A 72,089-nucleotide genomic window follows, 5' to 3' on the forward strand; every position below is an offset into this window, starting at 1 on the left:
AAAAGTTGCAGGAGGTGGTAACCCCGCAGCTACAGAGAGTTCAGGTGGGAAGTGCGTGGGTGGCCAACTGGCAGGTTAGGAAGAGGCAGGCCGTGCAGGAATCCTCCGCGAATCTGGCTCTCTCAACCCGGTTTTCCGTGCTGATACTGGTGACGGTGACGACACCCCGGGGGAGTGCATACTAGAGCAAAGAGCTTGGTGAAGGGAGAGTTGGGTGAATCTGCTAAACGGCTTCGTGGGGCAAATGGCTGCAAAGGGGGCGCAGCAAAGCGAGCACATTCAGTAGTGCTTGGGGATTCCATATTCAGGGGGGATAGACTGGCATTACAGCATCCGTCGCTGTAAATCTCGGAGGGTGTGTTGCCTCCCTGATGCCAGGGTGATGGACATCACTGGTAGGGTGCGTAACATTTTGCGCGGCACAGATGAACAGCCAGCAGCCATGATCCATGTTGGAACCAATGATGAAGATAGGAAACGGGCTGTGGTCCTACAGACAGATTTTCCAGAGCAAGGGACGAAGTTAAACTGCAGGACCAAAAAATGTATTAATCTCTGTATTACTCCCAGTTACACGCCCTGGAGCGTATATGAGAAGTAAGATAAGAAATGTTAACGTATAAATGGAGAACTGGTGCTGATGGGATGTGTAAGACGTTCTGATTGTCTGACAGTTTATAGAGTTCAGACTCGTGGAACAGGCAACACAAAACCCAATGAATCTGTGAACCTTCTTTTACTTAAAAATCCACAAGAGGTTACAAGTAATTACCAGAAGACAAACTGTACTCAATTCATACACTTATCACAAGCAATTATCTAAAACCATTGACTTTAAGCTCAGGCGATTATAAGCAAAACCACATGCATACAACAACTGGTTGGGTATTGGAGCCGGGTGGAGGCAGTGGGTGAATGGTTGGGTATTGGAGCCGGGAGGCAGTGGGTGAATAGTTGGATATTGGAGCCGGGGGGAGGCAGTGGGTGAATGGTTGGGTATTGGAGCCGGGGAGAGGCAGTGGGTGAATGGTTCGGTATTGGAGCCGGGGGGAGGCAGTGGGTGAATGGTTGGGTATTGGAGCTGGGGGGGCAGTGGGTGAAAATTGGGTATTGGAGCCGGGGAGGGGGCAGTGGGTGAATGGTTGGGTATTGGAGCCGGGGGGCAGTGGGTGAATGCTTGGGTATTGGCGCCGGGGGGCAGTAAGTGAATAGTTGGGTATTGGAGCCAGGGAGGGGGCAATGGGTGAATGGTTGGGTATTGGAGCCGGGGTTCGTGGGTGAATGGTTGGGTATTGGAGCAGGGGGGCAGTGGGAGAATGGTTGGGTATTGGAGCTGGGGGGGGCAGTGGGTGAATGGTTGGGTATTGGAGCCGGGGGCAGTGGGTGAATGGTTGGGTATTGGAGTCGAGGGGCAGTGGGTGAATGGTTGGGTATTGGAACCAGGGGTCCGTGGGTGAATGGTTGGGTATTGGAGCCGGGGGGAGGCAGTGGGTGAATGGTTGGGCATTGGAGCCGGAGGGAAGTGGGTGAATGGTTGGGTATTGGAGCCGGGAGGCACTGGGTGAATGGTTGGGTATTGGAGCCGGGGGGAGGCAGTGGATAAATGGTTGGGTATTGGAGCCAGGGGGAGGCATTGGGTGAATGGTTGGGTATTGAACCGGGGGTCCGTGTGTGAATGGTTTCGTATTGGAACCGGTGGGGCAGTGGGTGAAAGGTTGGGCATTGGAAGCAGGTGTCCGTGGGTGAATGGTTTGATATTGGAGCCGGTGGGGCAGTGGTGAATGGTTGGGTATTGGAGCCGGTGGGGCAGTGGGTAAATGGTTGGATATTGGAGCCGGGGGACAGTTGGTAAAAGGTTGGGTATCGGAGACGGGGGGCAGTGGGTGAATTGTTGGGTATTGGAACCGGGGGTCCGTGGGTGAATGGTTTGGTATTGGAGCCGGGGGGCAGAGGGTGAATGGTTGGCTATTGGAGCCGGTGGGGCAGTGGGTGAATGGTTGGTATTGGAGTCGGAGGGGCAGTGTGTGAATGGTTTGCTTTGGAGCCAGGGGGCAGTTGTTGAATGGTTGGGTATTGTAGCCGGTGGGGCAGTGGGTGAATGGTTGGGTATTGTAGCCGGTGGGGCAGTGGGTGAATGGTTGGGTATTGGAGCCGGTGTGGCAGTGGGTGAATGGTTGAGTATTGGAGCCGGGAGGCAAAGGGTGAATGGTTGGTTATTGGAGCCGGGGGGGGGAGGCAGTGGATAAATGGTTTGGTATTGGAGCCAGGGGGAGGCATTCGGTGAATGGTTGGGTATTGGAGCCGGGGGTCCGTGGGTGAATGGTTTGGTATTGGAGCCGGTGGGGCAGTAGGTGAATGGTTGGGTATTGGAGCCGGTGGGGCAGTGGGTGAATGGTTGGGTATTGGAGCTGGGAGGCAATTGGTGAATGGTTGGGTATTGGAGCCGGGGATCTGTGGGTGAATGTTTGGGTGTTGGAGCTGGGGGTCCGTGGGTGAATGGTTGGGTATTGGACCGGGGGGGGCAGTGGGTGAATGGTTGGTTATTGGACCTGGGGGGCAGTGGGTGAATTGTTGGGTATTGGTACTGGGCGGCAGTGTTTGAATGCTTAGGTACTGGGGCCGGGGGGGAGCCGGGGGCAATGGTTGGGTATTGGAGCCGGGGCCAATGGTTGGGTACTGTAGCTATGGGGGGGCAGTGTTTGGGTATTGGGTCTGGGGAGCAATTGTTGGGCATTGGAGCCGGGGTAATGGTTGGGCATTGTAGCTGTGGGGGGAGCAGTGTTTAGCTATTGTATCCGGGGGTCAGTGGTTGTATTTGTAGCTGCGGTGGGAGCAGTGGGTATGTATTTGAGCCGGGGGCAATGGCTGTGTATTGGAGCTGGTGGCAATGTTTGGGTATTGGAGCCGGGGGTTAGTGGTTGGGTATTGTAACTGTGGTGGGAGCAGTGGTTGGGTATTGGAGCCGGGGGTCAGTGGGTGAATAGTTGTGCATTGGAGCCGGGGGGGCAGTGGGTGAATGGTTGGGTATTGGAGCCAGGGGTCAGTGGGTGAATAGTTGGGTGTTGGAGCCGGGGGTCAGTGGGTGAATGGTTGGGTATTGGAGCCGGGGGTCAGTGGGTCAATAGTTGGGTATTTGGGCCGGGGGGCAGTGGGTGCATAGTTGGGTATTGGAGCCGGGGGGCAGTGGGTAAATGGTTGGGTACTGGAGCCAGGGAGAGTGGGTGAATGGTTGGGTATTGGAGCCGGGTGGCAATGGTTGGGTATTGGAGCTGGGGGCAATGGTTGGGTATTGCAGCTGTGGTGGGAGCAGTGGTTGGGTATTGGAGCTGTGGTGGGAGCAGTGGTTGGGTATTGGAACCGGGGAGCAATGGTTGGGTATTGGAGCTGGGGGCAAAGGTTGGGTATTACAGCTGTGGGGGGAGCAGTGTTCAGGTATGTTATCCGGGGGGCAGTGGTTGAGTTTGTAGCTGTGGTGGGAGCAGTGGGTATGTATTGGAGCCAGGGGGCAATCGTTTGGTATTGCAACCGGGGGGCGGTGCAATGGTTGTGTATTGGATCCGGTGGGGCAATGGTTGTGTATTGGAGCCGGAGGGCATTGGTTGGGTATTGGATCCGGGGGGGCAATGGTTGGGTATTGGAGCTGTGCTGGGAGCAGTGGTTGGGTATTGGAGCCGGGGGTCAATGGCTGGGTATTGAGCTGGGGGGCACTGCCAGGTGCAATATGATGGCCACTGATTCCTTGGCTGAAAGTGTGGAAAAGATGCAACGGCAGCTTAAAGGAATGTTGCTAAAGGAGAACCAGATATTCGAGGGCCAGGGAGCGGAGATTAGACAGGTTTTGTTCTCAGTGATGGAACAATGAACATAGAATGCAGGACAGAATTAGTGCACTATCCAAGTGGATGATCAGGCTTCAAGGGACGGCTCCAAGGGAGTTGCTTGAAGCATGTATGGGATATTCCTTCTTTGCCCCATGCAACACGGTTTGGATGATATCAAGAACAACCTAATCCCCATCTTTGTGACAAATAAACAGCTGGCAGAATGGAAGGTGTCGATGTCACGCTTTCCATTTGTGAACTCAGGAGGTTGGGCAGAGTCTGGGCAACGTCTCACCCGTGCCATGGTAAACTGAAGTGTCTGGGAGGGATCATTCCTGCCCTGACAATACAAGCGACCCATGGATCCATAAAAGTATGGTCAGCAGAATCAGTTCGGATATTGGAGGAGAAATTGCATCATGAATATCAGCCCTTCCCACCGTACGTCGTTCAAGTAAATGAAGGAAAGACAGCGACAGACATGGCAGGATGGTCCTTAATCAAAGGATGTGTTGATATCACCTGAGAGAAGCTAACGAAACACTATGCGGGTTTTGTTTGGAATAAAGAAACTCCAAATTGCACCATGCCTGGAACAAGCTGGCACCAGAGATAAACTAATGCTAGTTGTGTCGCACAGGGTCGCTAATGTGTCACTACGGCCGCAGCCTCTGTGAATATGGACACCTCACCTGCCCTGTCACCCACTCCTCTTTCTGCTTTGATCCAACCCAGGTTACCAAGATAGATCATGAGATCCTGATACCAGTGACCAAACATGATGTTACTAACATCACAGTGCACGGTGATATGCTCTCAGACACTGACAAAATATTGATTGGATTTGGATATCCACTGGATGCCCCTCCGCCACCCCACACATGACACTAAAACTAAAAGAGATTATAGAACGAACCGAGATCTCAGTAAAACACCTGCACCAACTACACCAGGAAAATGAAAACCTGCTAACAGCGATAGAGGGGGTGGAAAGGAAATCACGGTGGGAGCAAGTCAATAACATCTCGATACACCCGTTGTTCAGAATTATTTCACAACTGTTAATTATTTTCCAATGCCGTCTACTGGTCCTGGTCATCATCGTGTACGCATTGCTTCGACAAGCCCTTACACAATTGAAGAGGAAAAACAAGGAGCCGGGTCAGCAGAGAGCTCTCCCAAGCCTGGAATGCGGGGGAACTCAGAATAATTATCAACCAATGAAATAAGACCAAAGGAACCATTGGAGCCGTGCGGACATGTTCGGTGTGCTGACATCAATGTAACAGGAATCGACTGTAAACTCCAAGCAGATCAACGGTAAAGACTGAAAGAAAGTTAATTGGCTCAGAGTGATTGCTCAAATTCTGTGTCTAAAGGGGGGAAATGTTAGAATGATTTAAGATGATTTATGTTAGAATGCTTTAAGATGATTCACTGGTCCAACTATCCCAGCGTCCTTTCACTTAGGTTTGCATTATTATATCAACATGGGAGATCGAAGCATATTAATAGGAACTTGCAAAAGTGAATTGAGGTGTTCCGCAAAGCAATCACTCAATCTCTGTGTGGTTTCCCCAATGTAGCGGAGTCTGCAGCAATTACAGTTTACTAAATTGCAAGAAGAAAAGTAAATCGTTGTTGCACCTGGAAGTTGTGTTTGGGTCCCTGGACAGTGAGATGGGAGGAGGTAAAAGGGCCTGATGTGCTATCAATTACTCAAAAGACTGAGGTTAAGCGAGTAACTAACAGGCTTTTATTAACAAGAGAATGAAGGTGTGCCTCGAGAGGTCGACCGGTCCAGAATACAGAGGGACTGTGGAGCAGTCACCTTTATACCTGGACTCGTGGGAGGAGTCAGCCGAGGCATGTACAGACATGTACACAGTGGAATACACACAGTGGTTTACCACAGGGCCGGTGTTGCATCTCCTGCGCTTGCACGGGAAGGTGTCGTGGGAAGGGGAAGGGGTGGTCGGGTGATAGATGAGTGGACCAGAGTGTCGCAGAGGGAGCGGTCTCTTCCGACTGCTGAAAGGGGACGGGAGGGGAAGATGTGTTTAGTGATGGGATCACGCTGGAGGTGGTGGAAATGGCGGAGGATGATCCGTTGAATGTGGAGGCTGGTGGGGTGAAAGGTGAGGACAAGGGAAATCCTATCGTGCTTCTGAGAGGAAGAGGAATGGGTGAGAGCAGAAGTGCGGGAAATGGAACAGTCGAGAGTGCTGTCCACCATGGTGGAGGGGATTTCTTGGTTGAGGGAAAAGTAAAACATATCAGAAGGTGGCATCATCAGAAGAGATGCGATGGAGATGGAGAAACGGAGAAACAGTAATAGAGCCCTTACAGGAATCAAGGTGGGAGGAATTGTCGTCAAGTTAGCTATGGGAGCAGCTGGGCTTATTTGGTTGAAGTGAATGGATTCAAAGGAGAATTAGTTCAATGTATTTTCAATACAAGGGCAGCCAGGCGGAGGAGGGGCTGGTGGATGGTGACTGTGTTGGCCTCCGTTCAAGGAAGAAGCGGAGGGCCCTCCTGCCGTCCTGGTGGCTGATGGAGGTGTAGAGGGATTGGACGCCCACAGTGAAAGGGAGACGGTGAGGACCAGGAAACTGGAAAGTAACTGTTGTTTGTTCCCACAGCAGCTTTCAAATCACTGGCATTATCAATGGATTGGTATGTTGATGTGAAAGGAATTTGTTGAATTGTGTACAACTGCGCGTCGCTGTTTAAATCAGCAGGGCGGTTGAAGGGCTCCTGTTAAAGGTCGAGTGTACTTCAGTTCGTGTGGTTTCGAGCACTGCTGCTGGTGGATGTGATAATTCGTCCGAGAAGTGTAACCATTGGACAGGAACTTTTAATATTTATATCTCACATTTCCAGGCAGCGTTCCTACATTTACAGCAGGCGCTCCGCCGATTGACAGCAAATAGAAACAGGAGTAGGCCATTTAACCCTTCGAGCCTGTTCCGGCATTCAGTGAGATCATGTCTGACCTGGATCTTAACTTCACCCACCTGCTTTGACTCCAAATCAATCCCTATCTTGTCTGACAGAAAACTATCGACCTGAGCTTTAAATTATTAATTACATTGGCAAAAGAGCGCGAGGTGAGATGAGATTGTTTTATTACTCAGACGATGAGATTGTTTTATTACTCAGAGGGTAGTTATGATCTGGAATTCACTGTCTGAACTGTTGGTGGAAGCAGATCCGATCGCTGATCCAATAGTCACTTTCAGAAGGGAATTGGATAAATACCTGATGACGAACAATGTGCAGGGCTGTGGGGAAAGTGCGTCATTCTATGGTTCTATGATGCGACAATGCTCTCCCTCAGTGAGCTTGTGTTTTCACCGGTAAACCTCAGGTCCCGGCTTTAATTCCCGTCTGAGCAGGCAGCGACTTTCTCACCTTTAATGTGATGTTTCTCTTTTTCTCGCTCTATGATTCGCTCTATTTCTCTCTGTTTCTGTCGTTCTTACCATCTGTCAGTCTCTCTGTATGTCTCACTCAGTGTCAGTCACTTTCTGTAAGCTTTTCTAATTGGATCTCTGTTTATCTGTCCAACTATTACTTTCTCGGTCACTCTCCCCATCGCTCCCCCACAACATTTTACTCTGCATCTTATAATATAACCCTTTAAGCGCTGGCTCAGTTTAGAGCTTGCTGATCCTGGGTGTTTGACCTGCATTTTAACATTCTTCCTTCAAAGGTTTTCAGTGTTGATGGGTAGGTTACATGTTCTGTGGGCTGAAAGCCGAGGGGTTTCTTGTCTAGTTACGACCGGTCAGCTCAATGCATTACTTGTCCAGCTGCTGTGCTTTTGCAGTTCAGCTTTTCACAGTCTGTAGTTTTAGAAAATGTCTTTATCCTCTCACATTTTCAGATTATGCTGACGCGTAGTTTACCCTGCGCTGAAAACTAAACTTAGTCAGCAAGGGATTTGTCGAATTTTCAAGCACTGCACGGCTGGACTTTTATCACCAGGGTGGCCGAGTGGTTAAGGCGTTGGACTTAAGATCCAATGGACGTGTGTCTGCGTGGGTTCGAACACCCACTCCTGGTAAATGCTCAGGCAACGAGGTTGAAAGTCAAAGCTAAAGCTATTTTTGGTATGAAAACGCTGATGATCTCTGCAAAGGATAGTGCCATATTTATAATTCACCCTTCAAGACAGCGTTTCTTCATTTACAATTGGTGTTCTGAACATCGAACCGGAGGAGGCCATTCAGCCCCTCGAGCCTGTTCGCCATTCAGTGAATTCCTGTCTGAGCTGTGTCTTAACTCCATCCAGCTGCTTTGGCTCCAGATCATTTTAACCCGTGTCTAGCAAAAACCTACCGATCTCAGATTTACATTATTAGCTGAGCTGGAATATGCTGCTATTTTGTGGGAGAGAGTTCCACACTGCTACAAACCTTCGTGTGAAGAAATGTTTCCTAACTTCTTTCCCGAATGGCCTGCCTCTGATTTTACGATTATGTCCCCTTGTCCTCGGCTCCCCCACCAACGGCGAAAAAAGCTTTCTCTCTATCTAACTTATCAATTCGTTTCAAAATCTTAAAAACCTCAATCAAATCCCCCCTACCTTCTATATTCCAGGAAGTACAAGCCCAGTTTATGTAATCTCTCCTCATATTTTAACCATTGGAGCGCTGGTAACGTTCTGGCGAATGTGCACTGCACTTCCTCTAAGGTCAATCTATCCTTTCTAATGGGCGGTGCCCAGAACTGTACACAGAACTCCAGATATGGTCTAACCAGGTCTCTGTATAGCTGTAGAATAACTTCCTCTCCTTTATATTCTAATTTTGATTATTTTTGTACCTTACTGCTACATTTCAGTGGTCTGTGTACATGGACCCGAAACCCCTTTGGAACTCCACTGTTCCGAGCTGTGCACCATGTAATTAATACTCGGATCTACTTTTTAGGTCTAAAATGAATGACGATATACTTACCTGCGTTGAAATCCATCAGCCACTGTTTCGCCCATTCACTTAATCTATCAATATATCTTTGTAATTATATGCTGCTATCTACACGACTTACCATACCACCAGCCTTTGCATCATCGGCAAACGTGGATATAGGAATTTTCTAAGTCATTAATAACTATAGAAGTGTTGTGGAGTATTTTAAACCAACACTTGACACAAGGTTTGCGGATCGATAATCAAGTTGTCTTTATTACACCAGTGGGGAGACAATCTGCTCTGTCTTAGCCAGACGTCTCCAAATTGGTACAGCAAGCCCTACATTTTTATACATTACAACATATATGTCCAGCTCATTCAAAACTCATTGCTACCACCTGATTGGTCCTTGGCCCGTATACATATTCACTGATTGGTTGCCTATACTGCGTTATATTAAAGTACCGCCTTTATTATCGGAAAAGTACATGTCCATTATCCTCCAAGCTGTTGTTGCACCTATGACCTTTGTTTATGCCAGATGGGGTCTCATCAACATTGTACTTCAGACTCATTGTCCTCCTTTCCTGCCTCTCTAGGCCTCTTTACTTCCAACTCATTATTTTACTTTCCTGCCAGAACAGAGCTTACATCCTTTAGGCCTCTTATGGCTTCCACCTCCGACTATTTGCAATTGTCTCTTAGTGACACAGTAAGCAGTTCTTCAACTATTGCTTAGGTTATCTCAACTGCCAGTTCAGCAATTTAGAAAAAGCTTACTACTGCAAAGACCTATTAGATTATTCTGTTTATTACACCATTCAGTGAAGCTGCCAGCGATGTCAGTTTAACTCATTCCCCACTGCAATCCCCCCTTTTGGTACTTGGCCACTGCCCAAGTTAAACTGCATGTATAAGTATTGCTGTGCCTCCTGCCCCATGTGGTGATCAGGCGCTGGTTCGGGAGGCCCTGCATACCCATCATGTCCAGAGCAAACTTGTTTTTTCCAGCTCTTTCCGCTTTGCTTTAGCTCTTTGTTGGTCCGTTTCTTGTTACAAGCGGTGCATGCTGCTATTCCCCATCATATAGCCATGACTAACTGTGCTATCACTAATATATATGGGAAATGATGCGGATCCATGGGTGTATGTTGACATTCATTCCCCAATCCCACAGCTTCTCATACCACGGGACCTCCTGTAGCTCTATCTCTATGACCCTTTCTAATTCCCCAAGGTCCCTTTGCAGCACTATGTATTGTTTCACCATCTTACTTAAATCCTCTTTCAATTCTTGCAGATCCTCTTGCAGGTGGGGTATTGCGGTCCCTACTGGTACTTCATAATTGACTAACTCTTTCTTTAGACTATCTGGCACATTTAGCTTTATCTCCTCGCTTGAATGTACATACACCAATCTGGTGTGCCCAATTGTGACAGGGATCTTTGGCGTAAAGCAGAAGTTAGGCATTGTGATTGCACATACAAGGTTACTATATTGGCACTCAGCCTCTGTGGTGGCTGTACAATACTCCCCTTTGCCTTTATATCCCGAGCGCGTGTGATGGTGATCAACATGTGATAAGTCCAACACACACTCTCTGTCTTGTTGTAGGCGCACTCATCCATAGGGCCTTCTCCTACTGGATGTGGGCACATCGTAAGCGTGCCTTTCCTGTGGCATCCGTTTAGGGAGACTCCTCTCATAGTATCATTCTTCCTGATGGCATAGGTATCAATTGAATAGTATTGGAGGTATGTCTCACCCCTCACTATGCCTATGTTTGTTACCTGGTACTGTGGGTATGGAGCCATGTCTAGTCCCACCACTGGCATCAGGAGTACCATGCCTATCATTGCTGTCACTTCAGCTTTACATTTTTGTATCACTGGATATACTCTGGTCATCCCTTTGAGGGTACAAGCAGTCAGAGGGCCTGGATTCAGGCTCAGGCCACAGAGCTGTGTGCTGTTAATCCAGTCTGGTACCTCACCTCGCTGTATCTGTGCCAGATTGTGTTTAACTGTCCGGTGATCCATTGGCCATAGGCTTAACACAAGCCTCTTCCTACCCTGTCCTTTGCCTGTTCCTCATCTCTATGGTTTGGTTTGTTGATAATGCTAGCATGGTCCTCTATAACCTTGATTCCCTTGAGTAACTTCCTTATCGTATGTCCTCCCAACTCTGATCCTTGTCGAACCAAACCAGTTTCCTTCTCTAAAATCTGTTGTATCACCCTTTGTAGTCGTTCCACACTACTTTGGACACCTTGTATATCTAGGGCATTAATGAATGATGTCCCCGTGTTTATTCCCATGGGTATGTCGGTTACTAAGCTCCTCTTAATCCTTTGGTGAAATGCAGCATGTCCCCTAACGTCAGTAGCCCCTGTCACATCAGCAGCTTGGTTAATTACATTCTTTACCATATATGCATAGAATTTTCTAGTTCTAGTAAACCTTTCAGAATATCCTGGCCATTGTAACATGGTTAAGTTCATTAGTACCGGTACAATTTCGTGTCTCACGCTATCATACAATTGTTCTCCCTCAGTAAATATCACCAGTCCATTTTCAGGCCCAGGCGTCCATTTCGGACACCTCCATTCTTCAGGTATTGTTGTGATTGGGGGTGTTGTTGTTTCTCGGGTTAACCCTTGTGGTGTGGTCCTTGTTGTTGTTGGTTGAGGTGTTGTAATGCCGTGTACAATAGTCCATCTTATATCATTTTCCGTGCAGCTCAGGACATATCCTCCCCCTACTTGAGCCAACACCTGCCAGTGTCTATTACATTCTACCATATTGCTGGCATGTTTTCATTCTACAGGGTCCGCATGGTTGTTGATCCAAGTTCACTCAGGTACCGTTACACCTGTAACATCATTTTCCTTGTTTTTCACACTCCTAACTGTGTGATATGATGAAGCCTCCATGAAGTCGCCATTAGGGGATCTTAACCTGCAGTCCATTTCTTCCAGCCCGTTATTTGTACTTATAAATGCTGTCATCAGGGTAGTTATGACAATCCATCTTACGGGATCCATGTTTATCTGTAATTTAAACAGAGGTCTGGCTGTCACCAGAGGTAGCTCATCTCCAGTGTTTATTCCATTGTTTCTGTGGGACTTAAGATCAGATGGGTTATTGTTGTACCGGTTTAGTTGTGTCCAATGTTTCCATCTATCCTTTCCCCTCATATGTATACATGCGCGCATATCGCTGATCATGATATCCTCAAATGTTCTGGTCCATCTAGGTGTGAATCCCGATCTCTCTGGCAATATTTTAATAACTACCTGCTCGCCCACCTTGGGTAGGGGCTCCGAGGACCCCTACTTTTGTCTATTTTTATCTCTGATGTCTTGTTGTTCTTTAACTTCTTGTTAGAGCTCTTTCAATTGATTATACAATGTTTGTACTTATTTCATAATTTTATCGTTTAATGGTCCTTGTCCCTCGCTACCAGATGCTAATACTTCCGGCAGACACATTGCTTGGCCACTCATGAGTTCATATGGTGTCAGTCCGGTGATCCTGTTTGAGTTAGCTCGCAACCTCATCAGGATACATGGAAGGACATCCACCCACCCCTGTCCAGTTTCGGCTATGGCCTTGCTTAAGGCTGTTTTCAGGGTTCTGTCCATTCGCTCTACCATGCCTGAGCTTTGCTGATGGTAGGGGATATGGAACTTCTGTCTTACTCCCAGTAACTTACAAGTTTCTTTCATTACCTTTCCCGTAAAGTGGGTACCTTGATCTGAACCTATTTGCAACGGGACCCCCATCTCAGTATCACGTCGTATGCAAATATTCGGGCCACAGTCTGAGCACTAAAGTAGGGAATGCTTCCACCCACCTTGTAAACTGGTCTATGATCACTAAACAGTATTTCTTCCCTCTACTGTTAGGTACGGTTCCAGTAAAGTTTAATTGGAGGTTTTCCCAGGGGCCTTTGTGTCGTGGCTGGTGGGCTATTCTAACCTTTATGGGCCTACCTGGGTTGTGTTGTCCACAGATGCTGCAGCGTCTGCAGTATCTTGCCACATCTTTTCCCACTCCACTCCACCACCAATCTGTACTTAGCCTACCTATCATGCCATTCCGCCCCCCATGGTCTGGCTCATGGTACATTTTCAACAAGTTCCCCTGTGATCCTTTTTCCATATTCCATCTCTACCTTTGGCTGCGCCTTTCTTTATCTACTGCTCCTGCTCCTCCATTTCGGTCTCCTCTTGGATTCTTTTAATGTTCACTTCCTCTGCTGTTATTCTACCTGTAGCTATTGGTGTAGGGATCTCTGTGTCCGCTGTTGTTCTTGCTGCCTGATCAGCTAGCATATTTCGTTTTTGTTGCTCGCTCACTACCTTGCGGTGTGCCTTTATTTTATTCACTGCTACCTCTTCTGCTCCTTTTACCGCTTCTACTAGGTCTCTCACTACTTCCTAATGCTGTATTTCTCCTACTCCGGAGGTTACATATCCTCTCATGTTCCACGCTATCATATAATCATTCACTACCCCAAACGCATATCTACTGTCTGTGTATATATTTACTCGTTTTCCTTTTGCCAATTTCAATGCTTCCGTGAGAGTCACTAGTTCTGATCTGTCTGGTTTACCTACAGGCCAAATTGGTGAATTTATGGTTGCTGTGGTTTCTTTTAACACTCCCTGTTTCAGTAACTCGGTTATTATCCTGAATACGGCCTCTTTGGCTGCTGGTTTTATCGGGTATTGTCTATGCGCCTTGTGCTCCGGTCCGGGTATCATGATAGGGTTAATTGTAGTTAGTCCACAGTCCTATTTAAAGGTGACCCATGCTCCTTCCACCGCCTGGCATAGGAGTCCCCATATTCCATATTGTTCCCAATCCCTTTACTACCGATCTTTATCATATAACTGGCCATAATCCTGGCTTCAAATTTATCATCAATTACGCGCTTTCGTAATACAGTCTTATTTCATACATCTGTCACATGGTCCAGTTCACTTATTTTATCCACTCCTAAGATTGTTCCCTCTGGGTTATCACATGCCCATAACTGGAAAGGGAGAAAAATTCCTCCTTGTTCCAATAATTGTGTCCCGCTTTTGTAGGCGCGATTACTCTTCCCGCCCACTCCTTGTATCATTATTGAGGTTTTGAGGTTTTTGTGTGCGGGAGGTCCAAATTGGTTATAGACACTGATGCCCCTGTGTCAACTAACTTATCGCACTGCTGGCCCCATAACAGTGCTGTTAGATACAGACGGGGATCGGTGCCTGTACCGAGGGCCGATGCTACCTAGCGGGACTGTGACAGGGTTTTGATTAGTTTGATCAATTGAATCTTATTCATATTGGCCTCGTCCGTTATCTTCTCGCTACACACTGCCTCTTGTTGTCTTGAGCCTTGGCCTTCCTTCCCCCCTCCCTTGGACCAACAGTCTCGCTGTTTGTGTCCAGGTTTATTACAGTTTTTACATCTCCTTCCTGTGTCTTTCCTAGTTAATGTGCAATGATAACTCTTGTGCCCAAGCCTATTGCATTTTATACGGACTTCCATCTCCTTTACTGCAGCTATCTGTTCCTCCAAGGCAGCCACCTTAACTTTCTGCTGGTTGTCTACCTCGGTCGCCCATCTGATCAATTCATCAAAGGTCTGTATGGTGACCAATCCAATTTGTACTATGGCCTGATGGGCACGACTCAGCCCTTGTACATTTTCAAAAATGCCAAATTGTCTAGTTGTAGTGCTATTATACCGGAGTGGGCTACAAAACTAGTCCACATCCGTTCTCCATAATCATGGGTGGACACCCCTTTCCCCTAACTAATTCCCATGACTAGTCCCCAGTTTACTGGTACTAATCCTAAAACTTGCGTAACAGCGGTCCTAAATGCTGTATAATCCACATCTCGTTGCTGGTTTATAGGGGCTACATCTTGACACCATGTCCCCTCCCTATATTGTTGAGGTGATTGACCCAACATATCTTCGCTCATTTTTGCCCTCACTAGTCCATCAACATCCCGGTTGTGGAAGTTGTGACATATCCTCATTTCTCTTAGTTTCTGCCAGAATATGGCATTACTCTGTCGGAGCTTTAGTTCCGGCAGAATTTGAAGCAACTTTAATTCATCTCCTGCAGAGAATGATACGTAAGTGATTTATACCTGAACTGGTACTGCTGGGATCGCTACGGTGCCTGGGGGTGCCCCTACCAGTATAGGCACTTCCGGGGTGACCGGAATAAATTCCACCTTAATAGGTGCCACTTTTACATCGTCATATGGGGCGAGATTTCCCCATCATTATAGTCGGGGTCATGTTCAGCAACTTTCCGGCTCAGCGCATCCCAGTCTATCCTGTCCTCGTCTACTCTTTTCACCTTAGATGGCGCTACAGGAGCTGTTGCCATTATAGGTACTTGGGTACAATTTTGGCACCCGTGTTTGGTCCAAACTTGAGCACATCTGCTCAACTCATAATATGCATGAGCCACTAAAATGATGGCATTTTCTTCCTTTAAATTTGTTTCTTTAGCCCACCATTCTCTTTGTTTGGCCGGTGGGTCGTTCGGTTGCCAATCGTTATTAACAATTTTGTCATTAAATCTTTTACTTTTGTCCACTAATTAGCGTATCAGCGACCCCACCATTCCCCTCGAGTTTTTCACTTTCCATGGTTAATTGTTGTCAGCGGTATGACCCATCCTTTACTCTCACAGTGTGAGACGGTACTTGCAACCGCAGTTGTCAGAAGTAGCTCCCTTATTTACTCTCGCAGAGTGAGGCCATACTTGCAACAATTTTGTTCAGGTAATTTGTTGTCAGATGTATGCTTAGCATTGCTTGAAACTGGAATTGTCAGAGGTATGCTTAAACTTTCTGCATTGCTTGTAACTCGAGTTGTCAGAGGTATGCTTTAGACTTTTACTCCAAAGTTAACGCAGTACTTGCAACACATACCACGCCTATAGTTCTGCGTATTTCACCTGAACCCCAAGACCGCTTGACTTATTGATTCAAATCTTTTAGTTCTTTGATTCCAAAGGGGGCGGTGGACACGAGACGGTGTTGCCTTGCCCTAATTGTACGTTGTTTTTCAAAATAACTCACATTTTTGGCTCAGCTTCACTCGCCCATGCCTCCCATCCGTGTGGGATCCTGTGCATGATGCCAATTGTTGTGCAGTATTTTAAACCAACACTCGACACAAGGTTTTCGGATTGAAAATCAAGTCATCTTTATTACACTGGTGGGGAGACAATCTGCTCTGTCTTAGCCAGACTTCACCAAATTGGTACAGCAAACAGTACATTTTTATACATTAAAACATATATGTCCAGCTCGGTCAGAATTCATTCCTGCCACCTGATTGGACCTTGGCCCGTATGCATCTTCACTGATTGGTTGCCTATGCTGCGTTACATTAAAGTACCACTTATATTATCGTAAACCTATATGTCTGTTATCCCCCAAGCTATTGTTGCACCTATGACCTTTGTTTATGCCAGATAGGGTCTCATCAACATTGTACTTCTGACTCATTGTCCTCCTTTCCTGCCTCTCTAGGTCACTTTACTTCCAACTCATTATTTTACTTTCCTGCCAGAACAGAACTTACATCCTCTAGGACTCTTATGGTTTCCACATCCGACTATTTCCCATTGTCTCTAATTGACACAGTATGCAGTTCTAACACTACTGCTTAGGTTGTCTCAACTGTCAGTTCAGCACTTTAGAAAAAGATTACTACAGGAAATACCTATTAGATTTTGTCTTTATTACACCATTCAGTAAAAATACCAGCGGTGTCAGTTTAACTCTTTCTCCACTGCAGAAGGAACCATTTATTTCATATCAAAATTTATAAATGAGCCATGCTGGGACACCCTGGCACGATCTTTGGGGAGAGGAAGGTAAGGTTAAGGTTTCAGCTCGATGACCTACAAATAAACATCATGCATGTGTTCGTAGTTTTTAAACAGTAAAAAAGAGAACCTGCACTCCTATAGCACCTTTCACGACCTTGGGACGTCCCAATTGCTCACCAATGCTCAGTTTGAGTCCCGACAGGACCACTAGTTTCCAGACCTCATTACAGCCTTGATCCTAACATGGACAAAGGAGCTGAATTCTAAAGGCGAGGTGAGAGTTATTGCTCTTAGCAGCAAAACAGCATTAGACCAAGTGTTGCATCAAGGAGCCCGAGTAAAATTGAAGTCAATGGAACCTGTGGGTGGACACGGGGGAAAGTCCACTGTTAGAGACGTACCTAGCATAAAGGAAGATGCTTGTGGTTGTTGGAGGTCAATCATGTCAGCACTGGGACATCACTGCAGGAGTTAATCTTCTGCTTCATCAATGACCTTCCCTCTATCATAAGGTCAGATGTGGGGATGTTCAGCGATGATTGCAAAGTGTTCAGTTCCATTCTCATCTCATCAGATAATTAAGCAATCCTGGCCTGCATGCAGCAAGACCTGCACAACATTCAGGCTTGGGCTGATATGTGGAAAGTAACAATTGCGCTACACAAGTGCCAAAGCTTCTTCCACAGCACCTCCCAAAACCGCGACCTGTACCTCCTAGAAGGACAAGAGCAGTTCGCGCATGGGAACACCAGCACCTGTAAGTTCCCCTCCAAGGCATGCACCATCCTGACTTGGAAATATATCGTCATTCCTTCATTGTCGCTGGGTCAAAATCTGGGACCTCCTTCCCTAACAGCACTCTGGGTCCCTTCACCTCACGGACTGCAGTGGTTCAAAAAGGGGCTCATCACCACCCTCTCAAGGGCAATTGGGATTGTGCAATAAATGCTGATATTGTCAGCGACATCCACATCCCATGAATGCTGATTTTTTTTTAAATGGCTTCACAGAAGATGAAGTACTTTTTGAAGCGTAGTCACTGCTTATAATATAGGAAAACAAGGCAGCCGAATTCTACACAGCAAGATCCCACTGTGATGTTGTTCCTGTGCCTGTTTGGGCGCTGTTTTATGGCGCCGATGAAGATGGCTGCCGTCCTGGCGGGCTCCGTGTGTACCAGGCAGCTAAGTGTCCTTGCTGCTTGGTGCGCTCGGCTCGTTAAGGAAAAAGCATTTCACTGACTGGATTTCACTTGTTGTATTTGGTTACGTGACAAATAAAATTGAAATTTAATTGATGTTGGCTGTCGGACACAGCTATGCCCAGGACAGCTAGGAAAATCAGTACCTCTTAGAATCATAGAACCTTAGAAATTTACAGCACAGAAGGAGGGTCATCGGCTCTGGTCGAAAGAGCTATCCAGCCTAATCCCACTTCCCAGCTATTGGTACGTAGCCTTGCAGTTTACGGCACATTAAGTGCATATCCAAGTACTTCTCAAATATGATGAGGGTTTCTGCCTCTACCATCATTTCAGGTAGTGAGTTACAGACCCCCACCACCCTTTGGGTGAAAAAAGTTCTCCTCAACTTCCCTCTAATTCTTCTACCAATTACATTAAATCTATTCCTCCTTGTTATTGGCCTCTCTGCTAACTGAAATAGGTGCTTCCTATCCACTCCAGCTCGGCCCCTCATAATTTTATACACTTCAATTAAGTATCCCCTCCGCCTCCTCTGTTCCAAAGAAAACAACTCCAGCCTCTCCAATCTTTCCTCAGAATCAAAATCCTCCAGTCAAGGCAACACCCAGACGACAACAGGCGACATCGAATTGGCAAAAGATCCAGAGGGGAGATGAGGAGATTTTCTTTTTTACATTACAAGTTATTATCATCTTAATGCTCTGCCTGAAATGGTGGTGGAAGCAGATTCAATAGTAACTTTCAAAAGGGAATTGGATAAATACTTGAATTGGAAAATTTTGCAGTGGTATGGGGAACGAACTGGGAATAATTGGATTGCTCTTCCAAGAGCACGACGGGGCAAATGGCCTCCTTCTGTGATGTAGGATTCTGTGATTCTCTGAAAGGTTTTATGAAAAGATTCATCGAAATGCTGGCTCCACTATCTCATTTTATTCCTTTAACAAGTGTCTGTTCTGCTTTCCCTCAACCTCAAAGCAATTGCTGATGTACGGCGTGGAGACCAAGTGGCAAGGCGTCTGTCACATAAACTAAATATCATGGGCTCGACCCCCAACTGTGCCTGGGTGGATTTTATCATATTTACTTTTACATTTTTAAGGTTTCTCCTTTTTTATCTCTATCATAACCATTCATAATTTTGAACATTTCTATCAACTCTCCTCTTGACATTCACTGCTCTAAGAAGAAAAATCCCAGCTTCTCCAGTCTCTTCCCATAAATGAGGTCCCGCATCCCTGGTACCATTCCAGTAACTCTAGTCTGCACTCTCTCCAAGGCCTTGACTTCTTTCCTAATATGTGGTGCCCAGAATTGAACGCAATACACTAGTGCTTTATAAATGTTTAGCATAATTTCCTTGCTTTTATGCTCTATTCATCTATTAATAAAAGAAAGGAATCCTAATCATTTTTAACATCCTTCTCGCCTTGTCCTCCCACCTTCAAAGATTTGTGTGCACACACCCACTGTCTCCCTGTTCCTGCACCCTCTTTATAATTGTACCATTTAGAGCTGGTTAATAAATTGCAGCGGAGAGCATTGTGAGCAGTTTCGGGGCCAGTGATCTCCAGCGGGAGCCGATAAAAGGAAATAATCGGCCCCATTAAAATAGTACCATTTAGTTTACATTGCCTCTCCTCATTCTTCCGACCAAAATATATCACTTTGCACTTCTCTGCGTTAACTTTCATCTGCCATGTGTCTGCCCATTTCACCAGTCTCTTTCTGTTCATACTCCCTCTTTTTAGCTATTACTATCTGCTCTTACTATCTGTTCTTTGTATCTTTCCCATTCGCCAGGATCTGTGCTATGTTTAGCATTTTTGTATGCTTTTTATTTTATTTTACCGCTGTCTGTCTCTTACCTCTAGTCGTCCATGCCTGTTTTTTTGTCCAGTAGAGTTCTTGCCCCTCGGGGGTATAAACTGATTCTGTACCATGTAAAATTTATTTTGAACACCTCCCACTGATCTTCTGTCATTTAACATATTAACAGATTTGCCCAGTTTAATGTGGACAGTCTCTGCCTCATCCGTTGAAGTCGGCCCCACCCAAATCTAGAATCTTAGTAGCTGATTCGCGTTTCTCCCTTTCAAATACTACGTTGAACTCGATCATGTTATGATCACTATTAAATAAATGTTCATGCACCTTTAGTCTGTTGAATAAATCTGACTCGTTACTCATTACTAAATCAAATATGGCCTGCCCGTGTGTTGTTTCTAAGGCATATTGTTGTAGAAAACTATTCAGGACGCACTCAATAAATTAATTAACTTTCTGATAGGTGCTAGTCTGCTTATCCCTATCTATATGAAAATTAAAACCCTCCATTAAAACCACTCTGCTTTTCTGACACGCTTGTCTAATTTCTGCTTTTATAATATCTAGCATTTCACAGCTGCGACCAGGGGGCCTCTACACAACTCCCACTACAGTCTTAAATCTTTTCCTAGCTATTAATTCTAATAAAGTTTCCATTGCCTGCTTATCTCTCATTATATCCGATCTTAGCATTGAAGTGATTTCACCCTTAATCACTAAGTGTGCTACTCCCCCTGTACCATTTCCCAATCTTTCCTGTAGACTTCCAGCAGAACTTCCACCACTCTGTATTACCGCCAACTTGAGATGAAGGCTACAATTCCATGAAACTTTCATTTTATGTTGTACCTGTCCAGTAGTTTGAAGTAATTACTCTACGTGGAGTTTTAACACTTTCTGCTAATCCAGAGTTCCTAACTCCTCACCTTTTTGAATATACACTGAATTGTATTTCTCAGGTCTAAAGTGGATGATCTCACAGTTCTCCACGTTGAACTCCATCGGCCACAGTTGTGCCCACTCATTTAATCTATCAATGTTCCTTTGGAACTTTCTGCTCTCACCTACACTACTTACTGTGCCACCTAACTTAATGCCATCAGCAAACTTGGTTATAGGATGGACGTCATCGAAATGTGAAAGAGGGCTGGGAATGGGAACAGATCTGCGCGCTGAGCTGACAGGATATTGGAATTCAGAATGTATAAAGTGCAGTCTCCAATGCTCCACTTACCTAAATCAGACTGAAAGTAATTTGTAATACATCATCGATCCATATTGGTCGCTGTAACCTGAGGTTGTAGCTCGGTATTTCAGTTTGGAAAGGGTTGTGTCTCTGTGGCACAATCGGTTGACAGGGTCAGCTGTCAGCTCAAATAATTGATGGTTCCATTAACGATCGAGTAATCTTTACCTTATTGTCTCACAGTTTCAGTTTTCAACGAATGAACACAAATGTGCTGCAAACATTGCCAGCTGGGCCCGGCTGATATTCCCAACATTTACCCTGCGGTCGGATCGCACGCACATCAAAAATATATAAAAGCCTGAGACTGGCTTCACGGAAATCAGAATTCATCTTAGCAGACTAGGCCCCGAAAGGACGGATGGGAGGCTGCACTGGCTGCAGGAGAGCTGGTTCGCTGTGACATGGATGTTTCCGCAGTGAGCCACACCAGGCTCTCTCCGTGTTTCCACAATGAATGTTCCACCGTTTATTTTGGAAAAGCAAAATGAAATTCACATTCTGACTGGTTTCAGTTGATTTGTGAGAGATAATTATAAGATCCTGAAGGGCTGCCTCGGTTAATAACAACTGTTTTAAGCTGAATTTGAGAAACGGCAGCAAATCTATAATTTTGTTGCTGTTTTCCAGAGCCCAGAATGAGTGAGGCCGTGAAAAGCAGCTCTCTTCAATAACCCGCTGATGGAAATAGCAGCGAATGTGGCCTCAGACAGCGCATTACAGCCCGTTTCTGGAGAACAAGATACCGCTGAAGCAGAGTTGTGCAGAGCTTTGCATCTCTCGCCTATAGGTGACGCCATGGAGATCGATAACATAGAATGATAGAATATTACAGCACAGTAGGGGGCATTCGGCCTATCCAGCCTTTGTAAGAGCGAACCAATTAATCCCACTCCCCTGCGGGTTCCCCATAGTCCAGCATATTTTTTTATTTCCAAGTGTTTATCTAATTACCTTTGAAATGTTAGTATTGAATCTGCTTCCACTACCCCTTCAGGCAGTGCATTACAGATCATAAAAATTCACTGTATTAATGTTTCCTCCTGTCACTTCTGTTTCAGTTCCAAATACCGTAAATCTGTGAATTCAGGTAACCCACCCTCTGGTCACTGGAAACAGATTGTTCTTCTTAACTCTCCCCAAATCCTTCAAGTTTTTAATCACCTCCCTCAAATCTCCCCTTAATCTTCGCTGCTCCAACGAGAACAACCCAGCTTCTCCAGTCTCTGCACCTAACTGAAGTCTTTCATCACTGGTACCACTCTAGTAAATCTTCACTGCACACTCTTTGAGGGCTTGACATCCTTCCTCACTGTGGAGCCCAGAATTGGCCACAATACTCCAGCTTGGGCCTAATTAGTGTTTTATGAAGTTTGAACATAAATTCCTTGCTTTTTCCTCAATTCCTCGATTTATAAAGTCATGGACTGCGAATGCCCTCCTTACAGCCTTCTCAACTTGTCCCACCACCTGCAAATACATGTGAACGTACACCCCGAGATCGCTCTGTTCCTGCACCCACTTTAAATGAAACACGTGGTTTATTTTGACTCTCCTGATACTTCCTACCAAACTTAATTAATTTGACAAATTTTCTCTGCCATGACCATTTCGCCGGTCTGTCTATGTCCTCCTGAAATCTGCCAATAACATACTCACTACTTATTACGTTGCCAACACATCCACAAACTTTGACATTTGACTCCCTATACCCAACTCCAGGTCATTTATATATAACAAGAAAAGAAATAATCCTAATAGCCATCGCTGGGGGACCCACTGCAGCGAAGGCAGCGCATTACTGCCAGTGAAGCAAGATACCACATGGCCCAGCGAGGCCTCCTCATACACAGAACACATTGACACATTGACAGTGAAATCCCAGGGCCTTCCAGCAACAGTTCGCGTTTTGTTTACCTCAGTGTGTAACTGCAGGGTCATTAGGTTTTTAATCAGGTGGTCAGAATGACCGAATGGTCTAAGGCGCTCTGTTTAAGTTGTAATTTTCTCTGGAGGCGAGTGTTCGAATCCCACTTCTAACATTTTGTCCTTTACTTATACAGAACGATTTTTCCTGGATTTTTTGGAGGTAATTTTTCGGCCCAGTTGATTTATTCCTTCCAGAAAACAAAGCCCACTTCCAGCCAAGGCAGGTTTGTTTTATTGGTTGTAAGTATGTATTGTGTTGGCAGTCAGCAGAACAGGGCCAGTGGAATCAATCCATTGTGTTCAAACTTGCAGTTCCACATCATAAATTATCAGATAGGACCCAACTCATTTCACAGCAATCTCCAGTGGCTTTGGAAGAAGGTTATTGTAAACTAGCATATTTACTTCAGGACTTAAAGACACCCAATTAAAGTCTTTTTTTTAGCAATCAATTACCTGTGATCCTTTAAAATATATTTGGGTGTGCCCATGTTAGATACACATGTATTTGCGAGTTGCTAATGTGTTGACTGTAAATGATTTTGCGTCTCTGTTAGTTTCTAATATAGTTAGATGTGTCTGTATTATTATTTAATATATTGGGTGGGGGATCTGTGTCAGTTATAAATGTATATCTGAGCGCTGCAAATGTCCAGTCCGACCACATTCTATCTTCCCATTGTCCCCACTTAGGACACGGCAGTCCAGCTGTTACATTCGGATTCAACTTTGCTTTCATTAACCATGTTGATATTTAGACAATGTGAAGTTTAGACGATAACAACTCTTGTTCCACCAGACTCGCTGCTACCACCTAAGCGTTCCTCAGTCTTTCTGATAAAACCTCATTTCCCACTCTGATATCTCCAGAGCATTGGTTACTCTCACTGATAGCTCCTCAGCGTCCCGTACCCTCTTCGATACATTCTGAGCGCCCCTTACACACTCTCATACCTCCCGAGCGCTCATTAACCTCTCTGATACCTCCTGAGTTCCCTTTCCCTCTACAATACCTTCTGAGTGTCCGTTACTCTCTCTGGTATCCATTTAGAGCCCACATACCCACGTGATACTATCTCAGAAACCCTTCAATTCCCTCACAGCCTCTGAGCTCTCCATTGCTCTGGCAATCCCATCTGAGAAACTCTGAGACTCACTGATGCCAGGAGAAAATTGTGTTTGGAATGTTGCAGCGCAGGACAATGTGGGCAGAAACGGCTGCCTTTACATCATGTGTGGGGAAAGTTAAGTAGATCTTGTGTGTGAGAAGATCACAGAAAAGTTTTGCTTGGAGCTGCGCCCTTGAGGCAAGTTTTGTGTTGTTGGGTAAACTGCTATAGTGAAAACACAAAATTAAAACAGAAAATGCTGGAAATATTCAATAGATCAGGCAGCATCTGAAGAGAAATTTTACTTTTACCAGGATGCCACTGTCTACTTTGAATTAGACTTCACGTAACTTATATCTTACAATTTCAACACAGCCGTGCAAGAAACAGTTTGGGCTGAAATGAGGACTTTGCTGATTTGTGCAAATAGAGTGAGGCAGCTAAACAAAACTTCCCACTGCGGATTGGGCAAGGAAAGGACTCAGATACAGGAGTCTTGAATGTGTTGAAAAAGATGTAGTCTTAAATGCAATAATGGTAGAATTCAAAACAATGCGTGTCGAGCACAGACAATTAGCGACCCACCGCCTTAAACTCTCAACCACCTCGCTCCATAAACACAGCTCAGAAAGCATTTTTATTTCCTTCTTTCTCACTGCAAAGCCCTTGACTCAATGCAAAAGCAATAGGAGAGCCGGCTTTCAATTATCAGTCACCAGTATCAGAAATGAGGTTACATTGGTGAGATAGCGTGGCCGAGTGGTCTAAGGCACTGGGTTTAAGCTCCAGTTTCTTTGAAGGCTGTGGGTTCGAAAACCACCCCTGCCATAAAATTGTGTCGCTTTTGTTGTTGTCTGAAGAAATGCTCGCTGCAAAGTTCAAAATAAAAAATATATGATGGAGCGAACGTTGATCAGGTCAAGCAGCATCTAGTGAGAAATACACTTCATCAACAATCCCTTTATTAAGCAACATCATGCGCGAAAAAACTGTTCGTTTTATTCCTTCCTGGAATGTGGGCCTCGCTGGCAATCCCTAATTGTCCCTGAGAAGGCGATGGTGAGCCGTCTACTTGAACCGCTGCAGTCCGTGTGATGAAGGTACTCCCACAATGCTGTTAGAGAGGGACTTCCAGGATTTTGACCCAGCGACGATGAAGGAACGTTGATATATTTCCAACTCAGGCTGGTGTGCGACTTGGAGGGGTAAATGGAGGTGATGGTGTTCCCATGCGCCTGCTGCCCTTGTTCTTCTAGGTGGTAGAGTTCGTGGGTTTGGCAGGTGCTGTTGAAGAAGCCTTGGCGAGTTGCTGCAATGCATCTTGTAGCTGGTACACACTGCAGCCGCGGTACACCACTGGTGAAGGGAGTGAATGTTTAAGGTGGTGAATGGGATGCCAATCAAGCGGGCTGCTTTGTCCTGTATGGTGTCGAGCTTCTTGAGTGTTGTTGGAGCTGCACTCATCCAAGCAATTGGAGAGTATTCCATCACACACTTGACTTGTGCCTTGTAGATGGTGGAAATGCCTTGGGGAGTCAGGAGATGAGACAATCGCCACAGAATACCCAGCATCGGACTTGCTCTTGTAGTCACAGTTTTCAGCGGCTCCCAGGCATGCCTCAAGCCGGGACCGGCAGCTCTCCACCGGTAGTGGCGGATTAGAGGGCAGGTATCCTGGCTGCTGCTGCTTCTGCCTCTTGCAGTCCGAGAGCCCGGGTGGCGGTTCACACCAATCTACCTTCTCTGGATTCGGTGTCACTTGCAAACTGTGGACCTAGTGGTGGAACGCCAGTGTATCTGCATTCACAGTACAATGCTGTGTGCTTGAATCACTGCGGGATCACTGAGCTTTCACAGTGTGCAGTTCTGAGTTTATATCAGGGCAGTGTTTGAATGATTGAATATCCAGTTTTGGGGCAATAATTATTTTCCGAATTAAGTGCCCCTTTTCTGTTACTTTTGATTACACTGTCAGTTTTTCTGTTAGAGAGTATTTTTAAAATTTTATATCTGAACAATGTTGAAGGGATGTGCTGCGCTCACTGATTTTAGAATAACTCTCTCACCCACTAGATAGAGATTTCTGATGCGGTAACAGAGAGGGTTGCTGAGCGCAATGCAATTGACGTGGTGTACATGGACTTCGAAAAGGTTTTCGACAATGTGACACTTAATAGGGTTGCCAGCAATGTTGAAGCCCATGGAATAAAAGGGACAGTTGTAGCATGGATACGAAATTGGCTAAGTACAGGAAACAGAGAATTGTGGTGAACTGTTGCTTTTTGGACTTGAGGAAGTTTCACAGTGTTGATCCCCGGGCTCGGATCTGGGACCACTGCTTTTGTTGATATATATTAATGACTTGGGCCTGGGAGTTCAGGGCACAATTTCAAAACTTGCAGCTGATGAAAAACTTGGAAGTATAGTGAACAGTGAGGAGGATAGTGACAGATTTCATGAGGTCATAGATAGCCTGCAGGAATGCACGGACACATGGGAGATGAAATTTAATAGAGAAAAGTGCGAAGTGATACATATTGGTCGAAAGAATGAGGAGAGGAAATGTAAACTAAAGGGTACAATCCTGCAGGGGGTGCATGAAGAGAGAGACCTGGGGGTATATGTTCACAAATCGTTGAAGGTGGCAGAGCAAGTTGAGAAAGCAGTTAACAAATAAGCTTACAGGGTCCTGGACTTCATGAATAGATCTATAGATTACAAAAGCATGGAAATTATGATGATCCTGTGGAACACACTGGCTCGACTCCAACTGGAGTATTGTGTCCAATTCTGGGCACCACAATTTAGGAAGGATGTGAAGGCCTTAGAGAGGGTGCAGAAAAAGATGAACGAGAATGATTCCAGGGATGAGGGAATTCAGTTACGTGGATAGACCGGAGAAGCTCAGGTTGATTTCCTTGGAGCAGAGAAGATTGAGAGGAAATTTAATAGAGGTTTTCAAAATCATGAGGGGTCTGGATAGAGCAGAGATAAACTGTTCCCATTGGCAGAAGTGTCGAGAACCAGAGGACACAATTTGAATATGATTGCCAAAAAACCAAAGGCGACTTAAGCACAACCTATTTTTACACAGCGAGTGATTGGGATCTGGAATTCACTGCCTGAAAAGGTGGTGGAGGCAGTTCAATCATGGCTTTCAAAAGGGAGTTGAATAAGTATCTGAAGGAAAAAAATGCAGGGCTACGGGAATGGGCGGGTGCCAGGTACTAGCTCAAGTGCTCTTGCCGAGAGCCGGCACGGCCTCGACGGGCTGAATGGCCTTCATCCGTACTGTAACCATTCCATTCTATGATTCTATGAAAGGCGCTATATATATTCAAGTTGTTGTTGTTTTACAGTTTGTTATAATATTCGTAACATGCAAAATCTAAAACTTTACAAAATTAAATCTACACAAATGTGTGGGGCTATTTTTTTGAAGGACATCCATTGCACCTTTGCTCTGGGCCGAGTAACACATCTTTCTGTTTATTTGTCTTTCTTCGGTTTGCTGATAAACGTTTAACTGCCGGCCAGTTCCCGTTAATGGTCACAAGCAGTAACAGACAGACAGAGCGTGTCTGACCTCCCCGAGATGTGCAAAAGGCATCAGTTTAGGACAAATGCATCTAATGACGCTAATTTCTTATTTCTCTTGAAATGCCACTGAATTAACTGACTGGAGGAATTGCTTCAACTCCACGTGATCGGTTCGGTTCAACCTTGGGCCGAGTGGCGAGTGGTGCAAATAAGTTCTGCAACTGAATCATGAACATTCATCAAGGAAGGGAAACTGCCCCCATACACTTCCTGTTATACAAGTGGCTCCAGTCCATTCCGACTTTCATGATGCTTAATCCCCTCTGAGCTGGACTGACGAACCATTTTCAAGAAGGAGGTTCATCGTCTGCTCAGCAGAAAAGTCAATCTGCTGGATGTCCAGCTCTGCAGAACTGCATGTTCTTTCAGTATTTCTTTCCCCTTTTCTGCCCCTTTTGCGGGTTAGATCAGCCCTGGCGATCGACGTAAATGTAGCCCGGCAGCTCCAGCTCTTATTTATTCGAGCATTGTACGGAGCTTTAAACAGTATCGCAGCAAGCAGGAAAACCCGAGTGGATTTCAAGCCCAACGCATTAACCCTTCCGGCCATTGCAGCTGCAAGAGGCAGGTGCTGCACAGCCGGAGAGCATCGCTGCATGTATTGCTGTGTTACAATTGTATTTGCATTTATTTCAGATTTATTTACAAGCAACATAAGTACAAATATATACACAAAAATTACATTAATAACGAATACAGATGCGCCGCAGTACAATTGTAAATAAAACTGTTGCATTCAAATACATAAACACTAACACAAATAAACAAAATGTATTTGTATTCAACACAACAACTCACAACTACATTTGTTACTAACGCAGAGTCACCAAAATGTATTTACAACTATCAGAGATAAAAGAACATTTTACTCACTGCGGTTCCTCGGCAAATGTTGCTGTGTCTGTTTTTGCTGTGCTTGTGCTCGGTGTGTAGGAAGGTTTGGCTGGGCCGGGGCATATCGTTTCCCAGGGATGGGCTGTAATACACTGTCTGAGGCCACATGCACTGCTCTATTATATATAAGTAATGACCTGGACTTGGGTATACAGGGCATAATTTCTAAGATTCTATGATTCTATCGATCCAACGCTCGTTATAGACATTGCATGATTTTCATAGCTTAAGAATCGATGGCAACATAAATCGGGGCATTCTTCTTAGGCAGTGCCTGGGAACCCGAGGATGACTTGCTTCCACGTTAAAAATTAATTCTCAGGTGATTGATGAGTCCAATGCGGGACCTACAGACTCTGTCACAGGTGGGGCAGACGGTGGTTGAAGGGGCTGGTGGGTGGGACGCTTGGGTTAACATGCGCTCCTTGTGCTTGGCTTCCATTTGCTCCCGGCGAAGTGTCTCGAGGTGTTCTGCGCCTTCCCGGATGCTTCTCCACCACTTTGTGTGGTCTTGGGCCAGGTTGTCAGTGGCGATGTTGCACTTTTTCAAGGAGGCTTTGAGGTTGCCCTTAAAGCATTTCCTGGGGCTCTCTGGCTGTGTTGCAGTTCTGAGTCGAGCATTTGTTTTGCGAGTCTCGTACCGGGCATATGGACTAAATCGTCCATCAGAGCTGATCGAGCGTGGTCAAAGATTCGATGCCTGGGGATGCTGGCCTGAGCGAGAACACTGATGGTGGTGCGCCTATCCTGTCAATGGATTTGCAGGATCTTGCAGAGGCAGCGTTGGTGCTACCACTCCAGTGCTTTGAGTTGCCTGCTGTACATGGTCCATGTCTGGGAGGCATACAGGAGGGCAGGAATCACTACTGCTCTGTAGGCCACGAGCTTGGTGCCGGATTTGAGGTCCTGGTCCTCAAACACTCTCTTCCTCAGGTGACCGAAGGCTGCACTGGTAACTCTGTTGGACTTCGTCATCGATGTCTGCCCTTGTTGAAAGTAGGCTCCCGAGGTAAGGAAAGTGGTCCAAGTTGTCCAAGGCCTTGTCCTGGATTTTGATAATCAGGGTGCAGTACTGTGTGGCGGGGCAGGTTGGTAGAGGACCTTTGTCTTATGGATGTTTAGTGTAAGGCCCATGTTCTCGTATGCTTCGGTGAAGGTGTTGATGATGGTTTGGCGTTCGACCTCCAACTGTATGCAGATGCAAGCATCGTCTGGGTAATGTAATTAGACGACAGAATATGGGAGGACCTTGCATCTGGACTGGAAGTGATGGAGATTTCACAATTTCCCGTTTGTTCTGTAAATTAGCTTCACTCCATCGGGGCGCTTACTGAGGGTGAGTTGGAGAATTGCAGCAAGGAAGATCGAGAAGAACGTTGGTGCGATGACACAGCCTTGCTTAACCCCGGTCCATACTTGAATAGGGTCTGTTGTGGAACCATACCTCAGGATCATGGCTTGCATATTGTCGTGAAGCAGTTGGAGGATGGTGACAAACTTTTTAGGGCTGCCGAATTTGAGGAGGACACTCCATAATCCCTCACGGTTGACAGTGTCAAAGGTGTTTGTAGGTCAAAGAAGGCCATGTACAGCAGTTGGTGCTGCTCCCTGCAATTCTCTTGTAATTGAGGCACGGTGAAGGTCATGTCCATTGTGGCCTTTAGTGGGTGGAATCCGCATTGCGACTCTGGGAGGAGCTCTTCAGCCACTGGGGCGAAGGCAATTGAGGAGGATTCTTGTGATGACTGTCCCTGGGGCAGACAGCAGGGAAACTCCTCTGTAATTACCTTTCTTGAAGATGGTCATAATTATGGCATCACTGAGATCCCCTGGCAGGCAATCCTCCTTCCAGATAAGAGAAATTAGTTCATGAATTCACGGCAGTAGTGCTTCTCCGCCATGTTTTAGTACCTCGTCGGGGATTCCATCTGCTCCTGAGCCATTTTTGTTCTTCAGTTGTCGGATGGCCTTTTCAAGCTCTTGCCAGCCTGGGGTTGTGATGAGGTGGTGGCGGGTAGCATGCTGCGGGATGGAGTTGAGTACACTTGCATCAAAGTCAGATTCTCAGTTAAGGAGATCTTTGAAGTGCTCCTTTCAGCGGGATTTCACTGCCTCTCTGTTCCTGATGATTACCTCGCCATTCTTGGCCCACAGTGGGGTAGGAGCTTGAGTGCTTGGGCCGTTGGTGGTCTTGATTGCACTAAAGAATCCACGCACATCGTGGTTGTCGGTTAGCTGCTGGATCTCCTGTGATTTCTCCACCCACCATCTGTTCTTTTTGTCTCTAGTTTTATGTTGCACCTCGGCCTTCAGGCGGCTGAAGAGTTGCTTTATTGCTTTCAAGTTCTGTTCCTGTTTCCAGATCAGACATGCCTTGCACGTGTGGCTTATTAGCTCCTGGATCTCCTGTTCCTTCTCGTCGAACCAATCTTGGTTTTCCTGTTCGAGTGACCTAGCGTCTCTTTACAGGTGCTTATTATGGAGGTCTTTAGTGCAGACCAGGCGCTGTCGACTCTCTGTGCCTCTGAATCACTGGGAGTCGTCAGGTTGATTGTGAGTTGCAGGCTGAATAGGGCTTTCTTTGCAGGGTCTTTGAGTGCCCCAGCGTTGATTTTCCTGCGGCATTGCTTCTGTTGCCGCCACTGTTCTGTGGCTACGTTGATGGAGATGACAGAGTGGATTAGGCAGCGGCCTGTCCAGCAATCGTCAGCTCCTGTCATGGCACAGGTGATGTGCACCTTCTTGTGGTCCCTCACTCGGATGATGACGTAGTCCAGCAGATGGCAGTGCTTGGAGCGAGCATGTTTCCATGAAGCCTTGTACTTGACTCTCTGATGGAACAAGGTGTTGGTTACGTTCTAAGCATTTCATCAGGAGGAGGCTACCTTGGCTTTCCCTATTCCCTATCTGCCGATCGCACCTCCACAGAGGTCTGTGTCCTTTTCAACTGTGGCATTGAAGTCACCAAGGAGGATCAGCTTGTCGCCCGTTGGGACTCGGGACTGGAGTAGAATTCCTCTTTGGTCTCGTCTGTGACTTCCAGTGTTGGGACGTAAACACTGATGACCGCAGCGCACTGGTTCTGGGCTAAGGTGACCCGTAGAGTCATCAGGCGTTCGTTTATTACACCAGGGGAGTCTCTGAGACGTTCAACTAGCTCATATTTTATGGAGAAGCCTACCCCATGGAGGCGGCATTCTTCTTCTGATTTGCCTTTCCAGAAGAAGGTTTAACCACCGCCTTGCTCCTTGAGCTGGCCTTCCCCTGCCTGCTGGGTCTCGCTTAGGGCGGCGACGTCTATGTCTAAGTGGCTGAGTTCGCTGACAACGATAGCTGTACCTCATTCCGGGTTGTCGCTGTTGGGGTTAGCCATGAGGATCCTGATGTTCCAGGTCCCGAACTTCATTTTAAACGTCGGAAGATGCCTGAGGGTGAATTCTTCTAACGTGCGGTGGCCGTTTCACTCCAGCTACCACACGGGCTTGACAGAACAAGGTCTTGGTGCAATGGCAAGGGGATCAAAGATGATTGGAGACGAGGCTCTGCTACATCGGCCTAGCGCACACAGCACACATGAAGGATCATTATAGACATACAAACTTCGCTTATTGAGTTGAAATTTGGTCAGAGGTCACAGCCTCCCACACCCCCATGCGCTCCTGCCCTTTGCGAGGGAGTTTTTCAGGTTTAATTTACAGACTGGTTGAGTTGGTAATCAGGGGCGATGGAAGCCTCAGCGCCCCCGGGTGAGACAGGGGTGAATCTGCCCGGGCCCGACCCTGAATGTGCGAATGTGGCAGAAAACAGAAAGGGCGGTGCAGGAGATGGGTGGTGCTATGAACTGACAGCAAACCCCCTCCACAAGCAAAACTTGTCTCAGTCACAGAATCGAATGTCACTTCCGGGGCGATTGTTGCACCACTTTCTGCCTCCATGGCTTCTCACTGCCTTTGCTGATTCATTGTCCAAATCTGAGGCATCGCACCAAACTAATGCAGAAACTCTGCTGCTGCCCATGCATGGGCTCCTGCTGTCTCGGTACATTACTGTCCAACCAGTTCATTAACTGACTGAGTGGAGCAGTGTGGCACTTTAGAAGACAGGTAGAGAAGGCAAAATCTGAGCTATTTCGGCCTCAAGTGCTCTGGTTATCAAGAATGGCCAACACATGGTTTGATTATGGATACCTCTTGAGTGTATTTGCTTCCACCAGCTGGCTCGTTGTTCTAGGGGTATGATTCTCGCTTCGGTTTTATTGGTTGGAACTTGAGAGAAGTCCCGGATTCAAATCGCGGGTGAGCCCTCCTTTTGTTCCCGGCTTTTGAACTTGAACTGCCATTGAAAATTCAGTAGGCATGTTCCCAAATCAATCCGCATGAATCTCAAGCACAAGGGTGTTTGCAAATATTCTGGAATAAAGGCACCTCAACGACCTACACTTTATGTCAACGAGTATTGCTGGATTTTGAATTTGGATTGGATGGACAGAAGTGGTGTCAAATGCTGTCTGATTGGATGTGGCTGGCCATGAAATCATACACTGGCTGAACGGCAATGTGCCCAGTGGTTTGTTGCTCTAGTGTTGTGATTCTTGCTAAGGCGTTTCGCTGACTGATATGCGAGAGGGCTTAGGTACGAATCCCAAACGAGAGCAATATTGTAGTGAAAAGCCGTCAGTTTATGGTGCAACACAACACATCTCGCGTCGTGCGTGCTGCAACATTGATGTATTAACAATGATGCACGCATTTAATTCTTCATTACTATGACTGGAGCTGCCTGTAATTTCAGGCTCCATAATCATATTTGATAGGAAGATGCCATACAGCGATTCTGCTTTGTCAAAATTTGGACACGAAATGAAAAAGTTCTCGTTCCCTCCGGGTTTCCATAGCTTCCCAGCTTCCTGTTCTGTACACAGGGGTGGTGGATGAATGAGACTTGGTGCGAGTTAGGACTCGGGCAGCCAGGATGATCTCAGATTTACGGAGGATATAACGTGGGAGACCGGCCAGGCGTGCATTGTAATTGTCAAGTCTAGAGTTAACATAAGCAAGGATGAGCTTTTTAGCAGCAGATGAGCCGAGGCAGGGATGGAGTCGGGTGATGTCCCGGAAGTGGAAACAGGCAGTCTTGGTGATGGAGCACATATGTTGTCAGAAGCTCCTCTCGGGGTCAAATATGTCACCAAGTTTGTGAATAGTCTGCTTCAACCTCAGACAGTTACGAGTGAGTGAGGGATAGAGTTGATGGCGAGGGAATGGAGTTTGTGGCGGGGTCCGGAATCAATGGCTTTGGTCTTCCGCATACACCATTAGAAGAAATATCCACTCAACCAGTACTGGATTATGTAGAAGCAGAATGACAAAACAGAAGCAGTGGAGGGGTGGAGAGCGGCAATGGTGAGGTAGAACTGGGTATCAGCATATATGTGGAAACTGACGCTGTGGTTTCGGATGATGTCGCCAAGGGAAAGCTTGTTGATGAGGAATAGAAGGGGACCAAGCATAGATCCTTGGGCTCTCTAGAGATAATAGTGCGGGAGCTGGAGGATAAGCCATTGTAGATGACTCTATGGCTACGACTGAATAGATAAGAATGGAACCAGGCGTGTGCAGTCCCATCCAGCTGGACGGCGGCCTGGAGGTGCTGGAAAAGCATGGTGTGGTGAACTATGTCAAATGCTATAGCGAGTTCGAGAAGGGTGAAGAGGGATAGTTTATCGTTTGTCACAGTCGCATAGGATGTCACTTGTGACTTTGATAAGATCAATTTCGGTACGGTGGTGGGGCGGAAACGTGATTGGGGGATTAAAGCATGGAGTTCCGGTATAGATGGACACGGAATTGGGAGGCGACAGCATGTTAATGGTTTTGAAGAGGAAAGGGAGGGTGGAGATGGGGCGGTAGTTTGCACGGTTGCAAAAACAGCAATGAAAATATAAATAATAATAAAAAAGCATCGTTTGGAATGAAATGCGTCATTGTGAGTAATGAGACCGAATGAGCTTTGGCATGAACTTAATGTTAAATAAACTCCGTTCTTTTCTCTGTTGGGCATTTTAATCGAATTGTGTAGAGCGACCACAATCGAACCTGAGAATACTTTAGTAATTAGCTTTGCATTGACTGGGAACCGAAGCCCGGGTCTCTGCGTGGCAGGCGAGAATGCTACCCCTGAAACACCAATGCTCACCTTACCTTACGTTTCAATTCTCCAGTCGCATTCGTGTTTCTGTTAATGAAAGAATAAAAGACAAATCAAAATACTGCACAGTTCTCCAGGTGTGGTCTCACCAAGACCCTGTACAATTGTAGCAAAGTTTCAGGGAGGGAGCAGAGGCTGAGGCTGATCTGTATCACGTGGGAGCAGAACACAATATTCCTGCTGTTTATTTTCATTATCCTGCAGGATATTCCATACACTTAATATCGGAGGGTTTAGTTTATTTCAATGATCGCTGCAGCTCTTTTCAACTTTAAGAATTTGCTGCAAATTAAATATCACCAAACCAACGAAATGGTTATGTAACAATCAGTGCAGCGTCAGATATTTCTGAATTCAGCATGGCCAATTGGTTAAAGGCAATGCAGAAAGCATTTCACGTTTCTGCCTCGGGAAGTTCAAAGCTTGTTATATTTAAATATTAATAAATCCAATTTGATAGAAAAGTTTAAAGCCTTGGTTGATCTTAGCTCTGATTACCCTAAAGAGTGAAGAGAGTTAATAGAAAAATCCTACAGAGTCTCAAGTCCAAAGTCGCATTTTCCTCCCAAGCATGCTGCACTTAGCTCATGGCACGGCTCAAATTACTGATACACACTTCGAATGAAAAACATTGGTCGGACTGTGTGTTAGAGCAGGGACGTGGCAATAATTGGACAGCTCGTGCAGAGAGCCGGCACGGGAAGGATTGGCCCAATGATTTTCATCACCACATTAAGAATTATATGATTGTATTACTCCAAGCGTTGAAAGGTTTTCTACCAGCGGGTCATTGCTCCAGTGGTAAGATGCTTGCTTGAAAAGAATCTTTAGTCAAACATCAACAATTTCCTCACCCTGGAGACATTGCAGAAGTCTTCAAATCAGTAATTGTTAGAAAATAAGCGCAGAGCCTAATTCCATTGTATCGCAAGAAACTCACGAGTTTATTTTTAACAGCGGGAATTCAGTCCCAGATGTGCAGAAACTGCGACGTAAATATGAAAATCCGTCTATTCCCAGAAGCCAGCTCCACAGTTTCCATATTGTCAATCTGGGAGCACAGGCAGAAGAGGCGGTAGGGACGACTTTTTTAATCGTTGTTTCTATCCTTTGGAAGCTAAAATATTGAAATAAAAGGGATTTTCGGACGACCCTCTTTGGATAATAAAGGTAGATGGAGGTTGGTGAGAGGTTAAGGTGATGGATTGTTCATCCAGTTGGAAGACACTTGGCCTGAAAATCCTACAGTAACCAAGTAAGACAATTTTACCTCTCGCTGTGTAAAATTCTCTCACTTTCTCAAACTAATATTTCACCCAGTTCTAATGGAACAGAGATCTCGGATTACAGATAGATATTTCACCGCTTCCTTCCTTCCTTCCATTCCATTGCCTGCCGCGTTTCCTACATTACAAAAGTGAATATACTTTAAAAGTACTTCATTGGCTGCAATGCACTTTGGAACGTCCGGTGGCCATGAAACGCGTGGCGGAATTTTGAATCTTTCTGTCTTTCCTTGTTCGCACTTTACTGCCTTATTGGGCAAGGAGCCTGATTTTGATGTTAACTCTGTGATCAAAAGCTTATCAGTTCCAGTCCTAACCTCGGCTTTTTGCACATTTATTAAAATCTATTTGATTGAAACTATCCAACATATAATAAAATCGTCCATTTAAAGCCAGTGAGTTATAACAGTCGTTTCAATGGTGAGGGGAATCTTTAGAGGAACAACTCCTGCGACATCAGAAATAGAATCAGTGCCCAGCTCTGCTGTTCGGGGCAACATAGAAACATAGAAGATAGGAACAGGAGTAGGCCATTCGGCCCTTCGAGCCTGCTCCGCCATTCAATGAGATCATGGCTGATCATCCAAATTCAGTACCCTGTCCCTGCCTTCTCCCCATATCCCTTGATCCCTTTAGCCTTAAGAAATATATCCAACACTTTCTTGAATATACGTAATGAGCTGGCCTCCACTGCCCTCTGTGGCAGAGAATTCCACAGGTTCACCACTCTCTGGGTGAAGAAATTCCTCCTCATTTCAGTTCTAAATGGCTTACCCCTTATCCTTAGACTATGACCCCTGTTTCTGGACTCCCCGGCCATCAGAAACAACCTTCCTGCATCTAGTCTGTCCAGGCCTGACAGAATTTTATAGGTTTCGATGAGATCCCCTCTCAATCTTCTAAACTCCAGTGAGTATAAGCCCAATCGACACAATCTCTCCTCATACGTCATTCCTGCCATCCCAGGTATCAGCCTGGTGAATCTTCGCTGCACTCCTTCCATGGCAAGTACGTCCTTCCTCGGGTAAGGCGACGAAAACTGCACACAATACTCAAGGTGCGGTCTCACCAAGGCCCTGTACAACTGCAGCAAGACATCCTTTTTCTTGTACTCGAACCCTCTTGCTACGAAGGCCAACATACCATTTTCCTTCTTAACCGCCTGCTGCACCTGCAAGCTTACCTTCAGCGACTGGTGCAGAAGAACACCCAGGTCTCTTTGCACTTCCCCTTCTCCCAATCTATTGCCATGCAAATAATAATCTGCCTTCCTGTTTTTGCCACCAAAGTGGATAACCTCACATTTATCCACATTATAGTGCATTTGCCATGTTTCTGCCCAATCACCCAACCTGTACAAATCGTACTGGAATTTCACGACATCCTCCTCACAGCATACCCTCCCACCCAGCTTTGTGTCGTCTGCAAATTTGGAGATATTACATCCAATTCCCTCGTCCAGATCATTAATATATATTGTGAACAGCTGGGGCCCTAGGACCGATCCTGGCGGTACCCCACTAGTCACTGCCTGCCACTCGGAAAATGACCCGTTTATTTCAACTCTTTGCTTTCTGTCCGCCAACCAGTTCTCTATCCAAATCAATACCAAGGCAATCCTCGCCTCGTCCTGTTTCATTTTCACATCGATGGGAGAAGCTGAGAGCGATCTCCAATCTACACTGGCTTTACACCGCTTGAAAGATTGACAGGAAAAGCAAATGATGAGGAATCATAGAATCATAGAAAGTTACAGCACGGAATGAGGCCATTTTGGCCCATCGTGTCCACGACGGCCAACAAAGAGCTATCCAGCCTAGGAAGCTGGAAAAATGGTTTACTTTATCATTTGAAAATTCATTTAATTTCTTATTTTTATTGATTTTAGATGAGCGCAGTTTTCTGATTGGCACCAAGTCTGTACAATTAATTTCTGTTAAACTTTATTTTGCTCCCACTCTTCATAAAGAACAATGTGTCCCTCGCCATGGGCCTTCAAAAACCTTTCAATTATGGCCAACCTCCTGTAATCGATGCGTTCATCCACTAGCGCCCTTTTCATTTGTCTGTTAATTGGTTCAATGGCACACTTCAAAAGACCTGTTAAGATTAAGGCGGAATGCTTTCGATCTAACTGCACCACGCCAGCCAGCCAAAGTTTCACATTCCAACCCTCATTGGCAGCTAGGTGATGCTGCCCATCGTTCACGCATCACAACAGTTTTGGGAAAAGCGCCAACCAGCAAGACAATAAAATCCAGTCCTTCAGTTAACAAGCCCACTATCACAAGATTCCCCAAGAAAATTTTGTGAACAATCGGGCCACTGTCCTTGTCTGTCGAGCAGTCCCACAGATCTAAAGGTATCGACTGGTTCTAAGGCACTAATGTAAATTGGTGCGAATGGGTCCTGTGCCCAAACCAGCGGTGGTAGCAGATCAAACGTAACATCGTAAGCAGCTGAAAGTGAATGTTGGATTAGACAACACCGCAGGAAAGTGACAATGAAATGGAAGGAGGAAATAACGGAGGGCTGGTGATTGTGAAAGGATGATAATGTTGGCGGGTTTTTATTATGGAGTATCAACACAGGTATGTGAGAGCGCAGGGTTTTGAAGGAATAAATAGGTTTTCATCACCAATAAGACACATTTCTTCAGGTGGTAAATACTGATGTGTCCCAGCGGTCTATCAGAGAACAGACAATATAAAGCCAGCTGTGCTGTAATAAGGATTCGAACCGTGGTTGCTGTGGTTAGAACGCAGTATCACCAGTCACTTTACGATAACAGCGGCACACATCAGTTGCGGGGTGTTTGCTCTCACCACAGCATAGTTGCGCACGGCACGGATAGGTTTGCTGCTAAATATGAATAAAATGCAATTGTTGTTTACAGCTGTTTCAGTCATAGGAACAGAGAAACAGGTGGTGGCCATTTAACCATCGAGCCTGCTCCGCCATTCAATTATATCATGTCGTAACTCCATCTACCTGCTCTGATTCCATAAATCTTCATATCCTTGCCTAACAAAAATCTATCAACCTCAATTTAGAAATTGTCAATTGACCCCCGGCCTCAAAAGCCTTTTGTAGGAGAGAGTTCCGGATTCCCACTACCCTCTGTCTGAAGAAGCCCTTCTTTTCATTATCTCTGAACGTGATAGCTGTAATTTTATGGTTATTTCCCATTCTGCTGGACCCTCCCACCAGAGGAAATAGTTTCTCTCTCTCTCTCACACTTATTTGACTGCAGCTCTGACCGAAGTCCACGTCCCAGGACATTAACTGTTCCTCTGATCCTATCCCACTAATTTGTATTTTGAGCCCGTGCCTCTTTCCCTGATGATGCTTTGCGCCCTGTCTCTGCAATTGGATTTGTTGTAGATCACTGGCAGCTGGCGGCAAAAGCGAGCGGGATATGGGCGCTCACAGGGAATGCTGCTTCTTATGGCTGCCTCACCCCCCGCGGGAGCTGGCGGGGGTTTGAAAGCATTCATGTGTCACACAGTTAGGATTTAAGAAGTGTTGTCTCAAAGTACCACCATATGAAGGAAGCGCCTCTTTATGGGGGTTTTGGAGACACAACATGATTTTGGGAACTCGCCTGACTCCAGATCATAAGGCGGCGTGTCTGGGTTGCGGCTAAAGTTTTTTTACCAGATTGTGTGTGAATAACTCGAAACCCCTCACAATAAACACTGTCACTTTTCACTGTTTAGCGGACGAGTTTCTCGGAGTGATGTGCCTGATCCTCTCATTCATTCGTTTGTACAAACCTCGGGAAAGGACGGAGGTGGAAATGATTTACAGGGAAATTATCAAAACATATCTTCAAGTCTCGCGTTCACCCATAAAGAAGCTCAAACTTACGGATTCAGAATCTTCGCGTGTAATCGGCTCTGTGGGTCAATGGATAGCGCGTTGGCCTTCTAATTAATGGTGGGAAGGTTGTGGGTTGGAGTCCCGCCAGAGTCGCTGCACAGTCAGGTTTTAGTGATGAACGTTTGCAGCAAAACCCCAACTCGTTCATTGATGTCCTTCAAGGAATGGAAATCGCCAATGAGTCCGTTTGAATTGTGATTAATTAACATGTCAGCTTCAATCTGCGCACCTCATGTCAGCTTCAATCTGCGCACCTCATGTCAGCTTCAATCTGCGCACCTCATGTCAGCTTCAATCTGCGCACCTCATGTAAGCTTCAATCTGCGCACCTGCTGGAAAAATTTTCTTTACTCCACGAGTGTTGTGTCGACAAACCCTGTGCCTTCTGTCCTCTGGAGCTCAAACATTCTCTGGAGAAAAGAGAATCCGACCTTCTGGAACGGTAAAAAGCCATCATTTGAACCTGGGAACCTCTCCCCTTCATACTTCAGATGAGGGACTGTCAAAATTGGCCGGTTTCACGCCAGATTCAGAATATAAAAAGTGTCGCCCAGATAATTAAAAGACCTTTGTAGGATTTAAACCTTCAATCTTCTGATAACTGAAGAATTTGCAACCGAAGTCAGATGCCTTATCCATTAGTCTATGCGGCCGCTGATGCCGCTGAATCTGTTTTTATGGGGCGAATTGTGAGCAGGTTGAAGGAAACAGCTCGAAAAAAGAAGTGGATTGAGGAAAAGATAAAAATATTTCCACTGAATATACAGGTCCTCTGTGAGCTGGATGCGCACCAGTGCAGTGAATCTCAATGCAAATTGGAGGATGACATCGGCGGTTTGTCGGTATAGGGTTATGATTCTCGCTTTGGGCAGTTCAGCATTAAAATGCGAGAGGTACCGTGTTCAAATCCCGGACGAGCCCTGACGCATTTTGTTAAACTCAACAACTCGGTCATCAAAGCTGAAATCGCTCTTATTCTAAAAAAACGGCATAATCCGAGATTGTGAGCCCTGCCATTTCAAACAGACACAGAATGATCCGGGACTGTGAGCACTCCCGGTTTAAACAGACCCAGAATGATTCGCAACTGACCGCGAACCCGCCCATTATAGACAGGCCTGATTTTCAAAGCTTATGAGATCTATGGCAACATAAATCGGGCTGTTTCTGAAACGATGCCCGGTTTAATCTTGGACGCCAAGTTGAAAGTTTACTCCATTATCATTTTTCCCTTTATCTCCGTCATTTTACTCCAGCCAAATGAAATGAGTTTAGGTGTCAGCCGTGGCTCAGCGGTAGCATACTCAAGCCTCACTCCAGAGAATTCAGTGCATAATCCAGGCTGACACTCCAGGGCAGTACTGAGGTAGTGCTGCACTGTCGGCAGTGCCGTCTTTCTAGTAAGATGTTAAACTGGGGCTTCAGATCCCATGAGAGAATGCTGAAAAGAACGAGGATTTCTCGCGCATTATTTATCTCTCAACCAAAGACCCAAAAACAGAAAAGCTCGTCTTTAAGTTTGATAAATGTTTTTGAAATTCCAAAGGACAAATTTATGTTCCTGCTCACTAATCATTTGCCTCTGTTGCCGCTAGTCTTTCATTCGGTGCCAATCTCAGAGGAAGGAAGAAGGAAGAGAGGGTTGTCAGTCTCTGATTCGTGATCTCATCTCCACTTTCATTCAAGGTGGGTTGAGAAATTTCTTGGAATATTTTAATTTTAACAAGATATGAGCAATGCAGGGGCACAGGCCAGCAACACCAGTGCAATTTTTACGAAATTGTTTTTCAAGTAAGGTTCAGTGAAATGCTTGGAAAGTGCATTAGCATCAAACGTGTAATACAGTAACTACGAGGATGGGATGCAAACCCACGCGTGCAGAGCACAATGGATTAGCAGTCCATCGCCTTAACCTCTCGGACACCTCGTCTCACCGATGCAATGTTCTCAGACATTCCATTTCTTGCTCTTTGCATCTAATTAGAACTACCCTGAAAGAAATTCAACTTCACCGCTTATCCTGCCCGTGCACACAGATCTACAATGTTGAAAATATACAATCAGCTTAATGTAAGCAACAGGCCTTCCGTTACTTCAGATGAGGGACTGTCAAAAATGGCCGGTTTCACGCCAGATTCAGAATATAAAAAGTGTCGCCCAGATAATTAAAAGACCTTTGTAGGACTTGAACCTTCAAATAACTGAAGAATTATGCAACCGAAGTCAGACGCCTTATCCATTAGTCTCTGCGGCCGCTGATGCCGGTGAATCTCTTTTTATGGGGTGAATTGTGAGCAGGTTCAAGGAAACAGCTCGAAAAAAGAAGTGGATTGAGGAAAAGATAAAAATATTTCCACTGAATAAACAGGTCCTCTGTGAGCTGGATTCGCTCCAGCGCAGTGAAACTCAATGCAAATTGAAGAATGACATCGGCGGCTTGTTGGTCTAGGGTTATGACTCTCGATTTGGGCAATTCAGCATTAAAATGCGAGAGGTCCCGTGTTCAAATCCCGGGCGAGCCCTGACACATTTTCTTAAACTCAACAACTCGGTCATCAAAGCTGAAATCGCTCTGCTTCTAAAAAAACGGCATGATCCGAGATTGTGAGCTCTGCCATTTCAAACAGACACAGAATGATCCGGGACTGTGAGCACTCCTGGTTCAAACAGACCCAGATTGATTCGCAACTGACCACGACCACGCCCATTATAGACAGGCCTGTTTTTCAAAGCTTATGAAATCCATGGCAACATCAATCGGGCTGTTTATAAATCGATGCCCGGTTTAATCTTGGACGCCAAGTTGAAAGTTTACTCCATTATAATTTTTCCCATTATCTCCGTCATTTTACTCCAGCCAAATGAACTGAGTTTGGTGTCAGCCGTGGCTCAGCGGCAGCATACTCAAGCCTCACTCCAGAGACTTGAGTGCATAATCCAGGCTGACACTCCAGGGCAGTACTGAGGTAGTGCTGCACTGTCGGCAGTGCCGTCCTTCTAGTAAGATGTTAAACTGGGGCTTCAGATCCCATGAGAGAATGCTGAAAAGAACGAGGATTTCTCGCGCATTATTTATCTCTCAACCAAAGACCCAAAAACAGAAAATCTCGTCATTAAGTTTGATAAATATTTTTGAAATTCCAAAGGAGAAATTTATGTTCCTGTTCCCTAATCATTTGCCTCTGTTGCCGCTAGTCTTTTCATTCGGTGCCAATCTCAAAGGAAGGAAGAAGGAAGAGAGGGTTCTCAATCTCCGATTCACGATCTCATCTCCACTTTCATTCAAGGTGGGTTGAGAAATTTCTTGGAATATTTTAATTTTAACAAGATATGAGCAATGCAGGGGCACAGAACAGCAACACCAGTGCAATTTTCACGAAATTGTATTTCAAGTAAGATTCAGTGAAATGCTTGGAAAGTGCATCAGCATCAAACGTGTAATACAGTAACGACGAGGATGGGATTCGAACCCACGCGTGCAGAGCACAATGGATTAGCAGTCCATCGCCTTAACCTCTCGGCCACCTCGTCTCACCAATATACTGCTTTCAGACATTCCATTTCTTGCTTTTTACATCTAATTAGAACTACCCTGAAAGAAATTCAACTTCACCGCTTATCCTGCCCGTGCACACTGATCTACAATGTTGAAAATGTACAATCAGCTTAATGTAAGCAACAGGCCTTCCGTTACTTCAGATGAGGGACTGTCAAAAATGGCCGGTTTCACGCCAGATTCAGAATATAAGAAGTGTCGCCCAGATAATTAAAAGACCTTTGTAGGACTTGAACCTTCAAATAACTGAAGAATTATGCAACCGAAGTCAGAAACCTAATCCATTAGCCTCTGCGGCCGCTGATGCCGCTGAATCTCTTTTTATGGGCTGAATTGTGAGCTGGTTCAAGGAAACAGCTCGAAAAAAGAAGTGGATTGAGGAAAAGATATAAATATTTCCACTGAATAAACAGGTCCTCTGTGAGCTGGATTCGCACCAGCGCAGTGAAACTCAATGCAAATTGAAGGATGACATAGGCGGCTTGTTGGTCTAGGGTTTTGATTCTCGCTTTGGGCAATTCAGCATTAAAATGCGAGAGGTCCCGTGTTCAAATCCCGGGCGAGCCCTGACACATTTTCTTAAACTCAACAACTCGGTCATCAAAGCTGAAATCGCTCTGCTTCTAAAAAAACGGGATGATCCGAGATTGTGAGCTCTGCCATTTCAAACAGACACAGAATGATCCGGGACTGTGAGCACTCCTGGTTCAAACAGACCCAGATTGATTCGCAACTGACCACGACCACGCCCATTATAGACAGGCCTGTTTTTCAAAGCTTATGAAATCCATGGCAACATCAATCGGGCTGTTTATAAATCGATGCCCGGTTTAATCTTGGACGCCAAGTTGAAAGTTTACTCCATTATAATTTTTCCCATTATCTCCGTCATTTTACTCCAGCCAAATGAACTGAGTTTGGTGTCAGCCGTGGCTCAGCGGCAGCATACTCAAGCCTCACTCCAGAGACTTGAGTGCATAATCCAGGCTGACATTCCAGGGCAGTACTGAGGTAGTGCTGCACTGTCGGCAGTGCCGTCCTTCTAGTAAGATGTTAAACTGGGGCTTCAGATCCCATGAGAGAATGCTGAAAAGAACGAGGATTTCTCGCGCATTATTTATCTCTCAACCAAAGACCCAAAAACAGAAAATCTCGTCTTTAAGTTTGATAAATATTTTTGAAATTCCAAAGGAGAAATTTATGTTCCTGTTCCCTAATCATTTGCCTCTGTTGCCGCTAGTCTTTTCATTCGGTGCCAATCTCAAAGGAAGGAAGAAGGAAGAGAGGGTTCTCAATCTCCGATTCACGATCTCATCTCCACTTTCATTCAAGGTGGGTTGAGAAATTTCTTGGAATATTTTAATTTTAACAAGATATGAGCAATGCAGGGGCACAGACCAGCAACACCAGTGCAATTTTCACGAAATTGTATTTCAAGTAAGATTCAGTGAAATGCTTGGAAAGTGCATCAGCATCAAACGTGTAATACAGTAACGACGAGGATGGGATTCGAACCAACGCGTGCAAAGCACAATGGATTAGCAGTCCATCGCCTTAACGTCTCGGCCACCTCGTCTCACCAATATACTGCTTTCAGACATTCCATTTCTTGCTTTTTACATCTAATTAGAACTACCCTGAAAGAAATTCAACTTCACCGCTTATCCTGCCCATGCACACAGATCTACAAGGTTGAAAATGTACAATCAGCTTAATGTAAGCAACAGGCCTTCCGTTACTTCAGATGAGGGACTGTCAAAAATGGCCGGTTTCACGCCAGATTCAGAATATAAAAAGTGTCGCCCAGATAATTAAAAGACCTTTGTAGGACTTGAACCTTCAAATAACTGAAGAATTATGCAACCGAAGTCAGACGCCTTATCCATTAGTCTCTGCGGCCGCTGATGCCGGTGAATCTCTTTTTATGGGGTGAATTGTGAGCAGGTTCAAGGAAACAGCTCGAAAAAAGAAGTGGATTGAGGAAAAGATAAAAATATTTCCACTGAATAAACAGGTCCTCTGTGAGCTGGATTCGCACCAGCGCAGTGAAACTCAATGCAAATTGAAGAATGACATCGGCGGCTTGTTGGTCTAGGGTTATGACTCTCGATTTGGGCAATTCAGCATTAAAATGCGAGAGGTCCCGTGTTCAAATCCCGGGCGAGCCCTGACACATTTTCTTAAACTCAACAACTCGGTCATCAAAGCTGAAATCGCTCTGCTTCTAAAAAAACGGCATGATCCGAGATTGTGAGCTCTGCCATTTCAAAAAGACACAGAATGATCCGGGGCTGTGAGCACTCCTGGTTCAAACAGACCCAGATTGATTCGCAACTGACCACGACCACGCCCATTATAGACAGGCCTGTTTTTCAAAGCTTATGAAATCCATGGCAACATCAATCGGGCTGTTTCTAAATCGATGCCCGGTTTAATCTTGGACGCCAAGTTGAAAGTTTACTCCATTTTCATTTTTCCCATTATCTCCGTCATTTTACTCCAGCCAAATGAACTGAGTTTAGGTGTCAGCCGTGGCTCAGCGGCAGCATACTCAAGCCTCACTCCAGAGACCTGAGTGCGTAATCCAGGCTGACACTCCAGGGCAGTACTGAGGTAGTGCTGCACTGTCGGCAGTGCCGTCCTTCTAGTAAGATGTTAAACTGGGGCTTCAGATCCCATGAGAGAATGCTGAAAAGAACGAGGAATTCTCGCGCATTATTTATCTCTCAACCAAAGACCCAAAAACAGAAAATCTCGTCTTTAAGTTTGATAAATATTTTTGTAATTCCAAAGGAGAAATTTATGTTCCTGTTGCCTAATCATTTGCCTCTGTTGCCGCTAGTCTTTTCATTCGGTGCCAATCTCAAAGGAAGGAAGAAGGAAGAGAGGGTTCTCAATCTCCCATTCACGATCTGATCTCCACTTTCATTCAAGGTGGGTTGAGAAATTTCTTGGAATATTTTAATTTTAACAAGATATGAGCAATGCAGGGGCACAGACCAGCAACACCAGTGCAATTTTCACGAAACTGTATTTCAAGTAAGATTCAGTGAAATGCTTGGAAGGTGCATCAGCATCAAACGTGTAATACAGTAACGACGAAGATGGGATTCGAACCCACACGTGCAGAGCACAATGGATTAGCAGTCCATCGCCTTAACCTCTCGGCCACCTCGTCTCACCAATATACTGCTTTCAAACATTCCATTTCTTGCTTTTTACATTTAATTAGAACTACCCTGAAAGAAATTCAACTTCACCGCTTATCCTGCCCATGCACACAGATCTACAATGTTGAAAATGTACAATCAGCTTAATGTAAGCAACAGGCCTTCCGTTACTTCAGATGAGGGACTGTCAAAAATGGCCGGTTTCACGCCAGATTCAGAATATAAAAAGTGTCGCCCAGATAATTAAAAGACCTTTGTAGGACTTGAACCTTCAAATAACTGAAGAATTATGCAACCGAAGTCAGACACCTAATCCATTAGCCTCTGCGGCCGCTGATGCCGCTGAATCTCTTTTTATGGGCTGAATTGTGAGCAGGTTCAAGGAAACAGCTCGAAAAAAGAAGTGGATTGAGGAAAAGATATAAATATTTCCACTGAATAAACAGGTCCTCTGTGAGCTGGATTCGCACCAGCGCAGTGAAACTCAATGCAAATTGAAGGATGACATCGGCGGCTTGTTGGTCTAGGGTTATGATTCTCGCTTTGGGCAATTCAGCATTAAAATGCGAGAAGTCCCGTGTTCAAATCCCGGGCGAGCCCTGATACATTTTCTTAAACTCAACAACTCGGTCATCAAAGCTGAAATCGCTCTGCTTCTAAAAAAACGGCATGATCCGAGATTGTGAGCTCTGCCATTTCAAACAGAAACAGAATGATCCGGGACTGTGAGCACTCCTGGTTCAAACAGACCCAGATTGATTCGCAACTGACCACGACCACGCCCATTATAGACAGGCCTGTTTTTCAAAGCTTATGAAATCCATGGCAACATCAATCGGGCTGTTTCTAAATCGATGCCCGGTTTAATCTTGGACGCCAAGTTGAAAGTTTACTCCATTATCATTTTTCCCATTATCTCCGTCATTTTACTCCAGCCAAATGAACTGAGTTTAGGTGTCAGCCGTGGCTCAGCGGCAGCATACTCAAGCCTCACTCCAGAGACTTGAGTGCATAATCCAGGCTGACACTCCAGGGCAGTAGTGAGGTAGTGCTGCACTGTCGGCAGTGCCGTCCTTCTAGTAAGATGTTAAACTGGGGCTTCAGATCCCATGAGAGAATGCTGAAAAGAACGAGGATTTCTCGCGCATTATTTATCTCTCAACCAAAGACCCAAAAACAGAAAATCTCGTCTTTAAGTTTGATAAATATTTTTGAAATTCCAAAGGAGAAATTTATGTTTCTGCTCCCTAATCATTTGCCTATGTTGCCGCTAGTCTTTCATTCGGTGCCAATCGCAGAGGACGGAAGAAGGAAGAGAGGGTTCTCAGTCTCCGATTCGCGATCTCATCTCCACTTTCATTCAAGGTGGGTTGAGAAATTTTTTGGAATATTTTAATTTTAACAAGATATGAGCAATGCAGAGGCACAGACCAGCAACACCAGTGCAATTTTCAGGAAATTGTATTTCAAGTAAGATTCAGTAAAATGCTTAGAAAGTGCAGCAGCATCAAACGTGTAATATAACAGCGACGAGGATTGGATTCTAACCCACGCTTGTAAAGCACAATGGATTAGCAGTCCATCGCCTTAACCTCTCGGCCACCTTTTCTCACCGATACACTGCTCTCAGACATTCCATTTCTTGCTTTTTGCATCTAAGTAGAACTACCCTGAAAGAAATTCAACTTCAGGTGAGGGACTGTCAAAAATGGTCGGTTTATCGCCAGATTCAGAATATAAAAAGTGTCACTCAGATAACTAAACGACCGTGGTAAGACTCGAACCTTCAATCTTCTGATAACTAAAGCATTTAGAACGGAAGTCAAACGTCTTATCCATTAATCTGTGCGTCCGCTGATGCCGGTGAAACTCTTTTTACGGGGCGAATTGTGAGCAGGTTCAAGGAAACTGCTCGAAAAAAGAAGTGGGTTGAGTAAAAGATAAAAATATTTCAACTGAATAAACAGGTCCTCTGTGAGCTGGATTCGCACATTTTGTTAAACTCAACAACTCGGTCATCAAAGCTGAAATCGCTCTTCTTTAAAAAAAACCGGAATGATCCGGGACTGGGAGCTCTGCCGTTTTTAACAGACACAGAATGATCCGGCACTGTGAGTACTCCCGGTTCGAACAGACCCAGAATGATTCGCAACTGACCACGACCCCGCCCATTATAGACAGGCCTGATTTTCAATGCTTATGAAATCGATGGCAACATAAGTCGGGCTGTTTCTTTACCAAGCGGCCGATTACGATGCCCGGTTTTTCCTGGACGCCAAGTTGAAGGTTTACTCCATTATAATTATTCCCTTTATCTCCGACATTTCACTCCAGCCAAATGAACTGAGTGTAGGTGTCAGCCCTCGCTCAGCGGTAGCAAACTCAAGCCCCTCTCCAGAGAATTGAGCACATAATCCAGGCTGACACTCCAGTGTAGTACTGAGGTAGTGCCGTCTTTCTAGTAAGATGTTAAACCGGGGTCTCAGATCCCATGAGAGTATGCCGAAAAGAACGAGGATTTCTCGCCCATAATTTACCTGTCAACCAAAGAATCTAAAAGAGAAAATCTCGTCATTAAGGTTGATAAATATTTTTGAAATTGCATTGCCTCCTAAAGGAGAAATTTATGTTTCTGCTCCCAAATCATTTGCCCCTGTTCCCGCATTCGGTTCCAATCTCAGAAGGAGGAACTGAGAGTCCATTTTGGTGGTGGGGCAGAAATTGAGCCCTCGGCTGAGAGCTTCAATTTCGTCTGGTTGAAGGGTGAGGTCGGATAGGTTGACGATGGACTTCCCTGTGGTTTCAACCGTGGTACCGGGGGTGGCTTGGTTGCTGCTGCTGGTGATCACCTTGTGATAAATGGCAGTTAGAAAGATTACCTGTAAACATCTGACATTATTCTCTGACTATATAAGCTGTGTCTTTATGCATCTCTCCACTTCACCTGACGAAGGAGCAGCGCTCTGAAAGCTTGTGACTTCAAATAAAGCTGTTGGACTATAACCTGGTGTTGTGTGACTTCTTACGTTTGTCCACCCCAGTCCAACTCCGGCATCTCCACACCATGATAAGATATAGATCACAGAGTTAACATCAAAGTCAGGCTCATTTTCCAATGAGGCAGGAAACCGCGAACAAGGAGGAAGGGAATGAAGGACAGAGGGAAGGAAAGGAGGAAGGAGGAATTAGCTCTCGATTCGATCTTTGTTCCATTAGAGCTGGGTGATATATTAGTTTGAGAAAGTGGGGGAATTTTAACAAACAGGGAGAGAAAAGATTTTTATTTGGGGAAAGTAATATTTTCAGGCCACGTATCATCCAAACAGATTAACAGTCCTGCGAATATAACCACTCACCAACCTCGATCTAACATTATTATCCAAAAGGAGTCATCCAAAAATCCCTTTTATTTCAGTATTTCTGTTTGCAAACGGCAGAACCAATCTTGAATAAAGTCCCCTTTACCGCACGTCCTGCCGAGCTCCCAGATTGACAATGTGAAAAATGCGGATTAGGCTTCTGTAAATAAACGGATTTACATATTTACCTCACAGTTTCGGCACTTCTGGGACTGAATTCCTGCTTTAAAGAATAATATTGCCGTTTTCTTGTGATGTACTGAACACAGGCTGATTTTCTGGCCGGTATTATTTGAAGACTTGTGGAATGTTTCCAGGCCGGGGGAACTGGTTCTATTAAAATGTTAGGGCGCTGCCCGGGATTGGAACCCGGGGTCTTTTGCAATTAAAATTTTTATAAATTCCCAAAACAAGAATCTCACCCCAGAACAAAGAGCCGCTAACCCTGCACTGAGTGTTTAATCACGGCAATGATAATTTCACATGCACAAAGCAGTTATTTTACATCAGAGACAGTGTTAAATCTCATATATTGTTCAAATGCATCAATTTGTGAATATGACATTAAATGTGTTTAAATCCAGAGGGGGGATTTAAAGCAGATTCGGGGCGAAAGGTTTCCAAGGTGATCACACTTGTGGCTCTCTTGCCTCTCTCTCCCCTTCCGCCCACACGCTGCCGGTTTTTAAACCTTGTTTTAAAACTGCTGCTCTGAGCCAGTGCTTTCCACAGTCTCATAACCCTGTTTACAAATACCGTTTCACTGCTTGACTTCTCTGTTTATTAGTTATGAATCACCTTGAGGTGCAATGGTGGCGTTTGTGACGTCAAATTAAAAGGCGGCCTTTTGCAAACACGTTGGGGTCAAAGTTTCTTTTTACACAGAATTGAACCTGAATCTTTCACGTTGGAATATTCTATTTGCTGCATCACAATAAGCAATATCATGTTATAAAAGTTGGCTCATTAGTTCCCCAGTATAAGAGGAGGAATTGACTGATGCCCTCATTTATTTCATGTAAGACGGAAATACAGGTATTCATTCAGAATCAATTCACAGATTGACACTGAGATAAACAAAGCGGGAGATACAGACAGCATCGGGAGACATGGCAAATAGACAAGAGAGCTGGTGAAATACAAAAACGGCCTGAGACTCCAGAAGACAGTGACCGGTAGCTGATTAACATGAGTGAGTGGAGGCGAGACATGGTCTCGGGATTCGGTCACGTGGCTTAGCTGGTCATAGCGTCTGTCTAATAAACAGGAAATCCTGGGTTCGACTCCCAACGGGGCCTTTGTTTTATTTAAGACGCTCGTGTGAAAAAGCTAAAATCCTTTTAAATGCCACTGCGTCTGCACTAGTTCCCATCTGGATGAAGGCTCCAGTCGCTGCGGGGCCTGGGTCGAATTTCACCGCTGTCCTAATTTCTGGTGGTGCTGATTTTGGCCTTCACCAACAATCCATCTTTTTTCAGCAGTGCCGTGCATTACATTGTTGTGGTCAGAGTTGCAGTAGTTGATGTGTGGAGCCATGATCGTTTAGTGGGTTAGTACTCTGCGTTGTGGCCGCAGCAACTTCAGCTCGATTGCTAGACACGGCACAGATTTTTCTTCCTTCCTCAATCAATAGCCTCTCCTTTACTTTCCTCCTTCAATTTCATTGAAAGTTTCCTGCGGTATTACCTGCATCTAACATTCACTTTCACCAACTTACACTGCCAAGTGTGCTCTGCTGCCACCGCTGTTCCAGGGGGCAGATGTTCCATTCGCCCCAACCTGAGTTGGTGCCTTGAAGGCAGTCGATACATTTAGACCCGCGGGACCGCTCCACAGTCAAGCTCTGCGAAAGCAGGGCCTGCCTTTGGATTCAACGCAGCCCGATTATACAAGAAAATTCCTAAGGAAATGAAGTGCACTGGGGAGGCTATCTGAAGAACTCGGGTTGTTTACCTGGTAGTCGGCGCTTTTCCCTAAACAGTTGAGGAGCATGAGCGACGGGAAGCATTACATAGCTGCGGGTGAAGGGTGAAATATGCAATGTTTTCAAACTAGTTATCAAAAAGGATAATGGAAACTCAGGAGTTATGAAGGAGAGTAAGGGACGCTCCGGATGTAACAGACAGGGTAAGGGGGACTCTGAATATAACAGACAGTTTAAGGGACGCTCCGGAATCACCAGACAGGGTAAGGGACGCTGCAGTTGTACCAGACAGGCTAAGGGACGCTCCGGGTCTATCAGATATCTAAGCGACGCTCCGGATGTACCAGACAGTTTAAGGGACACTCCGCATTTACCACAGATGGTAACGGACTCTCCTGTTGTACCAGACAGGGTAAGGGAGGCTCCGGATGTATCAGATATCTAAGCAACGCTCCGGATGTACCAGACAGGGTAAGGTACGCTCCAGTAGTACCAGAGAGTTTAATGGACGTTCCGGATATATCAGATAGGTTAAGGGACGCTCCGGAAGTACCAGGCAGGGTAAGGGACACTCCGGAATTAACAGACAGTGTAAGGGATGCTTAGGAGTTTCTAGAGCGGTTTAGGGATGCTCAGGGCCTATCAGGCAGAATAAAGGACGCTCCAGAGGTATCCGAGTGGCTGATGGATGCAGAGTTATTACTTTCAAAACCTCAAATTTTCTAAGTATCAATAAAATGAAAAGTTTAATCCGAATCTAACAGATGTTCTGCCGTGTCCCACTTGGGGCAATGAGAAGGTAGAATGGGGCCGGACGGGACATTTGCAGCGCTCAAAAATAAATTCATAACTGACACAGATTCCCCCACCCAATACATTAATAAATAATACAGATACATCTAAATATATTTATAACGAACAGAGGTGCAAAAGCATTTACATCTAACACAATATAAACTCACAAATACATTGGTATCTAATATCATCACACACCAATATACCTACAACCATCACAGGTGATTGTTTGCTAAAAAATACTTTAATTGATTGTCTTTAAAGCCATGATATTTCCATGGCAGCTTGCATTGTACTTCCACCAAAGACGCTGGAGATTGTTGGAGAATGATTTGTGTCCTGACCGATTATTTCTTAGGCGGATTAGAACAAGTTTTGGGCACAAGTCAAATTTTAGAAGGCGACGTTAAAAAGGGGCTCACGCGGGACCTTGCGCAAATTTCCATCTACAATCCCCAAAGCGAGATTCATACCCGTAGACTTAAGTGTCACTCTGTCTAGAATACAGATCCAATCAACTGGTTATCAAACATAAATTCAAATGGATTTGTCATGTATTGTCCATTACATTTTGTCTGATTCAGGTAAACAGACGATTGGAGACAGCAGTTTTACATTCCCAATGCTCTGTCACGTGTGGCCGCAGTTCCATTCCCGTTCCAAGCCCTCTTTTGACTGTCGATGACTTGCCGGAATGTGCTTGGAGAAGTGTTAGAATCGCAGTACAGCCCTTCATACTGTCGCTTCCTCTAAATCTCCGTCCAGGATTTTCGTCAGTGCAAGGCTCATCAGCTTGAGCTACTGTTTAATTTGTTCTCGGCATTTACTGTGCTGATGCTTCAACTTGTTGCCCGACACGGCATCTTCAAATTTGTCGATTGCACCTCGAGGACACTTTGCATACGTAAACCTGCAACAACTGCCGGAGAAAGAGATTCAATTTCATCGGTTCCAACAACAGTGGCCCAGAAATTCGGGTCTCCACGGGTGAGTATGCACGGGGCACTCACCTGTAAGCCCAATCGAAGTGCCGGTTTCCTGCATGCCCGGGAAACCGGCACTTCCGTTCCCCTGAACGAAGAGGTTCAGTGGTCGAACGCGTGCACAGGAGCGGCTGCGCGTGCGCAGCGAAGTTACGCTTTTTTGCAGCTTTTCCCGGGAGGGGAAGCCTGCAGAAGTTAGACATTTAAAAAGCAGTCACAAGGCCTGCTTTTTACAAGGTAAGTGGTGAACTAATTAAAATTGAAACATATTTTCCACAGGTTTATTATTTTTTAAATATTTAAAGCAAGGTAAGTTTATTTTTAGCCCCGTTAGAAAATGAAATTATTTTTTTCAAAAATTTAAATTAGTGTATAAAATAGTTATTTCATGTAAATTATAGTTTATTTAAAAAATGTGAAGATTTTTCAAATTTATTTGACGATTTAATGCGGTTTTGGGGCCGTAGTATTTATAACTTTTGACAGGTCTTCCTGTCAATCTTATGAATGGAGCATTCCCTGCTCCCATTTGCTCCCCATGGCCCACGTGATCCCAGGGGATGCTTCGAACTAACTGCGCCCATGGGATACACAAGCACTGCACGCCGGAAGCTGGAGCAGGCCCCGGATCGGAATTCCACGGGGGCCCACAGCTTCACGGCCGGCGTGCAAGGTAAGTGCAGGTCGGAGGCTTACACCCGCGGGAAGCCCCTGACCCGAATTTCTGGGCCAATGAATCGATCGATATCAATCTCGACCATCCTCACCTACACGCTACAGATGCAAATCTCTGCTCTCCTCTGCTTCAGTGATATCTTGTTTCGCAGCGATCGGCAGTTTATGCTCTCTGAGGCTGCAATCGCTGCTTTTCGCTGGCAGCGGGCGCTGGGTGAGAGCGGGGCCGGACAGGCGGCCTGAACTTCGCTGCTGTCGCGGCCTCAGTCACTCCGGCAGTTGGGGAACAGCAAACAAAATCATGGGATTGTGGCCGCGTCTGAAATGAGGCTCCAAACTGTTGCTATTAACAGAGGTAGCGCTGCAGGATCCTGCAATGATCTCTCACACTCTCGGTGTCTCTGTAAGGTTTGAGTGTGGACAGAACTGTATAGAGAAAAGGAGAATACCGCGCGGCTGTTAATATATTTTATTGATCTCTGCCTGCAAGAAATGATTGAACCGGGGACCTGATGTACTTTAGACGGAAGTGATAACCGCTTCACTTCGGAAACCGTTGCTCTCTAAATAAGGAGAGAAACAGCTCAGAAGAGAACTGTCATCTATAAATGTTCTTATTCGTGCGACATTGGTTCCATTTACTTTTAGAACACTGTTTATTCTATTAAATACGCAAAGCTCATTAAACCGTGCAATAGTTTGTTGTAACCGCCATTAATGAAGCGATAACTTTCTGTTTCGGACTGACCGAAATACTCCGAGTCACAGGCAAATCTTTAAAAAGCTTTTTGTGTTTTGCATGTGATAAATTTTCATCGGTTCTCATTTTACCGACTGTATTTCAGAAGTTGGGTAAAAATGTTCTGTGCTTATGGCGCCAGAAATCTGGTGCAGCCTTTGGTAAGTTCACAAGCTCGCGAATGCATGAGAGTAACTTCTGCTGCACGCTATCATATAACCCCAGCCAATGCTCCTCCAATAAACAACATTAACCAGGGCTCCTGCCCCCCGCACTATTAAACAACTGGAGATGTGCAAGTAAATGAGCACTTGTGCGACTCCAGTGGCGCAATCGGTCAGTATGAGGTACTTATATGACAGTGCAGGCTTGAGAAATGCCGAGGTTGTGAGTTCCAACCTCCCCTAAAACTGCCAATGCCTTTGCAGTGTGATATTTCGACCGAAGCAGAAGGTATAATTGGTGTTTTCTTCTAAATAGCTGTTACCTGTGGGCACTCAGGGCCATCGTGTTGCAAGAACAGGTGAGAGTTTTAAAAGAGCCTTTACAGTATTACTTATTGAGAGGAGGGATGTTGGGTCCAGTTTTAACTGTTAAACCAGCAACTATCAGGCAAAGAATAATGTGCAGGAAATAGATTCGATTTCAAGGCAGTGACTAAGCCTTTGGCACAAACGAGAAGATGTGTAATCTCACATGCTTCCTACATTATTGAACACAAACAAGGAAGCACCTGAACACGTTGTTGGGAATTACGTACAGACAATCATATCCACAATTATAGAAACAGGTCCACTGACCACAAACTGACTGAACACACTGAAACTGACCCACTGACCACAACCTGACCGAACACAACGAAACTGATCCATTGACCAAAACCTTACTGATCGCACAGAAATTGGCACACTGACCAAATCCTGACCGAGCACACAAAGATATAGAATAATATAACCGCCGAACTTCAACACTGCAGGAGTGAGACCTTCCATAAAGGATGTTCAATTACTATTGCCCTGATGGACAGTATCACACATATTCTTGTCGTCAAACTTCCAACAAAATATCAGCTAAATTTCGGAGCAGGACCGAGGGGCTTCGTTATCTGGAGAGTACATCCGGGTCTCGGTGGCTCTCATCAACAATAACAACAACAACTTGTATTTACACAGCGCCTTTGACGTAGTTAAATGTCCCAAGGCGCTGCACAGGAGTATTTTAAGTCAAAACATTTGACACCGATCCACATAAGGGTAAATTATTTCACATGCCCCAAAGAATGCACAAAGCGATAGGTTTTAAGGATCGTCTTCAAGTGGGAAAGAGAAGTACCGAGGTGAACAGGTTCAGACAGGGAATTCCATCACTTAGGGCCTAGGCAACAGAAGGCACGGCCACTAAAGGCAGAGCGATTATGATCAGGGATACTCAAGAGGGCAGAATTAGAGGAACGCAGATATTGCGGGGATTTATGGGGCTGGAGGTGATTACAGAGATAGGAAGAGGCGATGTCATGGTGGGATTTGAAAACGAGGATGAGACTTTTGAAATCGATGCGCTGTTTAACCGGGAGCCAATGTAGGTCAGCGAGCAAAGGGTTGATGGGCGAACGGGACTTGGTGCGAATTAGAACACGGACAGCCTAGTTTTGGATGTCCTCAAGTGTCATAGGGTGGAATGTGGGAGGCCAGCCAGGAGTGCATTGACATAGACATGTCTAGAGGTAACAAAGTCATGGATGAGGGTTTCATGCAGTAGATGAGCCGAGGCAAGGGTGGAGACGGGCAATGTTACGGAGGTGGAAGTAGGCAGTCGCTGTTATGCAGCGGATATGTGGTCGGCAGCTCATTTCAGGGTCAAGTATGACACAAAGGTTGCGAAAAGTGTGGTTCAGCCTCAAAAAATGTTAGGGAGAGGGATGGAATTAGTGTTAAGGAACAGAGTTCGTGGTGGGGATGAATTCAAAGGCTTCATTCTTCGCTGCTAGAAATTCATCGAGAGCAAGTCCCAGATAATGTTTCACGCCCGGGATTGAACGAGGGACAATTCTCGTGTGTGGTGAACATGATAACCACTACACGACGGAAAGCCCTGCCCGGTTTAATAGCCGCAAGTCAGAGGATGTGTTCAGGGAAAAGGTGAATCGCTGAGTCGCCTCTCTCTGCACTGACAGAGATTGTGTTACTTCTCCATTAAACACCATCACTTGTGTCCCACACTGAAAATCTCAATCCTTCTCCTCCGACCCCTTTCACAAACATTTCACTGATCAAAACTACACAAGTCACACAGGGAAAAAGTCCTCATTAAACTGCCGAGGGAGTTGCGAGTACAAACTGACCAAACCTGCGTCCGACCATCAAAGGCGGTGTGTCGAGGGTATGGGTGTATTGACATCCTGAGAGACAGCGACAGCCCCGTGACACAGAGCGATGGCAGCAACTCACAAATGTGGCCATTCAGGCCCATAAATAGGCTGACCCTGATTCACAGTAGTTAGTCAGTCAGGCGGGTCGGAAGGTCTGCACTCAGCAAATGAAGGGCTGGGGAATAAGACAGACTCTCAATCAGACGGATAAAGCGGGAGACAAAGTGAGAGACAGAGACTGGAGCTGGCTGTGAGTGAACCCCGCAGAGAAGCAGGTTGTATCCTTTACCTTTTTACCCTGATTTGTCAGTAACAATTTAAAATCATTTCTGGTCCGGTCCCTTCCTTTAATCCAGTGCAGCGGCAGTGACAATAACATTGTGGATTTATCGGGTACAGCCGAATCCAAGTCGGATCCCCAGCATCGAGGAGAAATTCCCTATTTCCCGGTCAGTTTGTATCAAGCAGCAGTTAACAGCAAAAAGTGTTATTAATAGGAGTAGTGGGACTGAGAATGACTTAAACATTCGGCACCCTGTGAAGCAGAGCTCAGAGTATCTGTTTAAATAAAGTACTGAACAGATCGAGTGGGAGAGTTACCTGGACTCTGTGTATCACGAGCTGGTCACACCAATTAGATTAATTAATTCAGATGTAGTCCGTGGCCAGGGTCAGGATGGTGTGACTAGAATTGAGGCAGGTACGGGGATCCAGGAGGTAGTGTTGGAGGAGCCGCAGCCCTTGCACTTGTCCAACAGGTTCGAGGCTCTTACTCCCTGTGGGGACAGGAGCAGGGACTGCAGGGAGGATGAGCAACCTGGCCACAGTACCGTGGAGCAGGGGGCCATTCAAGTTGGGGTAGTTAAAAGAAATGTTGTAGTGGTAGGGGATAGTATCATTAGGGGGATAGATAGAGTACTTTGCAGCCGAGAGCAAGAGTCCCGAAGGCTGTGTTGCATGCCCGGTGCCAGGGTTAAGGACATCTCCTCTGGACTGGAGAGAAACTTGGAGTGGGAGGGGGAGGATCCAGTTGTCGTGGTCCATGTTGGTACCAACGACATTGATAGGACAAGGAAGGAGGTTCTGCTGCGGGAGTTTGAGCAGCTAGGGGCCAAATTAAAAAGCAGAACCACAAGGGTAATAATCTCTGGATTATTACCTGAGCCACGAGCGAATTTGGCAAGTACAAATAAAATTAGTGAGTTAAATGCATGGCTCAAAGACTGGTGTGGGAGAAATGGGTTTTGCTTCCTGGGACAATGGCACCAGTACTGGGGCAGGAGGGAGCTGTTCCGCTGGGACGGGCTACACTCGGCCAGTGCTGGGACTAGAGTCCTGGCGGATCATATAACTAGGGCTGTAGAGAGGGCTTTAAACTAACTAGTGGGGGGGGGGAGGTTCCTAGAGAGCAAATAATAAAAATGACAACAGAGAAGGTCATAGACTTAGGTAGCAGTGGGGAAATTAAAAACCAGAGCGTGTCAGGAAGGGGCAGAAGGTATGGAGTAAAAGGTAAAGTAATAAAAAGGGCAAAAGCAGGAACTAAGTGTCACAAAACATCTTTGAAAGTTCTCTATCTGAATGCACGTAGCATTTGTAACAAAATAGATGAGTTAATGGCACAAATAACTACATATGGGTATGATCTTGTGGCCATTACAGAAACATGGCTGCAGGGTGACAATGCCTGGGAATTAAACATACCAGGTTATTTAACGATCAGGAAGGACAGGCAGGAAGGAAGGGGAGGTGGGGTGGCTATGTTAATAAAGGAAGGAATCACTGTAATACAGAGAAATGATATTGGGTCAAAAGATCAGTATAATGAAACAGTTTGGGTGGAGGTAAGGAATAATAAGGGGAAAAAAACAATAGTGGGCGTAGTCTATAGGCCTCCGAACAGTGGCAACTCTGTTGGACGGAGTATCAATCAGGAAATAGTTGAGGCTTGTAATAAGGGAACATCTATAATTATGGGGGATTTTAACTATCATATTAATTGGACAAATCAAATTGGGCAGGGCAGCCTTGAGGATGAGTTCATTGAGTTTATTAGGGATGGGTTTATTGAGCAGTATGTAACTGAACCGACCAGGGGGCAAGCAACCTCAGATCTGGTCCTGTGTAACGAGATGGGATTAATTAAAAATGTCCTAGTAAAGGATCCTCTTGGAATGAGTGACCATAACATGGTTGAATTCCATATTCAATTAGAGGGTGAGAAGGTTGGATCTCAAACAAGCGTGCTAAGCTTGAATAAAGGAGACTATGAAGGTATGAGAGCGGAATTGAGTAGAGTGGATTGGGAAAATAGATTAAAGGGTAAGACGATACATGATCAATGGTGTACATTTAAGGAGTTATTTTACAACTTCCAAAAAATATATATTCCACGGAGAAGAAAAGGGTGTAAAAGAAAAGACAGCCATCCGTGGCTAAGTAAAGAAATTAAGGATATTATTCGACTAAAAACAAGGGCATATAAGGTAGCCAAATCTAGTGGGAGGATAGAGGATTGTGAAAACTTTAAAAGACAGCAAAAAATAACAAAAAGATTGATTAAGAAAGGGAAGATGGATTATGAAAGTAAATTAGCAAAAAATATAAAAACAGATAGTAAGAGTTTTTATAGTTATATAAAAAGGAAAAGGGTGGCTAAAGTAAATTTTGGTCCCTTAGAGGATGAGACCGCGATATTAATGGTGGGAAATATGGAGATGGCAAAAACACTGAATGAATATTTTACATCAGTCTTTACAGTAAAAGACACTAAGAATATCCCAACACTGGACAAACAGGGGGCTAAAGGGGGGGAGGAGCTAACACGATCAAAATCACTAAGGATGTGGTACTCGGTAAAATAATGGGAATCAAGGTGGATAAACCACCTGGACCTGATGGCGTACATCCAAGGGTCTTGAGGGAAGTGGCGGTAGGGATTGTGGATGCATTGGTAATAATTCTCCAAAACTCCCTGGACTCAGCAAAGATCCCGGCAGACTGGAAAACTGCTAATGTAACACCCTTATTTAAAAAGGGCAGTAGACAGAAGGCTGGAAACTATAGACCGGTTAGCTTAACATCTGTGGAAGGTAAAAGTTTGGAGTCCATTATTAAGGAGACAGTAACAGGACATTTGGATAATCATAATTTAATAGGACAAAGTCAGCATGGTTTTATGAAGGGGAAGTCATGTTTGACAAATTTGCTGGAGTTCTTTGAGGAAGTAACGTATAGGGTGGATAAAGGGGAACCAGTGGACGTAGTATATTTAGACTTCCAAAAGGCATTTGACAAGGGGCCACACAAAAGATTATTGCTTAAGATAAAATATCACCGGATTGGGGGTAATATTCTGGCATGGATAGAGGATTGGCTATCTCACAGAAGGCAGAGAGTTGGGATAAATGGTTCATTCTCAGACTGGCAAACAGTAACTAGTGGTGTTTCACAGGGGTCAGTGCTGGGTCCCCAACTCTTTACAATCTATATTAACGATTTGGGCGAGGGGACCGAGTGTAACATATCAAAGTTTGCAGATGATACTAAGATGGGAGGGAAAGTAGTGAGTGAGGAGGACATAAAAAACTTGCAAGGGGACATCGACAGGCTAAGTAAGTGGGCAGAGATTTGGCAGATGGAATACAATACTGGAAAGTGTCAGGTTATGCACTTTGGCAGGAAAAATCGCAGAGCAAGTTATTATCTTAATGGCAAGAAACTTGAAAGTACTGAAGTACAAAGGGATCTGGGGGTCCTGGTGCACGAAACTCAAAAGGTTAGTATGCAGGTGCAGCAAGTGATTAAGAAGGCCAATGGAATGTTGGATTTCATTGCTAGGGGGATAGAATATAAAAATAGGGAGGTATTGCTTCAGTTGTACAAGGTATTGGGGAGACCGCACCTGGAATACTGCGTACAGTTTTGGTGTCCATACTTAAGAAAGGACATACTTGCTCTCGAGTCAGTACAAAGAAGGTTCACTCGGTTAATCCCGGGGTTGAGGGGATGGACATATGAGGAGAGGTTGAGTAGATTGGGACTCTACTCATTGGAGTTCAGATGAATGAGAGGCGATCTTATTGAAACATATAAGATTGTGAAGGGGTTGGATCGGGTGGATGTGGGGAAGATGTTCCCGATGCTGGGTGCAACTAGAACTAGGGGGCATAGTCTTAGAATAAGGGGCTGCTCTTTCAAATCTGAGATGAGGAGGAACTTCTTCACTCAGATGGTGGTAGGTCCATGGAATATGCTGCCCCAAAAAGCTGTAGAAGCTACATCATTACATAAATTTAAAACAGAAATAGACAGTTTCCTAGAAGTAAAGGGAATTAAGGGTTACGGGGAGCGGGCAGGAATTTGGACATGAGTCTAGGTTCGGATCGGTCATGGCCCTGCGGGTAGCGGAGCGGGCCCAGGGCCGTGTAGCCTGATCCTGCTCCTATTTCGTGTGTCTAATTCTGTTAGATTCAGGAGATGGTTCTGTGATAGTGGATTGGCGGTTAGGATCAGATCAGCTATGATCTTATTGAATGGCGGAGCAGGCTCGAGGGGCCGATTTGCCTACTCCTGCTCCTATTTCTTATGTTCTTATGTTCTTAGTACTTACCTTCTGTAAAAGGTGATCTCCACTCCAGCCAGGATAAGGCCCAATTTACTCTTGAAGGACTCCTAGCGGGCAGCCTGTTCCCGAAGTCTCCACTAATCCCTGTGAATAGAACCACCTCCTGAAATCTAACACAGAATTAGAACACAAGAAGTAGGAGCAGGACCAGGCTACACGGCCCCTGGGCCCGCTCCACTACCCACAATGCCATGACCGATCTGAACCTAGACTCATGTCCAATTCACTGCCCGCTCCCCGTAACCCCTAATTCCCTTTATTTCTAGGAAACTGTGTATTTCTGTTTTAAATACACCAGCTTGTGCCTAAATGGTGTTTTATGAAGTTTGAGCGTAGATCCCTTGCTTGTGTACTCTATTTCCCTGTTAATAAAATCAAAGATCCCGAAGCTGAATACTGTCCTGCTCAATATTTACGACGTTGCCAAACCATCAGCACACTTTGGAATTTAATCCCAATCCCCAAGTCCAGGTCAGTTATATAAAATGATGACAAGCGATGGTGACAATACCCACCCCTGGGGGACCCCAGTGCAGTGAATGCAGCGCATTACTCTCCATCCTTAGGAAGCAAGATACAATATGGCCCGGCGAAGCCTCCTCATACACCGAGCACAGCGACAGTAAAATCAGTGGAGATTGAATCCAGGTCACTCGTCCTTCCAGCAACAGTTGGCGAGGACCGAATGAAATGAAACGTTTCACTTGCCTCAGTGAGGAAATCACTGGATAATGTTGCAGGAATAAAAACAGAAAATGCTGGAAATACTCAACAGGTCAGGCAGCATCTGTGAACAGAGAAACAGAGTTAAAATTTCAGGTCACTGATCTTTTGTGAGAACTGGAAAAAAGCAGGAAATGGAACAGATTTTTACATCGAAACATAGAAGATAGGAGTAGGCCATTCGGCCCGTCGAGTCTGCTCCGCCATTCAATGCGACCATGGCTGATCATCCAAATTCAGTACCCTATCACTGCTTTCTCACCATATTACTTGATGCCTTTAGGCTTAAGAAATATATCCAACTCCTTCTTGAATATATTTAATTAATTGGCATCCACTGCCTTCTGTGGAAGAGAATTTCACAGGTTCACCACTCTCTGGGTGAAGAAATTCCTCCGCATTTCTGTCCTAAATGGCTTACCCCTTATCCTTAGACTGTGACCCCTGGTTATGGACTCCCCGACCATCGGGAACATCCTTCCTGCATCTAGTCTGTCCAGTCCTGTCAGAATTTTATAAGTTTCAATGAGATCCCCTCTAATTCTTCTAAACTCCAGCGAGTATAAGCCCAATCGACCCAATCTCTCCTCTTACGTCATTCCTGCCATCCCAGGTATCAGCCTGTTGAATCTTCGCTGAACTCCCTCCATGGCAATGACATCCTTCCTCAGATAAGGCGACCAAAACTGCACACAATACACAAGATGAGGTCTCACCAAGGCCCTGTACAACTGCAGCAACAAATTCTTGTTCCTCTACTCAAACCCTCTCGCTACGAAGGCCAACATACCATTTGCCTTCTTCACCACCTGCTGCACCTGCTTGCATACCTTCAGCGACTGGTGCACACTGAAACCCAGGTCTCGCTGCACTTCCCCTTCTCCCAGTCTATTGCCATTCAGATAATAATCTGCCTTCCTGTTTTTGACACCAAAGTGGATAACCTCGCATTTATCCACGTTAATGTGCATCTGCCATGCTACTGACCAATCACCCAACCTGTCCAAATCAACCTGGAGTTGCTCTGCATCCTCCTCACAGCACACCCGCCCACCCAGCTTTGTGTCGTCTGCAAACTTGGAGATATTACATCAAGTTCCCTTGTCTAGATCATTAATATATATTGTGATTAGCTGGGGTCCTAGGACTGATCCCTGCGGTAGCCCACTTGTCACTGCCTGCCACACAGAAAAAGACACGTTTAATCCAACACTTTGCTTCCTTTCTGTCAATCTGTTATCTATCCAATTCAGTACCTTACCCCCAATCCCATGTGCTTTAACTTTACACAATAATCACTTATGCGGGACCTTATTGAAAGCCTTCTGAAGGGCCAAATACACCACACCCACTGTTTCTCCCTTATGTATTCTACCAGTTACATCCTCAAAATATTCCAGTGGATTAGTCATGCACGATTTACCTTTTGTAAATCCATGATGAGTTTGTCCGATCCTGTCACTGTTTTCCACGTGCTCTGCTATTACATCTTTTATAATGGACTCCAGCATTTTCCCCATTACCGATGTCAGGCTCATTGGTCTAAAGTTCCCCGTTTTCTCTCTACCACCGTTTTTAAATAGTGGGTTTATATTAGATACACTCCAATCCATGGAAATTGTTCCAGCGTCTATAAATAATTTTGCAAGATGATCAGCAATGCATCTACTATTTCTAGGGCCACTTCCTTAAGTACCCTCGGATGTAGATTATCAGGCCTTGGGGATTTATCGGCCTTCAATCACGTCATTTTTCCTAACACCATCTCCCTACAAATACTGATTTCATTCAGTTCCTCCCTCTCATTAGAGCCTATGTTCCCCGACATCTCTGGGAGGTTATCTGTGGCCTCCTTTGTGAAGACAGAATCAAAGTATGTATTTAAATGGTCTGCAATTTCTTTGCTCCCCATTTTAAATTCCGCTGATTCTGACTGCAAGGGACCTACGCTTGACTTCAGCAATCTTATTCTCTTCACATATCTATAGAAGCTTTTAAAGTCAGTTATAATGTTCCCTGAAGCTTACTCTCATACTCTATTCCCCCCCTCTTAATTAATCCCTTTGTCCTCCTTTGCTGAATCCTAAAGAGATCCCAATCCTCAGGTTTGCTGCCTTTTCTGGCCAGTTTATATGTCCCCTGCTTGGATATTATGCTATCCCTAATTTCCCTAGTTAGCCATGGTTGAGTCACCTTTTTTGTTTTATTTGTTTGCCAAACAGGATTAACAAATTCTGTAGTTCATCCATGCGATGTTTAAATGTTTGCGATTGCCTATCCACCGTCGACCCTTTAAGTAACATTCCCCAATCCATCCTAGCCAACTCGCACTTCATACCATCGTAGTTTCATTTATTTATATTCAGGACCCTAGTCTCTGAGTCAAATACTTCACTCTCCATCTTACTGAAGAAATCTATCATATTATGATCACTCCGCCCCAAGGGACCTCGCACAACAAGATTGCAAATTAATCCTTTCTCATTACTTAATACTGTTGTAGCTAATTTGGGGCTAAGCGGGCCAGGTGATATTCGAGGTCGACGCGATACCCAACAGAAGCTTTTTAGAGTCAATAAAACTCCGACTACGAGTTGGATGGCAAAGTAAAAGAATGCTTTATTGCAGAGCTCTGGGAGAAACCGTTACACACGCCTTGTGTGATCACCAAGTCTCTCGTTTTACACACACAAGGCTCCTACCTGTATACAGGAGTCAAAACAACTTAGACGGTTGATTACATAATCACAGCGATCCCCTGTGACATCTAAAACGGTTATCTATTCTGGAGCAAACGGTTATCTGTTCTTAAGCAAGCGATGGCCATAGGTTAAAACCTTTTGGGACCTCTGGCCGCAGACGAGATAAGCAGAAGTAAACAATGGTTCCAGACTGTTCATCGTTGCAAGGTGACCACAAATGTTCAGTAATAAAACTGCAGCTGACAATTACCTCACCCCTGCCCACGTGCGAGCTCGGGGGCCCCTTGTTAGCCAGTTTTAATGTCAAGTATCCCGACAGTCTTTGCAAAGTCCTTAATACTGAAATTCTCCTTAACAATCCCTCCTTTTGGTCCTGGATTACGATCTTCTTGTTCCAGCTGACCATCAATCTTCTTTCTTCACAGTGTTGTTCTTACAACCACTGCCTCATCCCGGGGACGTCAGGCGGCTCAGGTTCATCCGCCTTGTCCTCTTCCATAAGTGATAGTTCAGTCATTGCCATTTTGCAACAAGCGTTTACAATGGTTAACAGGCAGCATATAGCAACGCATATCGCGACTATAATTACCATTGTATGCTGATATACCTATCAATTCGTCCAATAAAAGCGACAAGTTAGGAACGTAACTAAAGGTTTTTATTGACTAAATAACAGAGCCCACCCTCGTGGGTGATCGGGTCCAACAAGGAGGAATACCAGCCAGTCGACTACCTTTATACCTGGGCAGGTAGGTGGAGCCATGGGCGGAGTCGGAGGTGGTCAGCCCAGGTATAACAGCGCGACAAGAGGCGACCTCGTATCGTGATACAACAGTGATAACGGTGATAACAATACAACAGTGATAACTATAGTGTAACGATAAAAGTGGTTTACCACATTCACCCCTTGTTTAGATTTGAGTCCGGCGGGGTGAAGTGTACTACCAGTTCTGGTATGTCAGTCTGTCCGGAGGCCTCGTAAGCCTCTCCGATCGTCGCAGCGGCGGTGCTGCATTATCCGGTGTTAGTGCTGGTGTCTGCGTGGTCGGCGAAGGCTCGTGGGGTTCCGGCATGCCGTCTACCTGGGCTGGAATTGGGGGGGTGGTGGGGGGGGTAAAGGTGGTGTCTCCGGAGTGCCCGAGGGTGCGAGGTCTCGTAAGGAGACAGTGTCCTCCCGCCCGTCTGGGTAAGCCACGTAGGCGTACTGGGGGTTGGCGTGCAGGAGGTTCACCCTTTCGACCAGGGGGTCTGTTTTATGGGCCCTCACGTGCTTTCGCAGCAAGACGGGCCCCGGAGAGGTCAGCCAGGTTGGTAGAGTGGTTCCCGTAGTCGACTTCCTGGGGAAAACAAACATTCGTTCATGGGGGGTGGCGTTAACGGCAGTGCAAAGTAGTGACCGGATGGAGTGCAGCGCTGTCGGGAGGACTTCCTGCCAGCGGGAGGTTGGGAGGCCCTTAGACTTTAAGGCTAAGAGGACGGCCTTCCATACCGTCGCGTTCTCTCTTTCCACCTGGCCGTTCCCTTGGGGTTTGTAGCTGGTGGTCCTACTTGCTGCAATACCTCTCGCTAGTAGGAACTGACGGAGTTCCTCGCTCATGAAAGAGGAGCCCCGGTCACTATGTATATAGTTTGGGAACCCGAACAAGGCGAAGAGGTCGTTCAGGCATTTAATGACCGTGGTACTGGTCATGTCTGGGCAGGGGAAGGCAAAGGGGAAACGGGAGTACTCATCAACAATGTTGAGGAAGTACACATTACGGTCAGAGGACGGGAGGGGCCCCTTAAAGTCGATGCTCAGGCGCTCGAAGGGGCGGGTGGCCTTGATCAGGCTTGCTCTGTCCGGCCTAAAGAAGTGCGGTTTGCACTCGGCGCAGGTCTGGCAGTTCCTGGTTATGGTCCTGACCTCCTCGATGGAGTAGGGCAGGTTGCGGGCCTTAATGAAGTGGTAAAGTCTGGTGACCCCGGGGTGGCAGAGGTCGTTGTGGAGGGTCTGAAGTCTATCACTTTGCGCGCTGGCGCATGTAATTCGTGACAGAGCATCGGGGGGTTCGTTCAGCTTACCTGGCCGGTACAAGATATCATAATCGTAGGTGGAGAGCTCGATTCTCCACCTCAAGATCTTGTCATTCTTGATTTTGCCCCTCAGCTTGTTATTAAACATAAAAGCGACCGAACGTTGGTCGGTAAGGAGGGTAAATCGTTTGCCTGCCAGGTAGTGCCTCCAGCGTCGTACCGCCTCCACAATCGCCTGGGCCTCCTTCTCGACCGACGAGTGTCGGATCTCAGGGCCCTGTAGGGTCCTTGAGAAGAAGGCCACCGGTCTCCCCTCCTGGTTAAGGGTGGCGGCTAGGGCGAAGTCGGATGCATCGCTCTCGACTTGGAAGGGGATGGACTCATCCACTGCGTGCATAGTGGCCTTGGCAATGTCTCCCTTAATGAGGGAGAAGGCTGCGCACGCTTCCTCCGTAAGGGGGAAGGATGTGGACTTCATGAGGGGTCTGGCTTTGTCCGCATAATTGGGCACCCATTGGGCATAGTAGGCGAAGAGCCCCAGGGTTCTCTTAAGTGCCTTAGGGCAGTGGGGGAGGGGTAGCTCCATGAGGGGGCGCATTCTTTCGGGGTCGGGGCCGATGAGTCCGTTCTCTACTACACAGCCAAGGATGGCAAGGCGCGAGGTGTTAAACACACATTTCTCCTTATTGTAGGTGAGGTTCAGCCGTTGGGCTGTACGGAGGAATTTCTCCAGATTCACGTCGTGGTCCTGCCGGTCGCGGCCGCAGATGGTGACGTTATCTAGGTAGGGGAATGTGGCCTGCAGTCCGTTCTGGTCAACCATCCGGTCCATCTCCCTTTGGAAGACCGAGACCCCGTTGGTGACACCGAAGGGGACCCTAAGGAAGTGGTATAGGCGCCCATTCGCCTCGAAGGCGGTGTACTGGCGGTCCTCGGGGTGGATAGGGAGTTGGTGGTAGGCCGACTTAAGGTCGATGGTCGAGAATACGCGGTATTGTGCAATCTGATTGACCATGTCAGATATGCGGGGAAGGGGGTATGCGTCCAGCTGGGTGTATCTGTTTATGGTCTGGCTGTAGTCGATGACCAGGCGATTTTTATCGCCGGTCTTAACGACCACGACCTGGGCACGCCAGGGGCTGTTGCTCCCCTCGATGATGCCCTCCTTCAGGAGACGCTGCACCTCAGAGCAAATGAAAGCTCTGTCCCCAGCGCTGTACCGCCTGCTCTTGGTAGCGACGGGTTTGCAGTCGGGGGTGAGGTTAGCGAACAGGGAAGGTGGCGGCACCTTGAGGGTGGATAGGCTGCAGGTGTTACGCGGTGGGCGGTTTAACCTTCGCTGGTTGTCGACTGTGAGTGGGGGGAGGGGTCCACCGTATGCTAGGGTTACACTTTGGAGGTGGGATTGGAAGTCCAGCCCTAGTAGGACGGCAGCGCAGAGCTGGGGGAGGACGAGGAGTTTAAAGTTTTTATACTCTGTACCCTTGACCGACAAGGTCACAGCACAGTAGCCGCTAATGTCCGTGGCGTGGGACCTCGATGCCATCGAGATTCGGTTGCGCGTTGGCAGGACAGGGAGGGAGTAGTGGCTCACCGTGTCTGGGTGGATGAAGCTCTCCGTGCTTCCGCTGTCGAACAGGCAGGTCGTGGCGTGGCCGTTTACTTTGATGTCCATCATCGACTTGGACAGGTGGTGTGGGCGGGCTTGATCCAGAGTGACGGAGGCTAGCGTGTAGGTAAGCGAGTCGTTGTCGTCTGCGGGCGAGGCGGTCATCGGGTCCGGGGGCCCGGTGGCAGTCGGGCGTGGTGGGTAAAATGGCGTCTCCCACGAGGTAGGACAAAATGGCGGAGAAGATGGCTGCCCCCATAACTCACATGAGGCACTATTGGGGTCGGTTGCCTTGATCAAAGATGGCCGCCCCCATGACTCACGTGTGGGGATACTGGCCTCAGTTGCCGTGAAAGAAGATGGCCGCCCCCACAGTTCGCATGAGGCACTGCTGGCCTCTGAAGATCCGCTCCTGCAGGCCTTAGAGAAATGGCCTTTCTTCCTGCAGGTTGTGCAGGTAGAGTTCCTGGCTGGGCAGCGCGACCTCGGGTGCTTCTCCTGGCCGCAAAAGAAGCAGCCGGCGGCCCGATCGCGGGTGCCCGATGTCGGAGCCGGTACCGGGGGTGGCGGGCCCGGTCGGGTCCGGGACGCCGACGCTGAGGTAGGTCCCGGGGGCGGCGCTGCGAAGGGTATTGCGGTAGGGGTCGGGCCCGAGTCCCAGGGTCGCGAGCAGTACCTGGAAAACGCCTCCTGGTCCTGATGGGCCACCTCCAGGGAGAGAGCGAGGGCTTCAGCTTTGTCCAGGTCGAGGTCTTTAGCTTCAAGCAGTCTTTGCCGTGAGTAGTCGGACCGTAGGCCTTTCACAAAGGCATCGCGGATATTATCTTCCGTATTTTCAACAGCCGTCACCGCTTTAAAGTCACAGTTCCTGCCGAGTGCTCTTAGCGCCCGTAAAAATTCAGCTACAGACTCTCCTGGCTGTTGCGGGCGGGATCTTAGGAGGTGCCTGGTGTACATGTAATTTACCGGGCTGCGGTACTGCTGTTTCAGTAGGTTGATAGCGGCCTCGTACGTAGTCGTGTCCTGTATGAGTGCGTATACTCTCGGGCTCGCTTGGGCGTTCAGAAGTCTTAGTTTGGATCTCTGCGGGGCGCCGGATTCTTCCAGGTAGGATTCGAAGCAGTCCAGCCAGTGTTTGAAGTTGAGGGCTGCGTTTGCTGCCTGTGGGTTTAGATCCAGGTACGGTGGTTTGAGGGCTTGCAGCCAAGCCGGCTGGTGTGGCTGTGCTTCTGGGAGGGCTTCTGGCTGGCCAGTAGTAGACATCTTTAAAATTTAGTCAATAAAATTGATATACCTATCAATTCGTCCAATAAAAGCGACGAGTTAGGAACGTAACTAAAGGTTTTTATTGACTAAATAACAGAGCCCACCCTCGTGGGTGATCGGGTCCAACAAGGAGGAATACCAGCCAGTCGACTACCTTTATACCTGGGCAGGTAGGTGGAGCCATGGGCGGAGTCGGAGGTGGTCAGCCCAGGTATAACAGCGCGACAAGAGGCGACCTCGTATCGTGATACAACAGTGATAACGGTGATAACAATACAACAGTGATAACTATAGTGTAACGATAAAAGTGGTTTACCACATATGCATTATCCATGGACCCCATCCTGTTAGTCCTAGCCATTCCAACCATCCTGTTCCAGGATCAGTATTGAGTTTCTTCACTTCCTCCCTCATATGGTTTACCAAGTTTGTGAAATTCTCTGAACTATCTGGGATGTAAGTACAACACTCCTGCCCTATCAGGGCACATGTACCACCCCTCCCTGCTAGCAAGTAATCCACTGCCATTCGGTTCTGTAAGGCAACGGTTCGTATCGCTGTCATCTCATCACTTATAAATGTGAATGCCTCCTCGGTGTCATTAGTTACTGACTCTAATAATGACGCCACAAGCTGGATTTCCTTTATGACTCTGCCTACCCCATAACCAGGGAATAAAATGGCGAAATACCTCTCGGTCTCTGTAATATCATGCTTGGCTCGGTATTGATGGTGGTCCATTTAGGGAGGACAGATGGTAGACATATGTGAGCACGCGTACCCCAAATAGCAAGACCCGGTCCAAGACCGGGGCAGCCACGGGTAGGCTTTGTGGCCACATATAAAGTATGTGCCGTTGTATGCCTTTAAATTATCTAACCCAGGGCTTGGGTTACCAGGATCCTGCTCCCAATTGTATGTGCCTGGTCCCGTTACGATAACGGATTCCTGGTACCCTGGTCGGGGAGGGGAATCAGAATCCTGTTCGCTTGGTTCATCCCATTGGGCCCGGTGCTACAGTTAATGATCTTACAGCAGCTACTGTTTCCTACCGGGACACCACCTTTCTTTATGTTATGCATAATACATATTCCCGTCTTTGAGTTTCCCATTCCACTGGTATTGGTTAGTACCAGATAAGGGGGGTTTACACTGTTATTATAGGATGGAAAGTACCATCCCTCAAACTCGGTCATTTCATAACGCGCCGTCCTGAGGGCGGAACAATTCATTCCAGTAAAAGGGTTCTGACGGATCGCACCCCTGGTGGCAGTACTGTTACCAACTGCCTCCTCACACGGTACGTTAGTCTGTTTCTGGTGGTGCATCCATGTTAGCATTTGAGTCACATTAAAGGCCACCGGACGAATGGTTATTCCACCCCTACTATGTATCGGGATGTGGCTACAGACCCAACAGCTGGACTGCCCCCTTTACTTAGCATACTCTATAAACAAAGGTATTTACGTGTAAATCACGCTTACATCGCGGCCTGCCCCGGGTTACCGTAACAATGCATATTATCGCAACTAAACATATTACGGTCTTCATCTTCAATTTTAAGTAGGTACTGCCTGTCTGAAGCTGGCTTATTCTTTCTCTGGCCCTTCCGATACCACTCTTGTACTAACGCGTTAAGATAAAAGCATATAAGCACAACCGATGCAATAAGCCACAAAACAAATGCCCACAGGCAAACAGATCAAAGTATCAGGCATTAATCAGCTGATGTTGACCTGGAAAATAATAGAAGGGGTGTATCATTAGTAACTTCTATGCACACCCTTTTTGAGGTTTA

The 72,089-nt window shown here is 46.0% G+C and overlaps 3 non-coding genes and 1 pseudogene across 3 annotated transcripts; 1 reads left to right on the forward strand and 3 right to left on the reverse strand.

The window, feature by feature from the left end:
• Window positions 1-7,806: 7,806 nt before the first annotated feature.
• trnal-uaa (transfer RNA leucine (anticodon UAA)) lies at window positions 7,807-7,890 on the forward strand. The gene has a single exon. It is a non-coding gene; the product is annotated as a tRNA-Leu (tRNA).
• A 35,341-nt stretch (window positions 7,891-43,231) lies between these two features.
• trnas-gcu (transfer RNA serine (anticodon GCU)) lies at window positions 43,232-43,313 on the reverse strand. Its single transcript has one exon. It is a non-coding gene; the product is annotated as a tRNA-Ser (tRNA).
• A 3,121-nt stretch (window positions 43,314-46,434) lies between these two features.
• On the reverse strand, window positions 46,435-46,516 carry trnas-gcu (transfer RNA serine (anticodon GCU)). The gene has a single exon. It is a non-coding gene; the product is annotated as a tRNA-Ser (tRNA).
• A 24,087-nt stretch (window positions 46,517-70,603) lies between these two features.
• The window catches only part of LOC147094447 (uncharacterized), a 440,563-nt pseudogene continuing 439,077 nt past the window's right edge, over window positions 70,604-72,089 (reverse strand).

The sequence above is a fragment of the Somniosus microcephalus genome, unplaced genomic scaffold, assembly GCF_052327205.1.
Source record: "Somniosus microcephalus isolate GS21.2 unplaced genomic scaffold, FLI_Smic_1.0 unresolved_chr1, whole genome shotgun sequence".
Taxonomy (NCBI): Eukaryota; Metazoa; Chordata; class Chondrichthyes; order Squaliformes; family Somniosidae; genus Somniosus; species Somniosus microcephalus.